Source organism: Solanum stenotomum, chromosome 3, assembly GCF_019186545.1.
Source record: "Solanum stenotomum isolate F172 chromosome 3, ASM1918654v1, whole genome shotgun sequence".
NCBI lineage: Eukaryota > Viridiplantae > Streptophyta > Magnoliopsida > Solanales > Solanaceae > Solanum > Solanum stenotomum.
In genome coordinates, this window is record NC_064284.1 from 2,524,130 (window position 1) to 2,594,874 (window position 70,745).

A 70,745-nucleotide genomic window follows, 5' to 3' on the forward strand; every position below is an offset into this window, starting at 1 on the left:
CGGTTTTTTTCCCTTGTCAAATTTTGACTTTTTATTTATCCTTTTATATTTGTCATTTTTAATGAGTAAATGGATTATATCTTAAATTTATTTAGAAAGTTGATGTTTTTGAAAAGGATAAACCTTTTTAATGAGTAAATTAATTTCAAAATTCTATCAATGACTCTCACCGTCTACTTTTAATAGTTATGATTTCCTTATTTAGAGTTAAACTATAAGAACTTTGATTAGTATTTTATGATGTATTTTTTTTATCATATTGCTATGTAACAAAATACAATTATAGTACTTTTCGTATAGTTTTTTAATATTTAAATTTTTTGTTTAAAATATTAAATTAATATAATCTAATTTAACTTTAAAAATTAGTTAAATTGACTTTCGAAAAGGCAACATAACAATTAAAAGTGGATAGATGAAGCAATAGGGTAAAATTATAAACATAGTATATCTATTAGTATTATTTTCTTAATAGTTCTGTTAAGTAAAAACGGATAAGTGAATAGGGACAGAGGGAGTAGTTGTTACGGATTTATCGTGCTTTTTAAGAGTCAATTTGACTCGTATTTAAAAATTAAATTAGATCACATTGATTTAATATTATAAAATAAAATTTTAGATAATCAAAAATAATACGAAAAGTATTATAAATTATAATTATTTTTATATTAATATAATGAAAATAATTGAAAGTTTATATTATTTGACTTTGAACAAAAGAGAGGGAGTATAATTTAATTCAGTCAACTTACCTTTTCAAATTAAGGTTTTAATTAAACGCCTAATCTTCTATCTGTGAAAAAAAAAAAAATCTGCTTTCAAGTGCAACACTCCAGTATTGAGGAAAATAGCAAAAAATCTATATGAGATTTATCTCTTCACTAATAATAAGATATCTTTTGGTTATATAAACCAGAACCTTCCTTCTAAAATATTAGGATTTAATCCAGAAAGAATAATTCCGGGATTCCACTCTATAACCTTCTTATATTAGGGAGGTACGTGTTGGTTGGTTCGATTCTATTTGAATTTTATTGATGGCTTATTAATTGATTTATAGATATGCTAAATTATATTGAAACTATTATGATATTAATTCATCATTTATTGATCATAATTGGTATGCTGATTTATTCGCTAATATTTTACACAAATTTTTTAATTGTAAATCAATTAGAAATAAGTGACAAGCCAAATGAACTATACATATATATGAGTTGTAGATTTTATCTTGCTCAAAATTAAATAACGACATTTTGTAAAATAGCCAAAAATTTGAGACAATTATAAATAAAAGTATAAAACTAATTCTCGACTTAATATATCAAATATAATTTATTGATTTACTATCAGATTATCGATTAACTCATAAAAATTGATAATTTAATATAAAATAAAAAATAAAATTATTTTCAAAACCCGTAAATCAATAATTTATCAGCAATAAGATAAGAGAAATCAGATCAAATTACCAATAAGAAAAGAGAAATCAGATCAAATTATTAATTGAAGTTCGATTTCAAACAACTCTCTATTATGCTGTTATTATAAGTAATAGAATCTTAGTTTTTCATAATTATATATAATCAATTTAAAAATAAAAACTTTTGCTTCTAATGAAACGTAGCCATATAAGTTATTCTTTATTAAAAAATAAAATAATTTTTAAAAAATAATTAAATTTTATGCCGAATTAAACAATATCGGAATTGCGATAGAAGGAGGAAAGAGGAGATATGGAAGAAGCGTGACACAATGAGAGTAATATATATGTTAGGATTATTCAGAGGTGACATTTGACATGACAACTGATCAATAGTGATGTGTCTCTTCATCTATTCTTCTTTCGAACTTGACAATTTCGAATTATTTTATTTATCTTTATTAAATATTAATTTGACACACTAATTAAAAATTAATTAGATAAGTGGACGAAGGAAGTATTTTTCTTCCTTGAGTATTTTTTTTAATTCGACGATGAATGGATGTAATGGGAACTCTTTGACTGTTATGTTTTTTTAAGTGAAATAAGTAACGTCAGAGACTTTTCTTTTCTTTTAATGTGTGAAATTTCAAGTTTTTTTTAGTAATTTAAATTTCAAAATAATGTATAAATTTGTGAAATACTGCGAATACCAATTTAACAAATAATTTTTCATCATTTATAAATACTTTTTTTTTGTTTTCAATTATTTGACACTTATCTCGCACGAGTTTTATATTGTCGTGACTTATTTCTAATTTCAAGTTGTTTCTAGTAATTTAAATTTCAAAATAATGTATAAATTTGTGAACTGCAAATACCAATTTAACAAATAATTTTTCATCATTTATAAATACTTTTTTAGTTTCAATTATTTGATATTTATCTCGCATGAATTTTATATTGTCGGGACTTATTTCTAATTTCAAGTTGTTTCTAGTAATTTAAATTTCAAAATAATGTATAAATTTGTGAACTGCAAATATCAATTTAACAAATGATTTTTCATCATTTCTAAAAACTTTTTTTGTTTCAATTCTTTCACTTGCTCGCACGAGTTTTTATATTATACACTCTTAGTTCCTTTTTATTTGTTGTAGGTTTTTCTTAAAGCCAAACAATATAATCTTTGATTAATATTTTAAAATATATTTTTTCATCATATTGATATGTGAAAAATTACAATTTATAATATTTATACTATAATTTTTAAATATTTAAATTTTTATTTAAAATATATTAATTAATGTAATTAAATTTAGCCACCTCAAAAGTTAATCAAATTGAATCTTGACAAGTCCACCTTAACTAAACAGAACAAGAGGGAGTATGAACTTTGACAAAATTTTAAATATAATGAGAAGGATTGCATTTATCGTACTTATTATACACTTATTAAGATATTTAAAAATTTAATTATCTTAAGTTCATTTAATTTTATATAAAATTAGTTAACTTAATTTTCGAAAGGTAAAAGATATAAATCAAGGCGAAAGAAGTATTTCTTTTATTTTAATTTAATTGCCTTGGTTTGACTTATCACCGAGTTTGAGAGAAGGTAGATAATTTTTGTAATTTATAATTTTTTAATTAAAAATTATATATAATTTATTTTATTTTAATTTTATGATCTTAACATATTGTATAACATATTAAAATTGAAGACTAAGATCAAAATAGATATATTTTTCGAAAAATAAGATAAATATAAATTAAAATAAATTAGGAAACACCTGTAATAATGTCATGAGAAGCTAACTTTATCGGAATAAAGTGTGCAATTATTATTTATGTGAGTTAATCAATCATTACTTTACTAACATGATACCCATATTTTGAAGAAATAAAAATATTTCTTGGTTTGTGGGGCACGTGGTCGTGTCTTACTTTACCCGTTCATTTTAACTCAAACATTTTACCTTATGTTTACAAAAATACCTTAAAGTTCTACCATTATTACTTAATTTTAACTTTTAAAAAAATATCATTGAGAGCAGATATTTATATCAAATTAATATTTGAAGTATTTATCGTTTATGACTTACGCACATACTCCGACTCCATATCAAAATTAACCTCCTTGTTTGTATTCCTTCCAGAGGATTATTTTTTTTTATTATAAAAATAAATTGTTCCTTATAAAAAAATCTCTAATAGGTGTGTTTGATATGATGGAAGATATTTTTTTAAAAAAAGATATTTCCTTATTGAAAAGTATCCTAATTTTTCTATTTTTTTGAAAAAATAAATTTCTTAATAATGAATCAGAAAGAAAGATTTTTTTAATAAAATTTGTTGCTAAATTAGTCATAGATGTTTGTATTGTTACAAATCATTTCATTTACATTGAAATAACTATTTTAAAATTAAATAAATACTAACTTTTCAATTTATTAAGAATAAAAACAAATCAACAGGAAAAAAAAACTATTTTAAAAAAAGATACTCCCTCCATCGTAGTAATTTATGTTACACTCTTTGAATTTCAAAATTTAAATAAATTTATCTTTAATCATACATTTTTTTTATATATCTTTTAATTATTATAAATTGTCACATAAATTATGACTTTACTTCGTTCGCCCACCAAAGAAAAGAAAATATGGAAAATAAAACATTGCACTTTGTCAGTAGCTCATTTTTCAACAAGTTGGGGCAAAATTTTGTGAATGATTAAAGTAGTGCGCTGTCAATTATCATTATGGTGGTCGTCCATATATGGCTAAAAAGATCAAACATAAACAACATACAAAATAATAAAGTTATTGTACGATAATGATATGTTTGTTTTTTTATAAGGATGCGTTTGGACGTCATCAGATATGGACATGTACAAAACATCGTGTGAAATCTCCTCACCTGTCTAATTTGAAAAATAGTAAAAGTACGTAGTAGTAAGTAGTTCAACTACTGGAATTATAACGGAGTAGTAAGTATTTTTTTATTTATATTTAGAGATTTGTGTTTGAATTTCTGAATATGAGATTAAAAAAATCAGAGACACCATTCTATATGATTTAGTTAGGCACTGATTACCAAATAGACAAAAAAAAATTAAATCAATTATCAAATAATTTGTAATTGTGAAAACATTAATTAGTGCCCCTATTTCCATCCATAATTTAAGGCAGTTTAAATGATCGATTTGACGCAGAAAAAACAGCACTACTATAGGAAGCAATATTCTCATTTATTAGTTCCGTGCATTTTTGTTTGTTCGTAATATTCAAATATAAATTCATTAACACTTGTTTTATTTAGAAAATCAAGAAAAAAATTATTTGATATTTATTTTATTATTATTATCAAATATGTTTCTATTTGTTTCATATTAACTGTCTACATTATTAAAAATAATTATTCTAAATCAATTTCCATTTATAAATTAAATAAAAAACAATTACTTATCTGATTTTTATAATTAATTCTTTTTTAAAGGGTGAACAAATTTATAAAGTTAAAAATAAAATAAAATATAACATAGTTTATTATTAACAAGGATAATAACATTTCATAATCATTAGATAACTTATGATTAACAGGGATAATAATAAAAATGACTTATTTATATCTTTTTGAGTATTGTGTAAAATCAAATATAGACGAATAATAATAGTTCAAACTGATGTATATAACGTAGTACATATTCATAGTATGAGAAAATATGTACTATGAAGTGTACGGAGGAAATACATGCATTTTATGATTATCGGATGGCGAAGACAGCCGTCTATGACACACGTTCATTAGAATTCAGTATTTTTAATATAAATAGTAAAATTTATATTTAAAAACATATAAAATTATAAATAAATAATAAATATGAAATTTTAATATCAAAATACAATAAATTCAAATGTTAAAATCCTTAATATTGAATCAATAAAGCTTTAATCATAAATCCATCTGTGTGATCATCAATTCTACTTCGATTTTTTAAAAACTCAACAAGTGAACAAACGCTATTATTTATTTATTGAAAATACAAACAAATGACTTCATAAGTTCGTTCGTTTAATAAATGTCAAATTCCAAGTTACGAGGTCTGAATTATTACAAATTTCAACATTGGCTTGATTTTAAGTGTAAATTGAATACTTCTATTCGAATGAAATGAAATTGCTCGGATAATAAACATTCTTTTAAATTATAATGACGGAATAATTTAATAGACCATTATATTTGTGTGAGTTTATATTTTGAACCATTCTACTTAATATTTTGTCATTTGAATTCTTAAACTTAGTGAAATTAAGCATTTTAAACCTCTTTCCCTGGGTGTGAACTTCAAACACTTGACAAAAATGATATATCATCATCCACATCACATTTTAAATGACACATCAATTATTATTAATTTTTTAATAAAAAATCTATATTTTCTTTCTTTTTCACTTCATTCCGCCTTCACCTCTCTCCAAAAAAAAATTTACATTAGAGATACTACCACAACCTTCCATTCTCACTAGTATCATTACATTCTTAAATAACTAACAATTATCATTCAATTTTTTTTTTTTCAAAATTTCTTTCATTCACAATTTTTAATCATATTTTTTATCAACATTTACATCTACCACTTGAACTACCATAAATCTCTTTTTCCCATTTATGTTAACGAATAGCCATTAAAATACATCAATATACTCTAATATTTGTACACAATTTTATATAACACATTTCACCTAATTTCACAAAGACATTCAACAATCACTTTTCATTTTTTACAATTGTTGAATCTTTATCACTTTACAGGTTATAAATTACTCCAAAAATAAGAAAAATTCAAATCTACAAGAATAATACAATTTCGTTTCTAATTTTGGAGGAAGAAAAAGTGAAAAGAAAGAAGGAAAGAGAAACAAGAAATTGGAAAGGGCGGGAAAGGGGAGAAAGAAGAGAAGTGAGGGGTATGAGAGTAGAAAGAAAAAAAGAAATGGGGTGGGGGTGGGGGTGGGAAAAGAAGAAAGAACTGGAAAGAAAAGTATTTTTTTTATTTTTGATCTTTTTAGTCTAGTATAAAATTTGATCTTTCACGCTTCTTTTATGTGTGACATCACATATTTATGCCAATTCAATAATTAAGCTATCACATAAATTTGATCAACGATCAGAAAAGCTTAAAACATAGAATTTCATTAAATTTAAGGATTTAGTTGACAAATAGTCAAATAGAAGGATTTAGATTACAAACGCATACAAATAAAAGAATCCATCAAACCATTTCACTGTGATTCAAGTTAGGGAGAGCAGGGGAGGGGAAAGAAAAAAATATTTTTTTATTATATTTACCTTTAAAAACTAAATTATCTTTTAATTGATGGATCCGTAAAAGTAGATGGAAGTAGTAAATTGTGCCTACTGTTTGTCCCTGGTAATTATTGACGACGCACAATTAATTATTGGAAGTTAGAAAAAAGAGGGTAGTACACGTGGAGAGAACTCATCACATGCATGTGCTGCTTGGTTACCCACTATGACTTTATTCATCATGCAGCCTAGCTAAAAATTTTAAAAAAGAAATTTAAAATTTAAGAAGTCGATATCTAGTATTATATATATAATATAATTTAAATAATGTATAAATAATTATATTTTCTATAAAAAAAATAAAAATAAATCTCTAATAATATGCTAGCTTCGCTCCTGAATGCACCTACTACAATCTCTATCAAATCAAATCGATCCATGTAAATCCCTATCTACCTTTGACTTATTCCTTTCGCTTTTGAGTTCTTTTCATATTCTTCTCTTTTGTAAATTGCTTTTTGTGCTAAACTGATGGAATATGCGTAACAGGACGCATCGTTATGCTGCACTTTTTAAAAACACAAATTAAAGTAGACCGCTCAACAAATTTGTTTTGTATAAAATTAATCATTGTAGTAGCATGTCTTTAGCACTACAACGAAATTAATTTATGCAAGTACAGGGTATATTAAATTAAACTAAACAGGTGGCTTTCAAAGGAAACAAGGTAGTATTTAATAATCGATTATTTGATTATCAGCTTATCATTGTCGACGAGAGCGAGTTGCTCGGATGGTAAGTACCCCTCACTTTCAATCTGAAGATTGCGAGTTTGAATCACCAAAAGAGCAAAAGGGGTGGGAGCTTCTAGGGAGGGATAAAAAAAAAGAAAAAAAAACTTGTCATTGTCATTTATATATAATGAGAGATATATATTGAATCGAAAATATATATATTCAAATTGTTTCCAACAATACATGTGTATATTTAAATAAAGTAACTACTACAGTACGTAATATTTCAATATATAAATTAAAAAATGATTCCGATACTATGATAAGGGAATAGGCCTAAATTTTATATTTTTTCTTTGCGATTATTTTTTTAAACCGATCATTATATATTGGTTTCTTTCATTTTGTTATTATTTGCAAATCATATCATGTATTCATACTATACTTTGATGAAATTTCACACGTGTTAGGAGAATAATATGCAAATTTGTACATATATAGTTTTGACTACGAATTATGATAGGGAAGTGGGAAAGTAGAGGGTTTTACCGTGTTGTCGGAGGGAAAAATATTTATTTAATGATTGTTGACTATAGTGTGAATCAATCTTTTGCCATAGAAAAAAACAAGGCAGCATGTCAAATCTCATCCCATCAAACTAGCTACTATTTCTCTAATTTTTTACTAAAAAAATGTGGCTACTCTGACTTTAATGACGTTTCACAAGGAGTTATATTTTTAGAAGATATATAGGCCGCCCTTGCACAGTTGATTATGAGTTAAATTGAATTTAATAATTTTGTTCAAATTTTGAATTTGTAATAAGAATATCATTAAACATGTAAAACAAAAATTATAAAATTTTAAATTCATTAACTTAAAATTTTGACTCCGCTTCAATTCGACATTAGATGTGTGTGGTGAATAAGGAAAGGACATATGAAACATAGGATAAGTTAGGTTCGATTCATCAATAATAGATACTAGATATTTCTTTAGCCATAATTAGAGTAAGCAATTAAATTTACACACGAGTCTTGGTATGGTGTTAATAAACTCGTCTAGTTTCGGAACCACGAGACCTAACCCAGTCGTAACGCAAATATCACGGACGAGAGTCTTCGTAGAATTTAATTAGACTATTTATCATCGAATCATTAGTCATTCACTAAGTAATACATTATTCTCAAACTCTTAAATTTCATTATTTGTTATTTCAATTCATATCAATGAGGTGAAACGTATCTGGTGAGATATGCCAGCTATCAACACCTAATTCCAAATTCATTCTATTAATTTGATATTTATTGCTTCCTTTCTCTTATTCACATTGATCAAGCGAATTACAATATACAAATTCGATACGTTCATCATATTAATCCATATGTTTTTAAGTCATGTTTATAAATTTAACCGTATCATTTTAGAAATAGACACACGTATTATACACGACAAATAAAAATATATTTGTAGAACAACCACTTGATCGATAAGGTAGGTTTTTGGCTGGTGTTTTTAATTACTCTTTCTGTTCTAGAAGAAAAGAAGAAGAAACTTTTTTGATCACATGTTCCTATCAAAACATTATATTTAACTCATATGAGTAGTTAAAGTATAATAATAATTATGTGGGATCAAATTAGGACAATTAAATGAAGATTTAGGAAGAACGTTTTCAATCTCAACTCTGGACTCGTATTAATTAGGAGTAAAAGTCTGTCGTATATCCTTTTATTACTACTTTGAAATTAAAACTCAGGTAGTTAAACCTATTAATTCGTCTACGTTTTCAATTAAAAAATTTAGCTTTGTTGAAGTTGTGATTTTTAGAAATTAAAAATGTGTTTGGATATATATGTTTCATGGGAAAAATATTTTAAGTTTTATAAGTGGAAGTGAAATTTCTCAAACTAATTTTTGGAAAGTAGAAAATATTTTGAATATAAATTTTAAAACTTATGATTGAAGATAAAGATTCAAAATCGCATCAAATTTCATGGTCAAACAGATGTTTGAATACAAGATTCCAAAATCCAATTCACAATTTGATCAATTTTAATGGTCAAACAGATATTTGAAGATAAAAATTCAAAATCTGATCAAATTTCATGGTCAAACAGATATTTGAAACAAAAGGTTTCAAAATCTGTTTCACTGTCTGATTCAAACAATTTTCATGTATCTTAAAATGCTAATTAAAAGTACTATTTGGTGTGTTGCTTACTTATTTTATCGTGTTTGATATGCAAGAAAAATATATTATCCAAAAATTATTTATATATAATCTAGACAAATATCACTATATAGAGTCTCGAGTCTCTTTCCTTCGAAAATCAACTAAGACAAGTCCAACACCCCGGCTGAATTCGAAATCATGCAAGCCATTATTTGTATGAACTCGTGTATCCATGACGGATATAAGCATCTGTGGGAGGTGGAGCTGGAGGTGGGCAAGTGATATTCGGTGAAGATAAAGTACGTTGGATGGTCAGGAGGACACAATTAATTAGCTAAGACCGAGCACTGGCCACCGGGCCTCGAGTTAACTCTTTAGTCAAATGAATAGAATGGCCCCTACTGGGAGGCCCTTAGGGTAGAATTATGTTACCAACTCTCCTGACCTGCAAAATTTATTTTCCCTGGCACTGCTGTGTATTGCGTAGATGATACGAAACAGTGGGGACACCCAAAAGTGTAGCTTAACGATCAATGAAATGAAAGAAGAATCATAAATTTGAGAAAAAAATTCGAAATTTAAACTTTACAGGTTACAATTTTTCAGGTTTCTAGCATAGAGTCAAAGTATAACTTTAAAATCAATAGTTCAAACATATACTATTTATTACAATTTTGATAAATATTATGAATATGTCAAATACTAGGTAATATCTTCATATCTGTCACTACCTGTAATGTTGTTTGTAATTTTGCCTTCTCGATCTTGCTAATACACTCATTTTTTAATTAAAAGAAGAAAAAAAAAAGAGCAAAGTTCAGTGTGCCTAGATGGAAAAAATTAGTTCAATGTATCTAGAGATTCATTTTCTAAATTATAAATTGGGGCAGGTCAGTTGATTAAGGTACCATGTAATTTTATTCTCTGCACTTTTTAGTAGTACTCTTTTCTCAATATTTTTTTCTGATAGAGTACTTTTTTCTCAATATTTTGTTACCAAAAGTACATAGGTGCCACGATAAAAGTGTGCTCTGAGCTTAAATTTTAGATGAGATAGTCACACATTTCAACATGATATTAGAGCAGACAGAGGTCTTGAGATCAAATCTCACCGCCACCCAAATAAAAAAAGAAAAAATTCACATGCTTGACCCATGAATTGAATAAAATAGCTATATCTCAATTGTTAAACTCACTTTAATTTAAATACAATAAAATTTCTACATAGGCAAATGAAAAATTTGAGACATGAGGAGGCCAGGGTAAGAGTAGAGGAACATATTGCCTATGTACAAAGGAAAATAATAAAACAGATTGAATCCAACAGATGATTATAGAGATCATGTCTGAACATGTTGCATATTATTTCTATTACATATGTATAAGCTTACAACAATAAAACAAACATGTGAAAGATATCTTAGCACCTGATTTAGCTACTTCTATTGCTCCTTAAGACTGGCACCATTCTTCTAATGTAGGAGTCTCCACGCCCACATTTTTCATATCAAATATGTTCGCTGCAATACAGAAAAAATCAGTGCACATAACAGTAGCTCGAGATGAATCATAAATGAGTTGAACATCTACATGAAGTTGAGTTTAAAGTTTCGCTAGAACTTTAGTCGGAGCAGGAAAAACTATTTTCATTCAAGATCAAGTTTGCCAATACGACCAAAAAGAAACACAGCAGAACACATTCGACAATGAAACTGATAAGGATGGCTCGCTGTTCTCAAACAAGGAAGAAACTGATAATTATGCTTCTAACTTACAAATGGAACTAAATGAGTTGTGATGTATGAAACTTAGAACAAAAAAATACAGAATCGCAAGGTACAAAGTCCTTAAAAGAACTACATAAATTTGATGGTCCTCTCAGAGGAAAAATTAGGCAACTTCAAAACCAACAAAATTAGCGAAACTTAGTTCAAGTCTTGAAACCAATGGCATAGTAAAACTGTTATTATTAAATACATGTAGTATTTCTTTTCAGAGAAATGATAACTGTCGGCAGTCTCCTAGTTCAAACGTTTTGTAATTGTTCCAAGATCTAGATAGTTTGAAGGAGCAGTACCATGTCAGACTTCTCTATGACTTGTGAAAGCAGAGGTTACCAAGGACAAACTAGGATGACGAATAGTGAAAAAGAGTTCATGTGTTAACTGAATTTTATAGTGTGAAACATGAATAAGGTTGAAGGTAAATGTTTGATGTACTTTCAGATTTTTTTCTGTATTTCCTGATACTTAAGGTTATGGCTTAGATAAGTAAAAGGATTAAGGATCCAAAATAAAGATTATGGCCTGGACAAGTATGTTTGTAAACGGTAATTTCCTCATACAAGCTTTCAAAATGCAGAATAATAAGGACGCCCTAGTGCCTGATCTTTCAAATATGTAGAAAATTCATCTATGAATTCATAAGACAGGACAAGACAAGGTTAAACACTAAAGCATGTATCGATAATGAGGAGATAGTCGACCTTTGTGGCCTAAACTTATGATCTGGTTAAGTGATCAGTAGTTGTAATTCGTAACTACTTAAAATAAGCTATAGCATGAAGTTATTTGACAGTCAATACTAATCAACTTGCCTAGTACCTAGATTAAAAGACAAATAAGTTATTAAAACTAAATAAGTAAACAAGCACAAAAACGACTGCTTTGTGTTATCTGTTACCAATGTGTATATCAGGAGTAGCAGCAGCTGTGGCATCTATAATGACCGTCACACGTTGATAGTCCAATGCTACAGCGTCAAAGACAGTCTGCCGTATGCAATTTGGAGTTTGAACACCTAAACAAAAAATATAAGTCACTTGACAAATACATACATACACATCAGTTAATCAAATCCTAAAAGTCTAAAGCCATAGAAAATCTCGATTATAAGCATCTAATTACCAATAACGACCAAGTTAGTAACGCCAATGCCCTGAAGATACGAATGAAGATTCGTGTTAAAGAATGCACTGAAACGTGTTTTCACCAATTTGTAATCACCTTCCTGAATAAGAAGCCCATCAACCAGTTCTGCTCCCACACACCCCTTTGATGTGGGTTTTGGTTTCCCATCACCGTACAAATGCCTACGAAACAATTCAACATCTCTTCCTAATGGGTCATGCTCGCGGACAACCTAACACAAATTGATTTATTGGTCAGAAATGAGTTTAACTACTCGTAACCATCCATTTTAACCTAAAATAATCCATTACAATAACAACAACTACACCTCCAGTTGGTATCGGCTATATGAAGCTCAATTTAGTTAAAAATTCATTAATATTGTAAAATTTAACTTTACAGTAAAATCATAAAGTTTAAATAAATACCCAAATAATGGGGATTCCACGGTTTCGTGCAACCTCAACGGTCTTGATAACGTTTGGGACAATAGCTTCACCATCTCTAACAAGCATAGGAGCACCTGGTAGTATAAAATCTTTCTGAAATTTAAGTTCAAACAGACAAATCTTCAACAAATGATTGTTACTATTAGGCTGAATCAGAAGAAGATTAGAGAAATACCTGCATATCTATGACAACAACAGCTGTTTTGCTCCATTTATCACCATTTTCTGTGCCCATTTGATTATTACAAACTCAGAATTTCGTCCGACTCCACTTTATCTACCTGCTACTTTCAAGACTAAACAATATTTTGAGCGTTGACCTTATTTATTGGATGGGCCAGACTAATTGGGGCCTGGTATCCCAAATTCAACTTTTCTGTGTTGGGCTTTTGATTTAGTAACTGATATGTCTTCCACATTAGAAAAATTACATAAATACACATCTTATTTTACCATAATTTCTAAAGTTTTCTATTGTCATTTAAAAAAAATTCAAAAATTTCTTCTTTGATACATCACTCTCCTCTCATTGATACATTTCTATACCTCTCAGATACATCCCTCTTCTCTCTGATACATCCCTCCCCTCTCGAATACATCTCACCTTTATGTATTCGAATGTCCCATCCCTCTCTAATACATCTCTTCCCTCTTGAATACGTCCATTCTCTATGTATCTGAAAGTTTCACTGATGTATCCGGTAGTCCAAATGATGTAACTGGATGTCCTATCCTCTCTGATACATCACCCCCCTCTTGGATACATTCATTCTCTATGTATCTGGAAGTCCAAATGATGTATCCAGAATTTATAAATATTAAGAGATTAATTCCATAACTCAATGAGTCAATAACTTCGAATGATCTAATTTACAAAATAGCAAGCAAATATTGTAGGGTATAAGTTAGGCACGATAATTAAGTTTGGCCAAAGGGACATAAACCAAGAATCCCAAAAATTATCCCAGACTTTCTTTTTTAATGTATGCACATTGATTATAAGGAATAACACTACGCTTATATTGCTCTTCCACAACTCTGTTTTCACAATTTAGGTTACTCACACAGGAATTACTTTTGCTTTCTTTCCTCTAGCTACTAAGATGTTTCAGTTTGCTATGTTGTCTCTTGCCTACCCATGGATCAACAGCTCAAGGGCGGAGCTACATGGTTGTCAGTGTCCAATTGGACACCTTTTATCGGAAAAAAATATCATAAATATAGGTAAAATGATATACGAAGTGATTAAATAACATATTTTGGACGTCTTTGACATAATAAGCTATTGTAGCCCAATAGCTCCAGATGCCTCAAATGGATCAGTGTTTGCAATTTCTAAACAACCTTTGTAAAATCACTTTTTCTAAAAAGCTTTTGATGACGGATGATCAAATAATTTCCACTACAAGAAAAGTGTGAATTACATGAGGATTTTCTTGGGAATTAGTATGAAAATTTGCAGGAAAATAAGTTTCCTACAGATTTTCATACTAATCTCCAGGAAAATTCACATGTAATTCACACTTTTCTGATAGTGTTTAATTACAAAAAACAGTATAGAATTTAACGATAAATTAATGACCAATTTTGACCCCACCTTAACATTTAGAAACCAAATTGTTCTCTTTGCTTAGAGGATGCCTTTTGGAATATCCAACAAATATAAATATATTGCAAAACAAATTATGAGAAAAAAGACTTAAAAATCAATCCGTATTCTATTGAATGGAATATCATAGAACTTAGCCGCCCAGCCCATTACCAAAGTTTTTTTTTTTTTGGTACACTCACAAAATATACTTTCTCCGTTTTAAAATAAGTGTCATTATAACTAAAAAAATTGTCCTAAAATAATATTACCCTTGTATTAAAGAATTCATCTTTTTAATTCGCTTAATTCTCCAGAAATATTTAATAAATAAAGATAGTTTAATAAATTATATATTATATTTATTTATTTATTTATTTATTAATGAAGGTGAAATGAGCTGATGTAATACTTATTTTAAAGGGGAGTATTATTTTTATTTAACTCTTTGGTTAGTGAAATCAAAATTGGTAACGACACCAGCCACTTGTCATTCCAAGCTGACTCTCTCTGACTTTGAAAATAAAATAAAATAAAATAAGTGTATATTTTACTAAACACCTTTTTTAATAAAACACAAGTAGACAACATAATGGTTCTATCTTCTTCTTTTTGATATTTATTCTAACATGATCATGAATCGATGATTGTTTTGACCTCTGTTTAGCTACATTTATCTTAATTTATTTCTTTTTTGCTCTTTCTTTTCTATTTTTATTTGGAGTCAAACTAATTTGTATTGGCTTTTAAGAAATCTTATTTTAAGTGTAAAAATATGTCCTACCAACACTCAAGAATACGAAGGAGGTGGTTTAGAATTATGAGATTTTATATTCAATAGACATCACATAAAAATGATTTTTAGTAGCAATAAAGTAACAGTTAGCGGCAATTAATACACTTTGTATGTGTCTCTAAAGTCTTTAGCGATTTGGATATAGTGACACTTAACTAATGTTGTTTAAGACTTTAGCACTCTTTATTAAGAATTCAGAACCAAAAAGACATCTTTTTTCCTCTAAAATGCATAAATGAACACTAATTTATTTATTTTAAAACGAAACGGACAACTCGCTCCTGAGGGAGCAAGATCCTTTCTGTTTAGTAGCGTTCAATTTTCTTTCTTTCTCGCTGCTCGGTCACCAAGAAATGTAATTTTTTGTTGTAATAAGAAATAAAAATAATAAGTAATTTCTTTTTATATATCGATAGATAGAATTATCCAATAATAATAAATTAACCACTCTATAACAACATTGTTAGAAGGTGTGTTGGTTTGACATTGGACAAGATGAACAATAGTACACCACTAGTCTTATCACTTTTTGCATTTAATCCTCTTAATTATTTTTTTAATTCAATTTATCTTTTTGCTGGTGGGAAAATGATAGTGGAGTGACCTATGCAAATCCCACCTTCAATAGTAGATCCCTCCCCTTTCGTACGACATAATATATAAATTAGTGTCTATTCATTTTTTTTAAAAAAAGTTATAAGTAGTACTAACTTATAAGCAAAAGAAAAATGTAATTTTTTTGTCAGGATAATTATTACATGATGATTACATCATAAAGGGAAAAGTGGTACAAGTTTATATATTATTCTTAATTTGGAGATTAGTTAAAAGATACTATACTAGCAAATAACTGGTTAATTTTCAGATAATCACATAATTATCTATGGTCTAAAAAACAACTTTATTTCAGATTTCCGTCACTTCTTATGAAAAAAATTCTACGAGGATAGATTTTAGAATCAAGATTTAATTTTTTTTTTGTCACTATTATTAATTTAATTATCACATTATTTTGTTGTTGTTACTGTTTCCTATATTTTTTTACTATCGTTTTATCTTTTCATACCTTCCTTGATTTGTTATACTTGAATCAACTATCAAGGGTCCTGATGAAACCACCTTTCTTCTCTACGAGGAATGGATAAGGTCTATGTACATATTACCATACTCAAATCTTGATCACTTGTAGAATTTCACTGAATATGTTATTGTTATTTTTCACGATTAATACATATAACTATAAGTTGATAAAAAAAAGGGATAACATTCGTAAATATGTTGTAAGGACATTTCTGAAATAATTAAGTTAAACTATCTTAACCTAATTTACTTTCAAACAAAAGATGTACGAGCCCAATGCACATTTTATTTTTCACACCAATTATTACTACTAATATCCAATTATCATTAATTCAATAGTTAATTAGGGAAAGCATTAAGTACTTAACTTCTATTTAACTCAAAATTGCAAACACAAAAGTCAACTCTAAACTATTCAATGAGTTTACCACATAATTTTATCGTAGTAACTTAAATTCCTACGCATATATGTTAGTCATTATATTATAGGTTAGCTTAGAGTTGTATTAAATATAAATGCTTATATCCGTTTTCAACACTTTTATTTAAACACGTAATTATTTATGTATAAAATCAGCTTCAAACACAAAAACACTAGCATATATCAACTATATTTTTTTAATCAGTTAAAGCTAAATGAACTATAATGTATATACAACAATTACAAACTAGCTTATACAATTTTATGATTATTCATGAAATAAAATTGCAATATTGGACCATACAATAAGACTTATATCCTTGTTCCTTCCTACACTTAATTAGAAATGCAAAATATAATATATAGCATCAGCAACAGTCAACCCTAACTAACTTATTTGAGAGTGACTGCTTCTGATGTTATATATATAATACCATCATCATCATCAACACATCAGTATATTATGGAACACTAAAATTGTTACATTAATTAATAATTATTAATTATAAATATCCTCCTCCTCCAAGAGCTGGGGCCCAATAATCTCCAACAGTATTGTTATTGTCACTTCCAACATCTTGTGTACAAGATATAGGAACCAAGCACAATCCTCTACTCCTCAAATCCTGAAATATTTTTATTTCCAAATTACCATATTATAAGAAAATATATGCAAAATGATAAATATATATGGTGCTGAAAAAAAGAGAGGAAGCAATTAACATGGAATAACTAAGATGAAATGGGTGGAGCTACATTTCTGCTTATGGATACGATAAAACTCAGTAACTCTAGCTTGAAACTATGGTATGTATATATATATATATATATATATGAAAGGACTCATTTCAAGAGTTTAAAGTTATTGAGAATAATAATAATTAAGATTTTATCCATAGGATCATTCAAGAAATTGAATTATTGTGTGATCTCATAAAGTTGGCAACTTCTGCACTATATATAGAGACACAACTTCTTTTTTGAATAGTAAATTTTGATGATAACTACTTTGATTCTGCTTTTTACTACTAATAATGCAAAGATAGCCTCAATCTCAAAGCTTGCTTTTTTTGTTAGGGATCCAATAAAGCATCAACTTCTTAATTAAACAACTAAGTAGTATATACATATTTTATTTCCTTGAATTCATGAAAGAAATTAGTTATTCATGATAATTATTAATCCAATATATATATATATATATGATTAGTGAGATGCACGTGTATGATGATGGATGTGAAAGAAGATAATATTGGTGATTTTTATTGGAAAATGTGAAGGAAAAGAACTTACAGCAGATTGTTGTTGAGTGTGATTCATGCTTCCTGCTACATTGCCCATGTATGGAGAGCTCAATGCCTGCATGTTTTAGTGCACCACACTAAATTAAAGCTGCATATATGTCCAACTACTTCCGTCTCATTTTATATAAGTTAGTTTAACTCGGTACAGAGTTTAAGAAAGGAATGAAGAATTATGAAATTTGTGATTTAACATAAGTGATAGATATTTTTGTGGCTACAAATCATTTCATTAAAGATAAAAATGGATATTTTAACATTGTTACTTGATATAGAAATATGTCATTCTTTTTACGACAGACTAAAATGAAAAGAGTTCCACATGTAAAAATGGGACGATAAGAGTATAAAGTAAGAAGCGGAAATAATTAATGGTTAATGAAGTACGCTAAGAACTGATGTCGCAGTTTCAAATTTCAGTGGATTGGAGGTAAATATATTAGTAGGAGATTTCTTTCTATCGATTCAAATTTGTTTCATAGAGTTGCTTGATTACTATGCTGGTAGAAAATAGCAAATACCCCTATGAAATTAGTGTAAGAGTACGTTCAAGATAACACGAACACCATAATTAAAAAGAAAAAAAAAGGTAGTTTAGAAATTAGGTTTTGTGAAGTCACCTGAATTTGTGCTTGAAGGAATCTGATGTATCCAATGGCTTCTGACAAGACGGAGGCTGTGTCAGTCTGTAAAAGAGAAAACATATATACCCATGCCTATCACTTCTTCTTTTTCTCATAATATATCACTTTAGTTAAAGACAATCCTTGATGGCTATTTTTTAAACAAAAATTAAAGTGCTGTTTTTGTAATTTCATTTTTATTTGTTTCATCATAAACTACTAGTACTACAAAAAAAATTATAATTCGTAGTGTTTCAGTCATAAATATTCTTTACTTGTCTTCCTTATGGAAAGGAGGTAGGATTTAAATTTAATCGATTCAATTCTTATAATTTTTATCAATAAATTTATTATACTTTTGAAATTACATAATAATTTTAGTAGGTTTTCAAAAAAATAAATAAATTAAAATTATGAGTTCAACTGAATTTATATACATCGATATAGTAAATTTTATTCATAACATCAACGTTTAAATGATATTTACACGTAATTAGTCTCCATGAAAATAAGACAAGTTACCTGTTGTAACAACATGTAAAAATAATGACAATATAAAAATTAGATGTGTATATAAAGTTAAACTCAGTTTACTTTACCTTTCCAAATGGAGAAACAAGTTGGTGGAGTGCTGTTATCCTATCTCCTAGTTTCTCTTTTCTCACCTGCAATTCCGAATATAAACAAACTAAATTAATGTTGATAACTAACTATTTTGGATACCAGGTGAAAAAAAAAAGAGACCAAGTTTTCATAAAACGAATTTTCATATTATATATTTTCTATAATAATATTTTTCTATAATAGTTTTTTTCTTAAAAAGGAAAGTTACGAACATATATCCTTCGACCAATGGTAAAATGGTTGAAGTATACATTATATATACACTATAAATGTATATGTTGTGTATATATACTTAGTATATATTTTATAAACTAGATTACTGAACGATTTAATTATTCCATAAAAAAAAATATCTAGACAAACATGTTACTGTATATGAAAGAGAGAATTGCCTTGAGAGAGGGTTGAGCTGAAGAATGCTGAACTCTAGCCTTCTTAGTTACCCCACCACTGTTTGTGCTGTTACACTTTATTTCATGCAGCAAATATATTAATTAATAATGGTTTAAAAAAAGAAACAGATTAGGCAAAACATACTAAAATGATGTAAAAATGTTTTCACAAAATCAGATCACTTATTAGATAATTACGAGTAAATCTCTTAACAAATACAGTACTTAATTAGTAACCTAGTAAAGAATAGTAACTAGACTACTATCACATGTTAAAATTCACTGAGTAATTAAAAATTTACTATGACTAAAATTAGTTAGGCTAATCATGGATTATTTGGCTTTTATTAATCATAAAATCACTTTTTTCCTTTTGGAATAATACTGATATTGTGCTTATTGACTATGAAAAATCAATAAATATGAAAAAAAAAAACCACTTTTTTAAAAGTAATTTTTTTTACTTACCTCAGATGAATGGTCTTGATGCTTGACTTCAACCACTGTGTTATTGTTGGTAATTTTATTAGCAGAAGATGATGAGAAGTTAAAAATATTATTATGGTTTAAATTAGTGGTAACACAAGAGCTAGCTGGTGATAAATCTTGATGGTAATTACTATACAGTCCTTGGCTCAGTAATTCTTCTGGTTTTACATCAAAAAAAGGAACCCTAAAACTTGAAATAGATGGAATATTATTATTATTATGGATGGAATTCAAATTTTGGATTTCTTCCCAACTCTCCAGCTTCTTGTATTGATGTTGAAAATGATCACTTATATCAGGTTTTTCTTGATCACAAGATAATCCAGACCTGAAATTTAATTAAAAAGGAAAAAGTAATTTAGAGGAGAATTAAAATTAATTAACACATAATTCATATGGATTCCAATTTGATAGAAAAGAAATATAAAGGAGCTATAGGTTTCTTTTGTAATGATTTTTCACTTTTTCTTTCTACTAGGTTTAGTCGTTGTTGTGGTCGGACTGAACTCTATTATGAATTTCTAACCATATTCTATTGTTTAAATTCCTTTACTTCTTCGAGCTCTAGTTATAGAAAAAAGACAAAGAAGAAGGTATCAACAACAAAATTGATTTTACTATGAGACAACTTATGATATTCATATCGATCTATAAAACTCATAGTATGAAATTTTTAGAAATAGGAAAGTAATTGAGCTTTTTGAATTGTTTGGTAAATGTAAAAGCTTCAATGAGTAAAGCTTGACACAAAAAGAATATTGCAAATACAAAGACTACTAATCTTTGAACTCTCTACACAAACTCACTATAGCAACTACAACAAGAAGAAGTCAACATAAATTACTGCGCCTCAGTCTCAAACAAGTTGACTGTATATCTAACTAACTACATACGAGAAAAAAAAGTAGAGAGAAGGAGATTTTACAGAAGTAACTGGCTCCATGAGCGAGGTAAATGATCTTGACTTGGATTATTATCAGCCAAAAAATTTGAAGATCCATAGAAATGTTGATTTGAAGAAGAAAGCTCATGAGAATCATGTGGATGCATGCTTGTGTTCATCAACATGTTGTTCCACCAGTTATTACTAGGGTTTCCAGCCATCAAGAAGGATTATTCTGAACAACACATCATATATTATATAGTATTATTGTTTCTTACTTTAATGTAAGAGCCACATAATATAAAGAAAGAATAAGAAGAAGAAGAAGAAAAAAATAAAAATCCTTTTCAATGATTTTCTTTTTCTTTCTTTCTTTTTAGGTAGCTAGCTTTGTCTGTCTTCTTTCCTTGTGAGAGCACCAAAACGAAACTTTGTTGAAGCTTTCAGCCTTGTTTTTGCTTTTCTCATAAGAGGTTCAATAAACCAATATGTCTTTTTCAACCAAAGTACTAGCCTTATATTTACTTGGTAGTGTTTCTTACTTGTGGGGTTGACAATTGCTTTGATGCTTTTTAAATTTTTATTTTTCCTCTCTAGTTACTTCTTCAATTTATGTGACACGTTTATTTTTTAGTCAGTTTTAAAAAGTCTAACATACTTATAAAGTCGAAACAAATACTTCTACACCTTCTCATTTTATTTTTTAACGAGGAAATTTTATCCAAAATTTTACGTATATCAATACTGAATTATTCTCATGTTATTTATTGTTGGTCAAAGTTATTAGGTTTTGTTATCCTAGACTTCGCTTCTGATACAAATGTTATGACATATTTAATATTTATCTACATATTTTTCAAAATATGTTGACATAAATGGAAAAGAAGGGGAGTATATCCTTGTTTGTGTTTTTAAATTTCTTGCTTTAGCTTTATAGTAAAGGGTGGGGGCAAGAAAAGGGAAAGTGGGGGAGTGTTTTCAGGCCATAAAAAAACAAATACTCGTGGGGTTTTAATTCCTTAATTTGGGGTGGTAACTTTGGGATTGTTATTTTTCTCTAACTTAGCTATATTTATATATATAGATTCTAAATAAAGGATAGCCTACTCTTTTCCCAAGTAATCATTAGTTAATTCATATTTTATTTCTTATGTTACCTTATTATTATTGCAGGTTTTTAATTTTATTTTTCAGTATACCATATGAGGCTTAGTAGGCCATCTTAATTTGATAGCATAAAAAGTTACTATACATTATTAGGTCAATTATACCATTTATTTTAGTTGATGATAGTAAAATCTATTATGTAATCTTTACACAATTAAAACATGATATTTTTGCAACTTGATATGCAAGAGACACTTAGTGCAGTACATAAATTTAGAAAATTTGAATTAACTAACCAAAAGCAATTTTGCGCGTGCGATTGCCTTGCTGTATATGTGTGCGCGATGGATAATTAAAAGTATATATCCTTATGGTGGCCATCACATTTTATATTTGATGTTTGCCTATTTGGGAATAGGGGCGGGTCTACAGTATAATATATAAATTCACGTGAATTTATTAATTTTTACCTAGATTTCGTATGTATATTAAGAACTTCACTAAATATTTGATAGTGAATTGAGTCAATATATTTTAAATCGTGAATAGGGGTGGAACCAGCTTATAGTCAGGGGTTCATCTGAACTCCTTCAACGGAAAATTATATTATTTATGTATGATTAGTGTGTTCACTTATTCAAATTTTGAACCCCCTTTAGTGAAAATCCTGACTCCGCGCTGTCGACATGTGTCTGGGTTGTTCTTGTGTACGTTGCAGTACTGATCAACTACTTTGTGCTGTCCTCTTTGGCCTATCTGGATCCCACTGACCCATCTATTTAGCAACACTAGCAAATTTTATTCCCATTCTCAGCTGGTTGCTCAAGGATTCATATAAAGCCTTCCTTTTTCACTCTTATTGAGTTAAGTATTGAAATGAAACTAGCTATTACAGCAGGACCATTTATATTGATGTATTACAAAAACTAACGATTGATGATTTCAAATATTGGTCCTAGTAACTATAGCAGGTAAGACAAATTCAGATCCAATCATGAGTCTAATTGAACTTATAACATAATTCCAATAATTAAAGCACCCTTTTTATCTTAACTTGCGTTCGAGCTCAGACTGCTATATATATTCAAGGACAGGTGTTGTTTTTATTTGAGCTTTTTTGACCATGTAGACCCAACCTAAAAAGGGAGGAAAAAGGAATTATGATGCTGAAAGAGAAAGATCTTACCTTCAATGCAATTCATTGGATGATTTACAGCCTTGGAAGTAGGCGGTTTTGTACTTTGGACCTCACTTTTCCCATGGGCAAAACTTCAAATTTCACATTTTATCTTGAAAGTTTGTCAATGGGACGAGCAGGGTCAAAAGTTCACAATCACTCATTTTCAAGGTCATTGAGCGTAATTTCCTACGATTCATTCACCTACAAGGCCATGGAAAGAGGAGGCCAAAAAAAAACAAAAAGATAAGGATTAGTGGACTACAAGTCCCCACGAAATCATACGTTATGATGAACTTTTGTTGCTCAAAAATTTCTACTGCTACAAACATTCACTACAGTAACAGCAACTGGTAAATTTAGCTGCCAATTCTCAGTTAAAATAAAAGTATTATAACCTGCACATCACTTGGCAACTTAACATGCAGATCCAAAACACAGCAAACTCGCTTCAATTTGAAACTGTAAGGAAGTGAAGGATTATTCTTACCTATCTTTTCCACTGTTTCGTTTAACTAGGAAGTTACCCTGAACAAAGCTAAAAAAAAAGGACTGCTTGAGCCATCTGGTAAAAATATTGAATCAATTGTGACCTGTGACTGATCAAACTTTTAAGAGAATCTTCAAGATAGACATATAAATGAGATTATAGGAAAGTAAAGCTACATTAAAAAAGACAAGAAACTTTAACAAATGAATGCACTCAATAAAGCAGAAGAAGTTGCTTTATCAAGGAATCTTGATTCCTAGTTCAATTTCTATGTTATCTTTGGGCAACTTTTGATCCATAGTTTGACTGAAGCTTGCCTTTCCCGTCATTTCATTTCACCTTTCAAGAGAATTATTGTATCTGACTAATGTTGTTGACCGAACCACCATGTCGTTGCATAGCAGCAATCGATTCACCACCTCGGGGGCAACAAAAAGACGGAGCAGTGGAGCACCGTGTTTGAAGACAGTAGTAACAGTAGCTGTATAGTGATGAAGATACATAAAACTCACATGAACAACAGTTACTAACACTAAAACAATAAATCGACACATGAATGACGTCAACCCAAATGGATGACAAGATGAACGCACAAGCAAAATATCCCCTCTGCAATATCTACAGTTACAATGTCTTAATAGTTGACTGACTACCATAGATATTCGAGTTACTTCGTCTAAACTTAGTTAGTAAGCGACTACTTCGTTAAATTAGGTAGTTCTAATAGGTATCAGATCTATCCTGATGTGCCATTTTTTCCATCTTTTGATACATTTCTTGGGTAAAGTCCTGACTCTTTTTGAAAATGAATTGGTAAGGTAAAATTCTCTTCTAGTTTCACTTCTTGTATTAAATTTTTAGCTTGCTCTAAAATTTGATGCCATGGTTGTTTATAAAACACTGGATGTGAAGTTCATTTAAAAAATACAGGAGGATGTGAGGCCCTGCAAATATAAAAGACTTTTCTAAACAGCCCTGAAGTGTTTTATATAGTTTGCAATCTATAAAGTTACACCTATGTACAGCCCACTCCTCCATATATACAATATGCCTACATAAGCATAAGATTGTTATTCTGCAATGTCAGTCAATTAAACTAATTCTTTTAAACTTCAATGCATACTTTGATTAAGTTTCGATATAATAGAGTTCCTACTAAATGCATGAACATTTGAAAGCTACACTGTATCGCCATTCTACTGTAAAATTGTAAGCATGCAATACATGTACCTGTGCTGACTAGGAATAGCTAAAAATGGAATGGTTGGCTTTCCTTGACAGATTGGGCACAAAGTGTCATCAACTGAAGAATCTGAAGATTTATCCTTTGAGAATGGACGAAGAAAATTCTTGATGGATGATGAATTGAGAAGGGGAAGAAGCAAGAGCAGCAATTCCTGCACATTAGAACAGTTGATAATGTACTTGCATTAAGTTTTTTGAAAAAGATAACAAAAGAACGTACTTCCATCCATATTGTTTGCAAAAACAGATGCACTGGTAAAAAGAAAAAAAAAATACCAAACAATTAACTATAAGCTTTTACTGCAAAAGATCAACTTCGAGCTCCATCCCCATACCCATACCCACCAACAAAAGAAGGCTGACACAAATTGGAAAACAAGATCTGTTAGCCCTTTGGCAGCATGTATAAAAGCAAAGGGATGTTCTTTCTGGGCCCTTTCCCTTTTTTTATAAGGTGAAGGACCTCTTTCCTAACAGATGATTGATAGTTAAATTGCAGACAGAGAGAGATAACTTGTCTTCAATATTCCCCTCTTTGGGAACGACCATATAAAATCTGCAATACTCTGCTAATGGATGGAAAATTACCGAGAATTCATTCCACACCAATCGGCGATTCATGTACTCGAAGCTCACAGCTCTGTTCATAGTTGGGCTGCCATAAACAAGTCTGACTCTTAAAGCTCTTTCAATGAGATTCCTATACCTGCATGTCATTGGTTCATGTAGAGTAACCAGTAAATCCCAAAATACATAGCAAGTTATATTCTTAATTCCTGTCAATCTGAAAGCCATATGTACAGGACACTCGTAGCAGTCAACCCATGTTTAACAGTTAAACCATTTTCAAAAGGTCTCATGAACAGTATCCTTACAGCAGTCAATTTTCTACCCTCCACTTAAATACCATGCTTTTGTCTGCGGCAGGGCCCAAAACCGTGATGTGTACAACGCGCCTTACCACACATCAAGCGTTATGCTTTTACTACAAGAGCAAATCCCTGGGGACATTTTCTAACTTCAGTATTATATTTTTAATTCCAGTCAATCTAAAGATCAAATGTACAGAACACTCATAGAAGTCAGCACATGCAGGGAACACGCTCAACAGTTCAACCCTTTTTAAAAGGTCACATGTACAGGACCCTCACAGCAATCAGCCTATGCACGGAACCCTTCTACCAAGAATGTCACTAACTTTTCTAACTTAAAGCCTTTTTTTACCTTTTTTATTTTGTTTTCTTTTTTTTTTTGTGCTATTTTATGTTTTCCTCTGTGTGAGGTAAAGAATGCTTTGGAACATCATCATTAACTTATTGTTATTGTGGAATCACCTCAATATTCTGTCTCTCACAGTTCCTGGACAACAAAGCCGTCCCAGAAAAAAAATACTTGGTTTCATAGGACAGAGCAATTTCAAAAATGTCCAGCAATTTTTAACCAAAAACTTGGCTCGACTTAGTAGGCAGCCAATAACACAATCCAGCAAACACAGATGATAAAGCACCACACAGCCTTGCAGCTCTGCTTTTGTTACACGCATATCCATTGCTAAGCTAGTGCACTGATTTTCTTTTTGTTAGGTAAATAATTATATTAACAATTGGAGGAAAACCCCATATACAAGCCGTGTACCAAAAGAGAGAACCTACATCAAAATATGATTCTCAAAAAAGGAGACCCAATCTTCAGAAAAAAATTGGGGTCTCAAGGAAACACCAAATGAAAACTAGAAACAAAAAACTATTTTGCAATTTACGTCTCTTTTATGCCATAGGACTTCTCTTCCCCCACCTGTAAGCCCAGCTATGCAATGCCTCCTTCACTGTGCTTGGAATCACCAAATGCACCCCAAACCAATTAAGAACTACTCTCCGCAGTCAGCTAGCCACTAGACAATGCAATAAGAGAGTAAGAGATGATCTTTTTTGATGAAATAATAAGAGATGATCACTGATTCAAGTAGCATAACTTCATCATTTTCTTTATTAAATGGTTAAATCAGCAATGTGCATAATGCAGCTGTATGCTATAGGAGTACGTCTATCCTTTATTTTCTTTTATTTGGTGGTCATGTCATACATATTTTTAAGAAATACAAAAGGAATGTGCAACAAGAGAGAAATGCCAAAAATTTCCGAGCATGCTTTCGAAAGAAATAAGAATTACAGTCAGAGATATACCTTCCTGTACAAAGAAAGAGAAGTAGATTACTAAAAGAGGCTGCTTTATAGATCCCTTCAATCCGTTGTATTAACAACCATGCTTGGCGCGCCAAAGAACTCTGAAGAAGCCACAAGATTAACAAGTCAATGTTTCATCGTACAATTGACACTTGCAAGTAACTATTTTACCTGTTCAAATTTGTAGCATAAAATTACGACTGCAACAATTCTATTTTGGATGACCAAATTTGAATAGACAACATATCAACAAAAGATTCAAAATTGAACCATTTCAAATTTATGTAGCCTCAGAAGCAGGAAAAAGTTAACCTCTTTTTGACATTGAGCCTTCATGCTTCCCCAATATCATCAAATAGTTCTAAAATGAGCTCTGCGTTCCTTCTAAGGGAAGATCTACTAAATTACATTATACCAAATGCACGGCATATTACTTCTACTTATCTCAATATATAGAGCAGTAATGAGTAACTTCTACTCGAGCATGCATGCAAACGAACAAGTGAGATAAGAGTCGAAGAGGACTATACCTGCTCAGAGTTGTCCCATCTTCGAAAAGCAGAAAATGATTAAAGACGGGCCAACATATATTGCCCACCAACAGTAGCGACACAGTACCATATCTTCTGAGCAACAGTAAGACCAGGTCCCTCCAATCCTTTTCGAACTAACATATGCCGAAAAGCAAAACTGTGGTTAGTACTATGAATGCTGATGCAAGAGGCACAAGATCAAAAGTGAAATTCAATTAAGTCAAGCTGTCAACCTTAGCAACTTCACGTACAAATTAAAACGAGCAAGATTTTCAAGCCAATCACTCAAGTCCCTCATATTATACACTTAATAAATACTATTTGGACTTCTCAAAATTACTGAATATTAGAGCATTTATATAAAAGTAAAAATTTACAGATCTCACACATCTCAATCTATCTTAAGTAATCTATGAGAGCGAATCCATGGATGGTAATGAATGTGGACTTGAATGTTTTCAGATCTGACCATAGAAGAAGAAAATCTGTTACAAGTGAGGTGGAACCATTATCTGGTAAAAAGGGCTGAATGCATGAAATGGAACTCTTTTAAATAAGTAAAAAGTTCTAATTCATGCTATCAACCATGCACTCAGCCTCAAATCAAAGTGAATGCCTGAACGTTAACCTTAAGTATTTAATAAGTTTTTCTACAACTATTCTCTCCACGTCCCAATTCCTAAGACCTAGAAACATTAAATGTCCCAAATTTGAACAACTTCAACACCAGCAATTGAAGAAAATAGTGAAATTAGTGCAAGTAACAACATAGCATCCAACTGATTAATATAGAAAAAAAGGATTTTTATAAGAGCAACCTTTTTTGTTTTGAACAGTAAATAAAGAAGCGTTTGTTAGCTGCAACTTACACAAAGTGATAAAAGGATTAATTAAGAGACGATATCTAACCTTTTCCTCTCACTTCAACCGCACGTTCATCTCTATACCTCAAATTCATTAGAGCATTACCAGTGTAGGCTTATCAACCCAGATAGAAAAACGCCAGATAAGGAACTCCAAGAAAGCATCAAGTTCTGGCTCATATTGCAATAGCATTCCTGGCTAACCCCAAAGGGAAGAAACAAAAGGAAATTAAATGTATATCAAATTATTATCAGATCACAAATAATGAAGAGGTGAATTCCCTGAAAAGTTAGAAAGTTGCACTACATGTACCTTCATCAAAGAGAAAACCTTGACCAACTGTTCCTTTAGCATGGTCGACATTTCAATGTCCAATCTTGCTGCATCTACCTGATTAACTCTTGATATTGAAACTGGAATGGCAGACTGTGAAAACAAGCAAGTAATGGAAACATATTAGTGGGAGATAAAAGACGGCTACTAATACATCAAACATACTCCTCCTTAATTCATCTCTCACCCATCCTGGACCCCAGAAGTGATAAACGACAAGGGGAACACTTCAACATTTTTATTTTCAAAACCTTTATACATGTAGATAACAAAATTTTCCATAATAAAGTAGGTTAAGAACCATGAGGCCTCATATTCAACTATGCAAAAACATTAGGTGATTTCTTCCCATCCAAGCCTTGATAGACAGAGTTAACTGTGCTGATGGGAGATAATAGGTTCCATGAATTAGTTGGCATGCACACGAGTTGGCCCGGAAACACGGTTATCAAAAATAATAATTAAATGAGCTATAAATAAGTACAATTACTACAACGAAACACACGCTACATAGTCATTAAAGGTTTTTATAGAATGCCGCAGTCCATTCCCACATAAGATGTCTTTCCTTTTAGCTGATTATATTGCAGCTAGTTCAAAGCAAACTAGCAATACATTAGCATTACAACGAGAACATTAACACCAATTCTGAGTACCTTTTCATCCCTTAACAAGAACATACAAAAGTCAAAACTAGAATTCGCTAGTCAGCCTTAACCTTATCATCACTCACAGCATTGAGCTGAATGCTTAACTAAAACTTAATATAACGTGCAGAAAAGGAAGATGGATCAAAAAATTAAAACGAAGATAGTGATGTACACCTGATGAGATGAAGCAAGAGACCTTATAGTAGGTAGTGAGCCAAGCATCTTGTTGTGGCGGTGGACGAGGATGCTGATGAAGCTAGGGTTAGTCTATCCATCTTCTATTACCACAATTTCAGCTGAATTTCAATGGTACCGGAAAAATTGAGAATCTCAGCTGGCGGTTCCAGACGGCAATTTCACAGACCACGCACGACTAATTCTGGCGGTTAATTTACAAAATGTTTTTCTTATGGGGGGAAGGGCTTTCTCGTCTCTGACAACAATGAAAACGATGAGCCATTCATCCCGCACGTCATCATGCCACCCCACAATTTTCGGGAGTTTTTTCTCGTAAAAAATATATTCTCTGTATTAATGTTTATATTAATTATATATAGATTATTTTTTATACGTACATTATTTGGTTTGATGTATTAAAAATAGCATATACTATATATAAAAAAAAAATTATTTACATAGATATTCTCTACAATTGTGATGGAAAAGATGTAAAGAGGATTTTAATGTTTAGTTGAGTTTTTAACCATGCTAATGCATACATTAAATCTTTTGTATTACTTATACATAAAAATTCATGTATTAATAATACACGATAGAGTGCATGATTTAGTTATACATAGCCACACAACATAAAAAGATATACCAAACAAGATATATACTACTAATACACAAAATTAATATAAGCATTATAATTTGCTAATATATTATATCAAGCTACCTCTTAATATATATGAGATGCATTATAATTTGTTAATATATTATATCAAACGACCTCTAAATATATACGATAGTATATATGCATTGTAATTTGCTAATATATTATATCAGACGACTTCTAAATATATACCATACTATTAGTACAAAGCTACCTATTGCATCTCATTTTGTATCTAACAGGGGATCGACTATTATTAGTAAAACATTTTGAAATTTTAGTATCGGAGTTTTGATGAAAAGGTCATTTTTATGTAGTTCATTAATGATGGACATTATTTTGTACTCTTTTCTTTTTTTGAATATTACTGTATATGTAAAGAGTTAGTTTAATAAAATAGAAATATTTCTTAAAAATGATATCGTAATTTTCTATTATATAAGAATACATAAATTGAAACTGAATAAATTATAATTATTAATTCATCATATTGAAAAATACTAAAACAAAACTCAAAAAATACCATTTTATACCAAACAATTTAATATGATAATAGTATAATGTTTTTAATCATCAAAATTATCGAACTAAATTTTCTATATCATATACTCACCCTCTTTATTGTCAATCACCACAGTCAATTATTCCTCCCTTATCTATTACTTAAAAGTATCATCATCAATAGCATTGTCACAACAAACACTAAAACTATGGTCAATCCACCATCAACAACAATTATATATCATCAATTGTTATATATTATTCACTATTTGGTATTTAACGTAAAAAAAATTAATCTTTATCTTTTAATAAAAGTAACCTCGAATCTATTCTGGTGTTATCGAAATAACATTTTTTCGTATTGATATAAACATGCATTCGACCATAAACAATATTCGTATTATTATTATATAGTTATGACACAAATCGAACTTGAATAAACATAAAGTTGAGTGTGTAATTGCAAGTTATTAAAACTTTACGGACCAAACTGTAAAGAAAAAACCTACCCAATTTGAAACAGGCAAAAACAAATCGGGTTGATTTTATGAAGACCCGTTTCTTATCTTCTACGACTGGAACTCAAATCCACCATTCATGGCGTCCTCTCTATCTACAACCCTCAAATTCACCTTACAACATTTTTCAGTAACTCTTCCACCACTAACATCAACCACCAGAAGAAAAATCTCAGTGCGATGCGGTCCACGAAGCAACCGTGGACCTCTAGTCAAAGGCCGAATACTAAGCATCGAAGCAATCCAAGCGATTCAAGCTCTAAAACGAGCTCAAAGAACTGACCCTTCCCAAATCGAAGCTCAAGTCTCAAAAACCCTCAATCGTCTCATCAAAACAGATCTAATTGCTGCCTACAAAGAACTTCTACGACAAGACCTTTGCGATTTGGCCCTCAAAGTATTCCCAGCCGTTCAATCGGAATGTGATGTCCCTGATTTGGGGCTTTATGCTGATATGGTCTTAGCTTTGACCCGGACGGGCTTTGCTGAACATATCGATGAATTGATTTGTGATTTGGAGAAAGTGGGAACGATTGAATGTGATGATAAGTCGCTGGTAAGGTTGGTGAGGGCGTTGATTGAAGGTGAACAGGTTGAATCTACTGTTAGGGTTTATGAGTTGATGAAAAAGAGTGGATGGGGTTCTAGATTTGAGATTGATGAATATGTAGCTAAGGTTTTAAGGAGAGGGTTTAAGAGATTTGGTAAAGAAGAAATGGCTGATGAAGTTGATCAACAATTACAGAGATCGTCGCGATTAGTTTAGGGGAAACATTCACAGATTTTGTTTACTTCATCTTATTGTAGTTCTAGTAAGTATACATTGTTGTTTGCTTCGATTCTATTATATCGAAAAAGATTGCCAACGTCGAACATTGTCATCATTCATCATAGATAGTAATGGCGGAGTCGGTGAATGAGTTTAAAATTTGAAAAACTAAACACAAGAACTAGCCGAAACATCTGGCCCAAGCTGGCTCCGCCTGTGATCAGGATAATTTCAAATACCCACATAGAAGACGAACGAAAAAAAAAAATAAAACCTATCTTATTATCAGTAGGAATCCAGAACTTGAAAGGATTAGTTACTTAAAGTTAAAAGAATTCATTTTGGCAACTTTTTGTGATGTCTAATACAGAGATGATCATAGCTTATAAGCATATATGACCACAACTTTGTTAATTAAGTTGTAAATGTTTTACATCCCAACCACGAAACAGTGTGATTAGTCGATTACTGGTGAACTCCCTCCTATAAACAGGAAAACACAGTTCTTCATTAAGTTATCGAGATATGTGAGGCTAGCTCAAGTGGTTGAGTACCTTGCGGGAACACTATTGACCCTTCAATGAGATGGAAAAAAAGCGTCGACAGCAGGATTCGAACCTGCGCAGGCAAAGCCCAACAGATTTCGAGTCTGTCTCCTTAACCACTCGGACATATCGACCATTTGCTCATATGTTTAATATCTTTCTTATATGTGAAGCAACACCAATATGTTAGTTGGGGGGTGAAAACTATTAATTTGGATTTAGGAAAATAAATGTTGTCTAATAAAATTATCCATTAACAGTGGCTAAATTTCATTTCATTTAGTTCGAAAGTTAAGTCGGTAATTAAAACAGAAAAGGCATTTGATTAGATACAAAAATACACGAAGGAAATAAAAAATCTTGATTAGATGGGATCATTGTCATTATGTGCGCACTCACATAAAGCATGAAAAAAAAAACATGATTTGAAAGTTCTTATCATAGGCTTAAAGATAAGCTTCAAGCTGGGGCTAGATGCTTGTCATTTGCTAATTGGATACAAGTTATTTCCACTAGAAAAATATTCCTTCCGTACTGCCAGACTTAACATAAAATTTAAGAAATTAAAATTTTTGATTTAAAACAAATTAACCTTAAATGTGACTAAAAATCATTTCATTAAAAAAAAAAAGAATTTCAAAGTAAAGTTATTTCTAATTATAAAAAATGACATTTTTTTGTGACAAATTAAAAAAGAAAACCACTACATAATGACATGGCATACATGAGAAGTGCAACAATAATTTTTTTTATTAGTATTCATTGATTTGACTAATTCATATTTATGCAAACATAAAATTTACTAAAGAAAAAATGCTCTACCAATTTTTCTTTTAATTCGCGGAATTGAAATTTGAAATATATAATCAAGAATATCAGTACTCCTTGAAATAGGAGTGAAACATTATTTGGTCACAATTTATGTTAGACATGATAAAGTTTCAGGTCCAAATTAATGATTAATCATCGGACAATTAGAATTTTCTTGTAATTAATAATGAGCATCAAAATTTGGTGGACCTTAACTTATTCTACAATTGACAAGACTGAGAAAAAAAAAATAAAGAAGAAAAGTAGTAAGTTTAGTGATTCAAAATTGCACTGCATAGAGACAGGACATGTTAAAGGATAAGACCAAAGTTGAATGCTACCTACTATTACAATATTATGATGGGCAATTTTATTATATTATATTATTTAATTTATCATTCTGTTAAAAGTTTTTTACCGATAACAATAATCTGGTGTGATTATGTCATTGCTATTTTTCTTCTTTTCATTTTGTCCTTTGCTTGTTATCTAATAAAATTTCTTTTATCCTTTAATCTATTTTCATCCCATATCATACTATGATTGAAAATATTATTAATATATTACATTATATAACTATTAAAATAATATAATTTATTTAAATATTATATTTATCAAATAATATAATATGATATGTTATAAAACGATAGGTAACACTTCTTCAATCTAATCAAAACAATAGAATTTAGGCATAATACATAAACATGATCTTTAACTTGGTTTCAGCGAATAACTATGTCCTCCAACTTTGAATATACACAAGTAGGCATTTAAACTTGTATAAAATTGAACAAGTAGATACAAGTGTCCTACATGGCATAATACACGTAGGATGACATGTAGGATACAAAGTTATTATGTAGGGTGCCACGTAGGACGAATGTGTTCATTTATTCAATTTTATACAAATTTAAGTGTCTACTTGTGTGCATCCAAAGATAAATGTCATAGTTGTCATTTGACACCAAGTTAAGGGTTATATTTATGTATTTTGCTTAGAATTTATGTGCTAAAGTATGTCACATGAAAAGCACATGACAAACTTGTTGGATTTTATTTCTTTTTTATTTTATGATTATATTAATAATAATTTTTTTTCTTTTTACTATAAATATATTTTAAAACAATTATTTTTTGACAAGTCTAAAATATACTTTCATTACAAAATAGTTAGTTTTTTTGTTAGGACAAGTGACCCTACAAATTTGAGTGGTTTTATAAATTACTTGGATGATTATCCTCTCTGACCAGCTTAGCTGGCTAGCACTTTCTCCTTTTATCACTGAGGCAAAACAGTTTAATGAATTATAAAGAGTTGTTAAAAATCGCGGAGTATTTTTATTTTTCACTCAGTATTAGAGTTTGACTAATTCAAAATTCGTACAGGTAGAGCCCCATTCGGGGGATAACTCTTCCTATCAAAGATTTTTCAAATTTGATGCCCAAACCTAAAACTTTTTGTTAAAGAAGGAACAATCTCATCCACGTTGTACCATATTCTTTAATGAGTAAATTTTAGGTTTAACAAACATAAAAATCATATTTGTACGTTATAGCTATAGTTTGTATAATTGCGCTCTAATATGTATATTTCTGTATACATATACAAAACAATCAATTGTATAATCTGTTTCGGTATACATATACAAAAAAAATTAATTGTATAATTTGTGTTTGTATAAAGCGAGAAAGACAAAAGAAAATTGGGCAGGAGAATATATATATTTGTATAATTATAAGTGTATAGGACAAAAATATATGTATTTATATTTGTATATACAATTTTTGCTCGCTTTATACAAACACAAACGCAATTTATACATTTGTATTTGTATAAAGTGAGAGAGACGACCGAGATTCTCTAGGGAGAGGCGAACGAAAAGATATGTATATATACAGTTTTCTCTCTCTTTATACAAACACAAACACATTTTATACTTGTGTTTGTATAAAGTGAGAGAGGCGAGGGAGAGACTATTAAGCGAGAGCAGGAGAGTGGCGAGCGAGAAATTCAGGGAGAGAGGCGAATGTCAATTATTTGCTATGAATTACACTTAAATCAAACTGTGATTATACCATTTAATTTGAATTAATAATTTATTATTTTATACAATTTTTCTTTCTTTAATCGTGTCGGAATATTAAGCCCAAGTAAATTGAAGTGATTGTTTGTTCTGAAGGCCACAAAAAGTGAAGTGAATAAAATAAAATTTAAAAAAGAGTAGCCTTGCCTAGTTCGACTGTCGGAGTCAACTTAGCAGGTCAAGCCGGAAAAAGCAGTAACAATATTCCTCAGTCTCAATTCATGTGACTTAATTTTATTTTTAATTAATTAAAAAAAAAAGATACATTTCTATATTAAGTAACAATTTAACTATAAAATATCTATTTTATCCTTAATGAAATAATTTACCGTCACACAAATTTTTATTATTCATTTTGGACTATAAATTTTAAAAGTTTTCTTTTCTTTTTTAAATTTTGTACCGAATCAAACTACCTCACATAAAATAAGACGGAGGGAGTATTTTTTTTAATGATTAGCTGTCAACCCACCACGGCTTAACCTGCCGGCTACGAGCCAACACTGTATCAGGTAAAACTGTAAAGCCAACATGTTAATTAAATGTCGAATTAACAGTAAAAAAAAAAGTGTTTCTTGTTCTCTTACACCAATTGTATTTTTTTATTATTTAAAAATGTCCACTTTTTATTTTACATTTGATTAAAAACTCTAGTTTGCAGCATAAAGATTAAAGTGTGTGTTGGTGTCTAGGGCAGCAAAATCATGACCATCGGCTGATTCAGTAATGTTGTTAATCTAAGTTGCTTATAGGGTTTGACTTATATATATAACATCGGACCAAAATATATATCTTACATCATTAAATCATTTTTTTTATTTCTATTTTGTGTCGATTGCGATATCCACATTGTAGCTCAACTAGGTTTAAATTTGTGTTGGGAAGTAAGCTCTTTAACAAAGGTGACTCCGTATTTAAGGGGGATTCGAACCCAAAACCTCTAGATTGAGAATGAAGAAGTACTTATCACTCCACCACAACTTTAGTAAGATGAAGGATAAATATAGCAAGATATTTATCTTATTTTAAATATTACAATATGTCGGGATGACTCAGTTGATTAGAAAGTCAGGGTGATTATCTACACGAATGATTTTCACATAGGGCTTATCCATTGCGCACAAATTACTCATCCGAAGAGCCGATGTTGTAACAATTGCGGATTAATTATTTTGGGTTTCAACTTTTTTTTTTACAAATTTCTAATTTTAAGGACTTACCAACATATATTGTAAGATTGACTTGCAAGTATAAAATTCTTTAATGATTATGTATATATAACTTAAACTCAATACGAATATAACTATTCGTAAATCGTACGTGGACATCTCTTGGACTTTAAGGGGTCGTTTGGTTACTGTATAAGATACATTTTGTTCATGTATAAAAAGTTGCATTAGTTTTACTATGTTTGGTAGAAGTTTTGTATTAGGTATAAAAGTCAACATAACTTATACCATGTTTGGTTGATAAGAATTTAAATGTTGTATAAAAGTTATTCATATTTTAATTTATACGGTGTTTGGTTGCATTTTTTGTAGTCCTACATAATTAATACCAACATAACTTATAAGGGAATCTATGTATAAAGTTATGCAGGGTAGAATGTGAAATAAGTTATGTGGGTATTTGTTATACATGTATTAAAATGATAAATTACAAATTTACCTTATTAATTTGTTTTTTTAATTGGAAACTTTACTGTTTTCCTATCTACGTTTGTTGTTTTTATTTCTTTTTATATATAGACCATTTTCATTTCTTTTAGTTTATTTATTTTTAATTGGAAACTTTACGTTTTTCTATCTACGTTGTTGTTTTTATTTCTTTTTATAGATAGACCATTTTCATTTCTTTTTATATACTTATGGTTTTTATTTATTTATGCAAATATAAATATTTTTTTAATATTAGAAATTTGATTGTATATTTTTGACGGTACATATGCTAATCAAATGTTAGCATTATATATTATTCAATATATTCTACATTTTATTAGCATGTATTATTATTTTGTAAATATTATATATTAATAATTTACAATAAATTTAATATTCAATAGTTAATAATTCATGTATATTAATCTCTACATAACTAAATAATACCTACATAACTAATATCCATATAGCTAATACACACATAATTAAACCGAACATAACTAAACCCTTCATAACTAATACATGCATAACTAAACCCTGTATAACTAAACCCAGCATAACTAATACATGCATAACTAAACCCTGCATTACTAATACCTGTATAACTAAACCCAACATAACTAATATCTGCATAATTCTAACCAGTAACCAAACGGCCTCTAAGAACACGCACACCTTTAATTTGGTAATTAATTAATTAATTCATTAGGATGGACACAAGCGTGCATGCAATAAAGAGAGCTAGAGACCTCAGTAAAAGTTATGAAGAAAAAAAAGTGTTACTATTACAAGAATCAATAAATCATTTCCTTTGTTTAAAAAGAATGATCTAATTTAACTTGGAACGAAGTTTAAGAAAAGAAAGAAGACTTTTTAATCTTGTGGTTTTAAATAAAAGTTATGTCAAATGTACCAAAATGCTCTTTAATCTTATGACCTTAAACATGTCACGTGGAAAGTTGAAGTTAAAACGTTACCCAAAAAAGAAAATGAGCCGTTCTTTTTGAAATGGAGAGAGTAGTAATTAGCAAGTAGGAAATGAGAAAGGCCCCTTTGAACAAACAAAAGGAAAAAGAAGTAAAAGAGAGAATCAACATATACTTTTTTCCTTGTTATTGACAGTAGATAGACAGATTTTTATGTGTAAGCAAAAATATCAGAAAAGGCCTTAAGCAGCGTCAATTAAAGAATCCTTTTCCTTTAATGGATGATTGTTCTTACGTTTTATGTCAGCTTTCACCAATTCTTATAATTTAATGTCTTCTTCAATCTTAATTTTATTTCATCTGTTTTCCACTTCATAAGAAAATGACAAATCTGAGATAATTTAAATCATTATTTTGTGGGCCGTTTTGATATATCGCTTTCTTCATATCCGATGATCGGATCGACCTACAGTATCACTTCAAACAAATCACTAATTTTTATTTACATACGACTCAATATTTGGTTTACATTCTATGTGTGGTTCATTTAGTGTGCACAAAATACTCACCGCACAGTGTTCATTTAGAAGCTATGACAGAGATGGTAGCGGATACTAAAAAAAACGAATTATAAATTTACTAACACTCATAAACTTTATATCTCAGTTTCGTCTATTATTTATATTATCTCTAATAGAGTGTTTTACAAAGTATGTTTAGTTACCTCAAGCATGGTGCCAAATGAAGTATGTTAGTATAAGATTTGAGTTTAGATTTTTGGGATCTTTTTTAGTGAGATGTATAAAAAAGTAATATTAAATATGGTATATTAGTATATTAAAATTAGTAATAATGAAATTAGTTATGCTAAATATTGAGGATTGTCTCGCTTATTTTTTTTTTAAATATTAGTAGTCGTAATATTATGATTATAGTTTATTATTCTTTGATTTCTATTACTTACTATTTAGTGTTTTTTGTATTTCAATTATCATAATATAATGTTGCAATTACCGGTTTTTTTCAGAATATATTGTCGTGCTTTCTTTAATATTTTGTTATCCCTTTTTCACTTTCGCTAAAATAATATTCCAAATTATTTTAGAATATTTTTTCTTAATCTAAATGGTCTATCGAAATAATCTTTCTATCTCACAAATATGAATAAAGTTTACATACATTACGCCTTTTCCATACCACACTTGAGAGACGCAAGCAAAATGAAATTTAACATAGTTTAGAAACACTAGCAAATAAAACTCATTATTTTAAAGTTAATACATAAATTATTTCTTTTAAAGAAATAGATGATATAGGAAAAACAAAGGAGAAAGCACTTTACTGGTGAGTCTTTGGCAGTATTATTATTAAAAGACAAATAATTGTGTATTTGCAGCAAAAGATACTGTATTTTCATAAAAAAAATAAATAGTAGTACTACTTGTGAACGGACTTTGTCTACCACAGAGTTGGTTATACGTGGACTAAAGTTGAAATCATCATCATTACTTTTTCCGACCAAAGATTCTAAACACAAAATGTACAATTACCACTACCTAATTACTTTCTTTTAAATAATTCCACTAAAAGTAATTCTTTTCTTTTGTGGACCCCATAACAAATTTTGTGGTCCGTTATTCTTTGGATGCACATTACGTAAATTTATTATACGTAAATGTTCATATAAATCATACATACAAAAGATATAAACTGCCCCAAGAAAATTCCATGCGATGAACCAATGGCAAAAGATTGTTCGGTGCATATTGTTCATCGAAAAATTATTTGATGTAAGAAAGTTAGATGTTAACTAATATGAATGTCTATTTAATTTTGCAAACTCATAGCACAATCGAAAAAAAGAACTGCACCTTATTTGATGGTGGAACTAGAACTTTTACTAATAAAGAATAAATTAAACAATGTCAATATGATATATATATACACGCTCCTCTACAATAACTCACAAATCATATAAGAGACATAAATCCTATTAGACAAACTCAATACAACGAGCTCAATCAAAAAGATGTTGACAAGATAAATCAATTCTTGACCTCCATAAAAATACCACCTGCTACATCAAATCCGCCTAAACTATTTTCTTTAACTACTATTTCACAGAAAAATAATTTCTTGATAAGCATCTGGAATAGTAGTTCCAATATTACTATAGTACACACTACACAGTTCATTTATTCCAAAAAGAAGTCTACAAAAGCACCAAAAGAAGTCTCTTTTCTGCATCAACAAAATTAAACCACCTTCCTTTCTCTTATAACTTAAAAAAAAAAAAGTTCCTTTCTTTTTCATCTCTTCCATAGTTTCTTGAATTCTTGTTGAGAAATTCATCTTGTCTGTTTACTTATTTGTGCTCAACTTTCCATGTCTGTACCATTAGAACATGATTATATAGGTCTATCAGAACCTTCTTTAATGGAAAAAAGTTCTGATAAGATTTCTTCTTCTTCTTCTTCCTCTGTTCTCAACCTGAGAGAGACTGAGCTGAGACTTGGGTTGCCTGGTTCTGAGTCTCACGGGGTTTCTCTTTTTGGCAAAGATTTGGACCCTTTAAGCAATTTTACATCAAGAACAAAAAGGGGTTTTTCTGATGCAATTGATGCATCTGGAAAATGGGATTTGTCTATTAATTGCAGATCTGAAGCTGATGGGGAAAAAGGAAACTTGTTGTTTTCCCCAAAAAGAGGGAATGGAGGTTCAAAGCCTGTTGAAGAAAAAATTTTTACCCCTCACACTTCAAAGTTAGTAACTTTTCTCTTTTTCTTAAATTCTTGAATTTTTGTTAGTTTGGGTACAATTTTTTTTCTGCAATTATGGGTTAAAGTTTGGTTATTTTTTGTGTTGTGGAATTAGGGCACAAGTGGTAGGATGGCCACCAATTAGATCATTCAGGAAAAATACACTGGCTACTAAGAAAAATGATGGTGAAGGGAAAACAGGTTCAAGTTGCCTTTATGTTAAGGTTAGCATGGATGGTGCTCCATATCTGAGAAAAGTTGATATCAAAACATATAGTAACTATGCAGAGCTCTCATCAGCACTTGAAAAGATGTTCAGCTGCTTTAGTATTGGTATAATTTCTCCCTTTACAGTTTACTGCATGCAAACAATGTAGTATTTGTTTAAGCTTTTCAGAAACAAGCTAGAATTTTGAGTCTATGGGTTGTGTATTTTAGAAAAGATGATAGCTTAATGAGTTTCAAATACATTATTTAACACAAATATAGGGTCTACAGTCAAAGCTACCGGGTTCTCCCGAAACCCTAAGCATAATTGTAGTTTCATCCCTGGAAGCTTTTAGGAGGACAACTCAATCTCTAAAGAAAGAGAATTTACCCTTGCAAAGGTAGCGGTAAGGTTTGCGTGCATCCTATCCTTGTCAGACTCCAGCTGTAGGATTACACTGGATATGTTGTTATTTGGTGTATTTTTCCAAGACTAAGAATAATGCATTCAAGTTGGCTTGGATACCACGGTTATAGGAGGAAAAAACAAGAATAATTGATAGAAGTATATTGAGAAAAAGAATATAACCCTTTGAATCCTATCTTTGAACCGTAGTTTCTTCTTGTATCTTTTTAATCCATGAATTGAAGAGTCTTTTTTCATTTTTCTGATAGGCACTTTTGAGAATTGTTATTGTTTGTGGGTGTTTATTTGGTTTGAGTCTTGAGATTGCGTAGGTCTTAAGTGATACTACAATTTTGTGACTATTATTCAGGTCAGTGCGCCAGTGATAGACTTCCAGGGCAAGAGAAACTCAGTGAAAGTCACTTGATGGATCTTCTCAATGGTTCTGAATATGTGCTGACTTATGAAGACAAGGATGGTGACTGGATGCTAGTCGGCGACGTTCCTTGGGAGTAAGTTACTATGCTCCAACATTTTGTGTCAAACATCTAAGTCTGAAGACAGCATTATGATTGGTTGCATTTACTCATTGTTCTATTTGGATTTTACAATAGGATGTTCATAGACTCATGCAAGAGGTTGCGGATCATGAAAAGCTCAGAGGCAATTGGGCTAGGTATGTCCTGTGATCATGTTTATGCTATGTATTACTTCTTTTTCTCTAGTGTCCAGTTGATAAACTATATATGCTTCAAAGTAGGTTTAGAATGACATTTTTTCTCTTGCTTTGCAGCTCCAAGGGCCATAAACAAGTGCAAGAACCAAAATTAGCGACTGAAAGACTAACCGTCCAAGGGTTTTCTACAACGACAACCATCCTTTTTTTGCCCTGTTTGTATCTGGAATTAGACTAGATGTGTAGCATCCCCTGAAAGGGTGAGAGCTGGTTTAAGAAAATATAACCGGTGATAAATTGTACTATGGTTACTGTCTGGAATTTTAGTGGCAATTTTTGCTTGCACATGCAACCTGCAAGATTATTTGCAAAAACATAAATTCATTTTTAAGCATATAACCAGCTATTATTCTGATCAAACATAATAACTTCCAAGTTCTAACCTACTAATTACTAGTAATTGATCAAGTTATATTCAAGAATTCAAAACAAGCAGGATGGAATGGAATGTTACTCCAAACCCCGAGTTTTCCATGCTCGTGTTTTTGGAGTGCCCTGTCAAAGAGAATGAGGACAGGGCTAAGGTTTGAAATAAATTGACTATAGCTTGAACCTTGGATTAGTTTGTTCAAGGGCCATCAATGTTAGCAAGTCTGGATGGCTTGCCTTTGATCTGCCATTTCCAGTTCAATCCCCAAGAGAAGCAGCTCATTACTGTGTGCTCAGTTAGTTGACCTACAGAAGCAAGAAGGTTATGGTGCCAGGAGTTTCCCTTTCATGGACTCGAGCAGAAAAGCTCAATCTGCACCCATTGCTCATCTATCTACAAATACTGAACCATCTAGAGAAGCTTCGAACTGCTCAAGCACAGTTACTTCTCAACCTCAGTAAAGTTGAGTAGATGTACAAGTGGGCAATAAAAAGGCTAGGAAAACATCAGGAGTGGGTCTCAATCATTCTAACATACTAGTGATAAAGACTAAGACATTAGCAAGCACAAGGAGAGTTGTTTCAACATAAGCTATTTTCTAGAATATAATTTACGAGCACATTATACAGATGGGATAAATTTAACTCATCAGACATCCGTTACTCTGCACAAACATCAGAGTGACCAGGGGATAAATGGACATCTGAAAGATTGTAAGAGTAAAATCTATTGGCAGCATAGAGACAGCCTCTCAAGAGTTGCACCAGAAAGAACTAAAAGAACAGTTAACACAGAGATCGCTAATACAAAACTACAACTTATATGCAGTGGCAACCAAAATCTCATTCTTGTGACACCTGAAGATAGACCATTTGAGTGTAACCATTGAATACAGATGCCTCCAGTCCAGATAACCCAAGCCTCCGAAACAAGCCATACCTGCCATCTTCAACAATAGGACTTGATGCACGAGCCGGATCGTATCTCGTCTGATGAGTTAATGAAGGACCAGCCACAGGTGGAAGCTCCCAGTAAACATCTAACACTGACTCTACAAACCTGCTATTTTTAAAATGTTCTGCATAAGAAATGGCCTTATTGCTGTGGTTAAAATCATCCCGCATCTGCCCTCTCACACCCCACCAAGCTTCACCAGGACCGCAAAGTTCATCAATATCAACAGCCTTCTCCCAGAATTTCTTCCTTCTTGCTCTGATCCTTCCTTCATCACTGTCCTTAATGCAGCTATGGCCTCCACCTGGAATGAAATTAGAAAACATGTCATGTAGTAAGAACTAAGTATTGCACTGACTATAAAAGTCGACGAATAATTTCACAAATTGAAAAGGCATTCATATACGGAACTGGCATGGTCTAAGCATGGCATAACTACTATTTGATCTGTCGACACTCTATACTAGAGTGTATTTGTATTCGTTTTCTTCATATCAAGATCTCTTCCTATTTTCTACATATATCTCATCTGTTTACCTTGGTTTTCCAATCTCATAATCAATTAACTGATTCTTTACAAATGCACTAGATAAAGGTGGCCTAAACAGAGAACAATGTGTTTACTTGGTTAGACAAGCAAAACAAACAAAAGTTTCCACGATAAAGTATGGAGTAATACACATTTTGGAAGTGATCTCAATATTCTATAATCATGATTTGATCTAAATTTGAATTCTCTGGTTGGTACCACTAGGACAATTGATCTCCTAAAATTAGGATTTTGGGTTGAGATGACTGAGTTAATTGACAGGTTAATATCACATATCAGATGGCACTAACCCAAAAAACTCCCAACCTGCAGGGTTTAGATTTGGATAGATAGCCGTTAGCAACATATTTAGCATTGTATTGTTCTTCCAGCACACTGTATATTTAAAAAAACACAACTGTATATTCTAATGAAACATCATGCCACTGACTTCTTGTCCGTTAAAAATATCAACATCCTTAAGCTTTGCATTGCAAACAAATTTCTCATGGGAGAATAAATAGTTATACTGCTCCATTAGGAGTTTCATGGGAGAAAAATACTTCAGCACAATAACAACATACACAGTGAAATTCCACAAAGAGGGGTCTACGGAGGGTAGAGTATACGCAAATCTTACCCCTACCACATGGAGGTAGAGATGCTTTTTCCGAAAGACCCTTGGCTCAAGTGAAGCAAAACAAAGGAGTAATGAAAAGGAAAAATGGCAGCGGGAAAAACATGGAAACTAATCAAAAAGCATTGCAGAGCATACATGCAAGGAACAACAACATCAACAAAATAGTGCAACCTAACATAAACAACAGATGGTAACATATAACAAAAGCAAGAAACTACATGAATAAGGCTATTACTATAGCACATGATCTCTATTTATTTGTTACTCCACATCGGAGTCAACAACACGATTTTCCAAATAAAAACAGAATCAACTTAGAAAAGGGAAAAACCAGAGAGATACAATAATGACCGGATAATGCTTGCTTTGGCTTGACAGAGGAAAAACAATTGTTTAAAGTCGAGGTGAAAATATACCTCTAATATAAAATTGATCGCACATCTGCCTGAAAGAATAGTGGTCTCCAGTACCAGTATCATAATTGTCCTCAAACACAAGATGCCTAAACCCAGCTTTTAATGCTTGCTTCAGTCTGTCAATCAAAGTTCAGATTTCAAACAGAGAACAGTGAGACATATTTGCAAAACAAGTGGGAATCAGCAAAGCCATAGCATCATTGAATACTGCTATGGATACGATGACATTAGACAGAACAAGTGACTGAAGGAATTACTCCTTTAACAAAACTCAAAATAAAGCTATAGAAGTTATACCTTTTCAATTCATTTTGATGATCATCAAAAAAGACAAGAACCTGGCTACGATCCTTGATTCCATGCTTCTTCATAACTTTCCCCCAATCAACATTTCCAAAATCAACAAAGTCTTTTCCAGCGAAGTATGTGCAATTCTCATCAACGTAGGCAGGCCCTTTCTTTAGATACTTCTCAGGATGACGGGGTGTAAGTGAGATGATTCGTGTATCTGGCATTGCTTGTCTCAAGACCCAAGTTGAGTGTCCCTTGAATGCACCACTCTCAATCATCAACTCTGGTTTTAACCACCGAGTGATAAACCAGAGCCCGAAGCTGTGATCAAAACCCATACCATACATGTTATTCTTAATAGGCCGTGTCTCATATATGGGCACAAACTCCTCCAGACCTTTGATTAAATCCTTTGTGGTCCATTCAACAGTTCTGTCATGTTTCGTTCTGCCTTTTGACAAGAGTGAAAATTAATTAAAGGTGCATTGGACCATGTGAATGTCACTGCTTAACAGTTGAGTTTCACAGATAAACAACACAGGAAGAATCTTTGACATTCCAGAAAAGGTGAATGACATGCATACACACATGTCTAACAGTTGTTTCATTTGTTGACCATAGATCAGAAGTGCTGCTTAAGACTGTAAAGATGATAAACCATTTTACTTCTGCTATGACTGTATAACAGAATGAAGCCACTAGAAAGCCAATTATTCCGGTTTATGCCATACTCTGGAGATTATAATCATCATATATGAAAGAAAATTTTAAAAACTACAAAGTGAAACAGGCTATAATTGATCCAGATTATGCGACACTCATCATCTACAAATGATGCAAGGAAAAAATTCTTGGTCTTGGTCTTGAGGCTAGATGTAATTTCTGGACATCGGAATAGGATTTTCAACTATAGTAATGTCTTGAAACTCAATGTGCAGATTTTGGACATGTATGTATGATTTTCCATTATAACAATGAACTTCCACAATCAAATAGGAAAGTATCAGTTAGATAAAAACAATAATCTGTACCACCAGAATTATTATATACACCTAATTCCTCCATTAACTATATGAAGCAACAATCTATGCCACCTGAAAATTACTCTAACACACCTGATTCCTCCATTAACATCACATGTGATAACAATGTTGTTCTGTTTGAATCAAGCCACTGGATCCTACTATGAAAGTGACACCAAAATAATACAAAACGTTAATCTAGTTACTTGCACCTGGACAAATCCTACAGATGAACCATGTACAACCGGAAAACCGTAGGTTTCGATTTCACAAATCAATAAAATCTACAAGAAAATAAATGTACCACCGTTCCTCCGGAGGAAATCGAGATGTGTTCAACTGAATCCATTTAGAGAAAATACACTAGCACGCAATGCTCAACGAGGAAAAATGAAACCAGATCTGAATATACACTAAAATTGAAACGCAATGAACTTACACCAAGGAACGCCGAGAGATCCGAAGTCCGTTTCAAGGCCTTCGAAGCCAAAGAATCGCAAACGAGAAAGGTGATCGGAAGAGGAAGCGGAGATACATACTAAGTCGCGAGTGTGATAGACGAAAGAAATTACCAACACAATCACAAGCCCTATGAGAAGGCATGGCCAGAGATGTCCAGTTCGAATCACATAATTTGTAACCCTCGTCGCCACAGATATGTGCTTCCGAGTTTTGGATTCGTCGCCAGCTTCATCGCCGTCGTCACTGACCGGCGTCGCCCTGCGAGAAGAGAGCACCCTTTCCAGCATCGTCCTCGTTGTGCTCTACTCACTCTCACTTCCCTGCTCTGTGAAGAATCTTTTTTTATTTGCTCGACACGGAACTTGGGATTACTAGTAACTACTCCAAGGCACTGAAATGCTTAAGTTTTAAAAATATACACTTTGACCACTCAACTTTTCACAATGCCCTTGAATGATTTATATTTTATATGAGTATTTTCATTTTTAAAAGTCCTTTATAATTGCGCACGCAATATAATTATTTTTTCCTTCATTATAGAACTTAGGACCAATTTAATCACGTTTTGAAATATATCAAAGAATATTTTCAGCATATTTATATCTTAAAGGACCAAATCAAATCAAAGCTCATACACTGAAGATTATTTTGATCATTTTTCAATCCCCTAAATATTCAAGGTGAAAATGACAAAAATAGTCTTTTTTTAAAAAAAATTTGGGATAGATTCATAATAATTTTGAAAATACTTTCAACAATTTTAGTCTTTTAATAAATATTTAATAGAAAACTCATATTTGGAGGTATAATTATTGAATTCATGCTATTTCTAATTTATTTCTAGAGCTTGATATATATATTTTTGGTGCAATTTCTGGTATATTTTGTCTATATTTTAGTACTTCCTTCGTTTCAATCTGTTTGTCTTAATTTGACTCAGCACAAAGTTTGAAAATTTTAATGAGATTTTTAAATCTTGTGGTATTAAATTAAAGATATGTCTCGTGTAACAATATGACATACAAAAAGTTAAAATTTAAAGGTAACTAAAAAGAAATTTTTTTTTAAAATCGACTAAAAAGGAAAGGTGGACAAACAATTTGAAAATGGAGGAAGTAATTATTATAGTTTTTTATGTTATAGTTTCTAGGATTTGATTAGGCTTTTATTTAATGTTTATGTTGATATTTTTCTTTACAATCTTTTTCAAATCTAACAACAACGATAAAATATCCAAAATAATCACACAAGTGGACACAAGATAGAATTTCCACAGAACATATGCAAATATGACCATTACCTCCTAGAAGTAAATATAGACTGTTTCCATACGATTCTTGGCTCAAATCTAACAATTTGTATCAAATGTAACAGATATAATTTGCCAAATATTTGATGAAAATTAAAATTAATTTTTAACAAACATAAAAGGATCAAAACTGTCAAAAAAATTACTTTAAAAATTATTTTGAACCTACTCCTAAACAACACAAGGGATCGTTTTGTCATTTTCTCACTTTTCAAGCCAAAACTACACATTTTGGTCAAAATATCATTCTTCCGGCAGGTGAATTTAATTTCAGCGCCACCGCCGTCGATAGAGATAAAACAAATGATAGCTTACCGGTCTTTTTTAAGGTGCACACTTACCATTTGCAAGGTCTTTTCATTCTCTCAGTGAATTAGAGATTTAATACGTAGCTTTTTTTCTTACCAATCGTCTTCCACAGCGTTGATCTTGCTTGGAAATTCACAAAGGCTCATGTAGTACCGAAGCGCACACAACACTTCCAGGTACACCAATCGCTATTTCTGTATAGAAATTAAATTTAACAAGGAACCGAAAAGGTGATGTTGAAATCGGGTAATTGTAATTGTTGCAGAGGTGTTTTTCTTCATGCGGTTTCAATTATAACTCGAGGACGCATATTGAAGGAGGTTTACGTGTTGACATGGACCGGAAAAAGCAGAAAATGGTTGCTAAAACATGGAGACCTGTTTCTACTCAATCAAGGTCTACTGAAGGTGAGTGTTCCTCACTTGTTAATATTAGATTGAGTTGTATTGGNTGAAAAGAAACTGGTATCCTACAATTCTCAACTTCTTCCTTGCTTCTTCTCTCTTTTTTTCAACTCCGTTCTAATCCTGTCTTCTTCTTCTTTCGTTTCAGATTCAGATCAAGGAACTTCATCTAGGCTATATTTATTTAGTTCTGTTTCAGTTCTGTAATTTAGCTTAGTGTATTGTTAGATTGTTAGTTTCAATTTCAGATAATCGAAAATTGTTCCACAAACATTGACTGTGTTCTAGTTTAGTTACTTTTCTATTGAATTTCGAGTTAAATTCATAACATTTTCTTCATGCGGTTTCAATTATAACTCGAGGACGCATATTGAAGGAGGTTTATGTGTTGACATGGACCGGAAAAAGCAGAAAATGGTTGCTAAAACATGGAGACCTGTTTCTACTCAATCAAGGTCTACTGAAGGTGAGTGTTCCTCACTTGTTAATATTAGATTGAGTTGTATTGGAAATTCTAGGTCGTTAAGTTTTCTGTACTTTCACGTTGCTATTGGAAGTTATTAGGTATCCGAATAATTGAAAAATTAGTTTATTGTTATGTCAGGAATATGATCTTATGCAATATGTAGAATACACTGTTAAAGATGTGGAAGATTAATATTGGGATTTGGAAGTTCAGGTGGTTTAGGTGATGAGAAGCATGATTTTGGAGGTCAAGTGCAAGAAATTAAATGCACCGTCTCTTCGTATGAGTCAACAGTTCAGAAGGCAGTGCAGGTTAGTGAAGGCATTGACCTAGAAGGACGAGCAACAGCTTCTGCTGATGATGAATCACTTTCAGCAGCTCAGAAGCATTCAGTTACAGTCAAGGTAATCTTGTTGGGTTTTTACAACTTGACTAGCTTTTGATGTGTTTCTGTTTGTTTTTTTCTTTTGAATCTTCTTCATGCTGTCCTATCAGTCAATTCATTGTGTAGGACTTTAGGTGCAAGGGTTACTTAAATGCAACATTAATATGCTTTTTAGCTATATTAAAATTGAAAAGAAGAATAAAATTTTCCCAAAATAAGTGGGAATATAGATTACTTAGAGCATCATGGTTACTTTTCTTAAAGCAATGTCTCTGAGCAGCTTCTGTCTGAGCATAGACATCGATGTGCTAGTCAAGTTGCTAGACAAGAAGAGGCTACAACATACCTCATGGGAAGACCAGGGAAGTGTATCTTCTCCTTTTCTGTACGTATTAAAAAAAATACTTGTAAAAATTTGAAGGAAAGCTATAAGCTGCATTCATTCCAAACACACAACAAAACTGCCTGTCAATCTGTCTTTAACTTCTTATGTACACATTTGCCCATAAAACAATACAACACGTGATGGACATTCTTTTTTGAAACTGGTAACAAGTATATGTATATGTATATGTATATATATATATATATATATATATGAAAGACATTACAAAAACCAACCAAGCTTAGCTTGAGTGGTAAAAGGTGGAGGATTTGTGGTTTAGGTCGCAGGTTCAAGCCCCACACCATGCAAAGTGAAGCCTGGTATTTAAGTGGCGAAGGGTAGAGGGGCGGACCCATTATCCACCGAATTTAGAAGGTTGTGATTGGTCCAAAGGGCGGGTCATAAACGGATTTCTCAGTTATCAAAAAATAAAATAAAAATAACCAACCAAGCTTAGGCTATTGCTTCACAAGGATTCTATCATATCAACTATTTGGTTCAGCCTCCTTGGCATAGCTTTCTTTACAGCAAAAATTAAACAAAAGAAGACAATTCATCTTCATTTTCTGCACAGAATTGTATTTGTCTTCAAAACCTTTGTAGGTCCTCTCATTCCAAATTGTCCACCATATACAAGCAGGGACAACTTTCCATCAATTCTTCTGACCAACTGCCCAACACGTGATGAACCTTCTAATATAACAAGTTGTTAACCTAACTAAATGCAAACACTCTTTTATTATTGACTGTTTCAAGTTTCAAGTTTCAAGTTTCAACTCTATCTGGATCTTTGAAATTTCAGTTTCAAGTGATGGTAAGCATGCAAGTTCATGCTGCATCAGATGGAAATCCAGAAGAGGTCCATTATCCGTGAATGATATGGTACTGCCATATGCGTATTTTGCATGCCTTGGGAGGACACTAAACTCATAAACAAATGTTTTTAAACTACACTTTCCTTGATTATAGAAATATCTTAGTTAATTTTTCTTACATCACTAAATCTGTGTCTGTATGGAAGACTCAGTTGTATCCACATGAATTTGCGACCCAATAAGACTTGTCACGTGGCTAATTAGAAGATGAAAGATGTTAAAGACCCGTAAGAAGTGTTCAACTTTTCTGATGTATGTCCTTCGTTTATCAGTTTTGTGTCATTATTGTGATTCATTGAGTTCTTACCCGTACTGCTCACCCTTTTTAATGAGCAACTTATTGAATAGGTCACATTTTCTGGCTGCATGTGCAGTGTGTTACGTGGTTGTTGTTCTTTACGCGATCTTCACTTTGCACTAATGACACTTGTTATGGATGGTTTTCATCATAAATTCAGAGTTCTCCCACTAAATTGGCTTTCAATTTTCTGCTACCGTTATCATCTCATTTCCAAACATATCTGCAGGCAGGGGCTTCCTTGATGCGTTTTATCAGAGGGAAAGGGTATGACTTTCTGTGTGGATTCTTGTGTATGCTAAAAATGAGGGGCTAATACGTTGCTTTGATATTCTGCTTATAGAGGTGCAACACAGAGGACAATTGAGGAGGAAATGAAAGTAAAAATCATACTTCCATTCTCGCAGAATGAGGATTGCCTCAGTGGGTTGCTTCTTTATTTATGGCTGATTTTGATTGATTCAGCTTTTGTTATTGATTAAGTTATTATTCAATCATAATGATATTTGTTGCCTGATTTTTGCTTCTGATAACGTACTATATGATTTCTATGACCTACTTATGCTGTTCCTGGACCCTGGTTTATTAAGTGATCAGTCAGTTGATCAATCGATGACATGTCAATCTCAAATTAGTTGGGTTTGGTGATGATTTATGTAGTCTGCTCCACTTGGGCAATTTTTTTTTGAGGCTGCTCCATTTGGGCAATTTCATTCTATTAGGCTGTCTTTTAACACCGCTTAAAGGTTCATTGTAACTGAAAGCTCTCTAAATCTCGTGCTCATCCCTGTGGACCTAATGTAGGTGTAGAAACAATGGTTAATCCTTAAATCACATAGTTGATCGTCTGGATGGATCCTTTGTTTTATTCTGCATTGATTTTTAGAGATCATAGATCTTTTGAGATAACCTTCTTACGATTTTATTTAGAGCTATAAACACTTGCAATCGCCATAGTGTTGCACCTACAAAGTAGTGCATTTGGATGTCTATCCTGGATAGATCTTTTGTTTTATCCTACATTGATTTTTACAGATCATAGATCTTTTTTTTGTGATAACCTTCATGTGATTTTAGATCTATTAACACTACCAATCGCCATAGTGTTGCACCTACAAAGTAGTGCATTTGGATGTCTATGTAGGGGAGCAAAACCATCTTGGTTACCCTTCCTCAGTTATTCTTCACGTGTCCTACTTGTATCCTCTTGTCTGATGTAGTTATTTGTAATCTTATCAGTATTTAGTGATATTACGGTTTTTTATTTTCCGATTTCCAAGCTTAAGCTCCATTCAGGTCTCCTACCATAGTTTGTTGGCCAAAATTTTGGAGGTATGCTTTGATAATGTGCTTTGATCTATTCTTGTCACTAGTTATGATAATTGGCTTTTTGTCTCTCCTTTGTGATTTATTCTTTATTAGTAGGTCTTTCAATTGGGGGATTAGCATCCACTTCTCTTAATGTTGTTACTACTTGTGAAAGCCACTATTCCATGTTTTTACAGAGTAATTGGAGCTATATTCCTTTTGTATTGGTATATATTGAATATGGGTCAATACTAATTTGAAATCCAAAACAGCTATGTTCAACTTTTTTCGTTTTTAATGTAGTGTCCATAACATATTGCAGTCATAGAAGGCAGTTCTGCTGAAAGTGTGGCAAGAGCATCAGATAGAGTCCAAGCTGTAATTGATGAGGTATGCACCAACATTTGATTTTTTTCGTGCTAGTAGACAAATAAAGCAAAAAAGGAATATTACTTTTTTATCTGTCAAATTTTCTAGAGCCTATAAACTGTGATAACATGTAAGTATCTGTTTTTGCTCAGAGCTTTTAATTTTATTGTTTTTACTTCTAAAAATGGTCATGCTAATGATTATTGATGAAATGTAGCTGCTGCATTATGGGACCAACACGAAGTACCCAAAATATATCTTACTGTATGTCATGCCTTGCCTTAGGAGCCTTTTCCTGTCATACTATTGGTCCAGGTACCACTTGATTTTGACCTAGAATCTAGTGTGAGCATTTGAAGTTGCTTTTCAATTACCTTTTGAATGCTCCCTCTCTTTCTCTCTCTCAACTTAAACTAACATATATGTGTTTACTAGAACTCTTAGCTTTTCTTGGCACTTACATGCAACTAGTAATTCATAACTTTCAAATAATACGCTTGTCTAATATTATTTATATCTAGAATGCTCTAAGTGTCATCCTTCGTACTTGCTTTTGTCATGAGGAATCTCGCTCAACTGTGGCTCGGAGTTCTTGCTTGTGTTATGAAGGATCTTAATTTTTTTTTATCTCATTTTTTTTATTTGTTGTCACTCAATAAGTGTAGCCTCCTTTTCCTGTAGACAGTTAAAAGCCGAAATCTTGACTACTCTCACTTTGTATCACTTCCATTGGCCATACATCCTGAGCTGGTCAACAAGCTCATCAACTTCCAGAACTCAGTTCTTGGAATTACAGTAGTTAATGAAGATGAAAATTTGGAATGTGATTCAAGTGGTAAAACTTCTGATTCGGAAGGTGAGCAGAACTTGAGCGAACCACAGATTGCAGTGGAACTCAAAACTGAAGATTCTAATGATCGTGTTAAAATGGATAAAACCAACATACCACTCGTGAGTTACTCGCCTAAAGTATCTAAGTCCTCTACCTCAGAATCAAAGGCTTCTAAACTTTTAGGTATAAAATCTAAATACTATGCTACTTTTATCAAAAGATTAAAATGGATTTGTGTACTGTGTTGTTGTAAAAAACTTCTGTGCTGAAAATTCTTATCTCTGCTTTTCCTTCTGAAGTTCATTATAATATCTATTCCTAATGGGAGCATTATTTCCTTCTTTATGTCTTAATCTGTGACCAAATTGACGAATGTTTTTCTTGTCAACAGATTTGGGAATTGAGAAATCCATCTTTATTAAACCAAAAACATTCCACTTGACTGTGCTCATGCTGAAGCTTTGGAATAAGGACCGAATTGAAGCTGCTGCTGAAGTTTTGCGGGTAGATGTTTGTAATTACATGGTCATTTTCTTTTGTTGTAATATCATTTTCTCTGTCTAACTTTTCAAAATAAAATATTTGCTTTCCATCGTCTTTCCAGAGTGTCTCACCAAAAGTAATTGATGCTTTGGAGAGCCGACCTGTGTCTATAAGACTGAAGGGTTTGGTAAGTCTTATTCCAAGTTATACAATTATGGATTTCAAGCTGTTAGGTTATACCTTATAATCATACACTTACTCCTTGGCAGAATAGTCATTACACTTGCTCTTTATGATCTTTTTTTCCAAGTTTACTTTTTATGATCTTTTATTTGTCTGTGAACATTAGGTAATGACATCTGAAGGTGTTGCTTGAATATTTGTGTTCCTCCTAGGTTATATCATCTCTTAATTGAAGCTAATTTTGTTTCTACACTGAGCTAGTTGATTATGAAACTTTAACTAGCATGGCAACTCTTTACCCTGAATTTTTGTCTGTGGAGTTTATATTTGCTTTAGCTGTTCTTTGGGTGAATCATCTTTTACTAAGTGGCATAATAAGTAAAGGCTAATGCCCAAGAAGTGGATAACCTATCATTGGTGGGCATGAGATGTTTGAGACTAAAATCTCTAGAAACCCTTTAACTTTTACTGAAGTTGCATGCAAGTTATATTACAAAATAATTACTCATGGACATAAAAAGTTCAGATTAAATTTATAGAAACCCTTAAACTTCTACTGAAGGTTCATGTAAGCCCTATTACAAGATTCAAATATGTACTTTAAAGTTTCAAAAGACATGCTAAGAGAAGTGATCAAAACACATCTGCCACTACTCATCCCAGCTCATGTCAGTAGAGGCCAAAACATGAAAATGAAAGGATGCTGTAAATTGAGCAAAAGATGATTAATTGTTTTCTTGCTGTCGCGGACATACTTCACTGTGAAAGTATTAATGGTTATCTCAATGCAGCAAACATACGTCGAATCTAGGATTCATTGATTAAAAGTAAGAGATGAGTGACAGGAAACAAGGGAAGGATAGCCCTAGTGGTAAGGATTCTTCATCTACCACAAGATTGTTAGTTTTAGTCATGATGAGAGCAAGGTTGGAAAGGGTCACTGTTGGGATCCTTTGTAGGGGAGGCGGTGGGCTCCATTTGATGAAAGACATCTTAGAGCAAATCACCTTTCAGTACTCACAGTTTTTAGTATTATGAGCCTAAGATTATTGAAAGATTCATATAGGAAGTGTTAGAAACTAATGGTTTTTATTATTTAGGTTCATACGGATGAAGATCATCTATATCTTTTTTTCCCCAGTATTAAACATTCTTTAAAAAAGGACATGTACGGTGGAGCCAAGACTCNTCACTGGGTATGTTGTTGTTGTTGTTATTAAACATTCTTTAAAATTTGACTTTCACTGTCTTTTACTTCAAAAGTAAAATGATAGATCTCATACTAGAGATATTTGAAATATCCAACTTTAAGGGTCAAATCATCTAACATGCTTGTTCTTTTTTTTCTTTTTATAAGTATACATGTTTTGAACGTGATACTCTATGTAATATTGCCATGCACCACAAAATTTCAATAGTTGATTTTAGTTGTTCTTCTCAGTAACTTTGTTGGATTTTCCCATTTATGAGAGTAATTGCCAGGCTAAGGATACAGTATTACTTGCTCAGATATGCATATTATCCACTCAAATTTTATTGTATGGATTCAAATGTCTGTTATTGTGCTATAATAGTTTGCTAGTTTCAAATATTTTCTTGTGGTTTGATAATTTCTAATCATTGGCAGTGACTAGGGTTTTATTAATAAGTTAATGGCTTGGGGGAAAACACTAAACAAAACTTACTTTCACACAGGATACAGGGAATGAGTAGTCATATTATTGTTAATATATTTTAAAGAAACTGTCACAATTGAAGAAGAAACATAGATCATGCCTGCTGACTTTATACGTTTAAAAGGAAGAATTACAGAAAATGACAACATGTAAGAGAAAGTGTAAATGTAAAATAGCAAAATGACTTTTTTTAAAAAAAATAAAAATTCAGAAACAACCCAAGGGTAAATGTGTATTAGAGCCTTCGAATATGCCACTGGTAGCAATGTTGACCTACTTGGAATTAGGTGAAAGCAAATGAACAAAATGATTAAGTACTGCAAAAAGAAGAACATTTGCTCTTATATTATATTTAGAATTCCTTTTCATGGGACACCATTCTCTTTCTATAGATGCTTCTTCAATTGGTTGCTGTACGTGTGTGTGTGAGAGAGAGACTATATATCATGTATGCTGGATGTTTCTTGACTGTAGCTTCTAATGAGATTTCACAAGTTCACCATTTTTTCTGGCTGGAACTCAGATTGTTTTTATTCTGTAGGAGTGCATGAAAGGTTCTCCAGCAAAAGCTCGTGTTGTATATGCTCCTGTGGAAGTAATTGGTGGTGAAGACTGACTTTGACGTGCCTGTCGTATCCATAATTTCTGGTGTCTTCTTCCCTCACCCTACCCATTTCTTGAATCTGTCTGCTATTTCTAAGGGAATTTTTTACCTGCGTTTGATATTCCTTAGCCTTTCTAGAGGTGATCACCAATGCGTTCATTGAAGCTGGTCTTGTTCTTGAAAATGATTTAAACCAGAAGTTAAAGGTATATCTTTCAAGGTGTTAATTCTTTATTCTGGTTAATTTTGTCGGCAATTTCTTTATTGTTTGTCTCTCTATTTTCATTGATGCTGTGTTCAAATACTTTGACTGTTCGATCTAGTGCTGCTGCTTCTTTGCTTTTCCTTCCCCCACTGACCCCTCCACTTTCTTTTCTCATAAAAAGCAATTTATTCATCGCAAACAAGGGCCTTAAAGTAAAAGGCACCTGGTAGAGAATCTGTTAATACAGTCAGAAATGGTGCAAACCTCTTTTGAAAAGTGAAACAGTTCCCTTCTCTACCAAGAGTAAATATGTCTACATCCATTTTACTTCTGACACCTTCTCGAACTCAGCATCCTCAAACCCTAAATCATTCTCACCTTTTGCATTCCAACTTTATATGTTTGGAACTTGTTTCTTCTGTTGCATTATGCTTGCTGGTGCTTTCTTGTGGTGGTCATTTGTTTTGTTCTGGTATCAAGATTTAATAATTGAAGATTATGCTTTAGCTCATTCGAGTACGTTTTATCTTTTACAGTTACTTTCAAGAAAGGCTTGACCCCCTAAAACTGTTTGTGGACTTGCACTTGATGACAGTTACTTCTCTAAATGTATTCTATTGTCGTTAGTGGCCTTTCTCCTTTTACATATCTAATACCAGAATGCTTGTATAGCTTATCAATGACTGTCGTGGTGAAAATTGCTAAACTTGTATTGTTTTTATTTTTGTTATCTTCTTGATTTGATAAGTTCCTGATAAGCCTTTTTTGCCCCTTATGCAGTTGCATGCCACCATAATGAATGCGCGGCACAGAAAAAGGTGTCATTTTTTTAATCTTTTATTGCGTATCTTGTTTATTTGTTGGCTTAAAGTCTCTATCCATGATTCTATCAGTTGCATAATTTCATTACTTTTAAGGTTAGCACTGACTTACTGTTCTCCAATTGATAGCAAAAAAGGATCAAAAAAGGTTGATTCCTTTGATGCACGAAAGATTTTTGGTCAATATGGCTCGGAAGACTGGGGGGAGTATCTTATCCCCGAAGCTCATCTTTCACAAAGGTTTGTGTTCAATGACGATGGCTATTACCATTGCTGTGCTTCCATCCCATTTCCTGAAGAGATGCAACTTGATTGAGTTGTAGAATCTAGGTTTATAGGTTGTTTGTTTGCTGTTATTGGTAGTATGTTCTTGTAGTTAGTTGTGTTGAATCGCCAGTATACTCTGGGCCGTTTGATTGAAGCTGAGAGTTGTTATTCTGTGTGTGACCAATGTACCCTGAAAGCCACATATGCCTCTCTTTTTTCTTAACTCAATATCATCTGCAGAATTCAAGAAATTCATGTCCTGCATTAAGCAACATGATGTACTTTTTTTTTTTTTTATATAGTTTGGACAATGATATTTTGTGCTTGAAGATGGTTTCCCATGGACTAACACTGCTGCTTCTCTTCATTTAACTAGGATGAACTGCTTGTTCCTTTAGCCTCGCTTCTCTTATTATCTTCTTGTTATTTTTGCTTCTGTTTCTGCTACTGCCTTTTTTTTTTCATCTCTTTGAGCTGAGGATCTATAGGAGACAATCTCTCTACATTCTCAAGGTAGGGGTATGATCTGCAAATACACTATTCTCTTTCAAGCTCAGCTGTATTTCCCCACTATAGGGGGTTGAAGTTTGTTGCAACCTTTTTGTATTTATTTAGTCGATACATTTGCCTAGCGAATTCATATTAATCAGACCACGAGTTATAGATACTAGATGATTAAACTAAGAAGAAGGCGCCAGCCTTCAAATGTTCCAAATGGCTCACCTTCCCCGCCATATTTTTTTCCTAGTTAAATTAGCAATTAATTATTATTTCTTAACAATTGTGTAAAGTTTAAACTTAACAGAATAAAAGTAGGGGTGTACATGGCCAGGTTGGTTCGGGTTTCTTAAATATCAAACCAAATCATTTGTGTCGGATTTTTAAATTCAAGACCTAGGGGAAAGACATTCCAACCAAAGATATTAATGATTATGAGATCAAGTGAAATTTACATTGAGTTTCAAAACTATTACTTCCAAAATAGTAGTTCATTTAATTTGAACTTTCGCTGAGTAAATCTAATAAGGAAGTAATTAAAGTGTTTTTAACGAATTTTTAGTTATTACATTTGAAATTTGAAATTTGAAATTCGAGATCTTTAATTAAGAGTGAAGAGACTTTAATAAAAATATAATACGTGTGATAACTGACTATGAATTCAATGAAATTCAATATTTCCGGTATGAAACATAGATGCATATGCAAAAAGATTACCTTCAAAATACTACACTAGTTTTGAATCCTTAGGTGTGTTAGGTAAGGAGGAAATTGAATGTTATTACATTTTTCATGTTTGATTAGTTAAAAAAATGGAAAAATATTTTTTTTAGGAACATAAGATTCTCAGAAATGAGAAAAACGATTATCATAATGAGAATAACCAAGAAAAATAAGTTTTACATTGATTGTGTCATATCCACCCTCCAACACACCCCATTTTCACTCTCTCACTCTTTGTAGCCCCATCACCACCATCCTATACACCACCTTCACCTCCTATAATATTTATCTAGATTATACATAAAAAAAAAAAAATTATTTACATGTCAAAACAAAAGAAAAATCAATTATTTTCTTAAAAAAATATATTTTTCATGAAAAATATTTTCCTCGGTACCTATTAACATACACCCTATTAAAAATTAGAGTAAATTTTCGAATATGCCTCGGATCCAAAAATCATACCCATTATTGATGTTTCACATCACATGGATGAAGACTATTTATGAGCTTTGAGACATTTCAAAAAAAGCATATGACTGGCAGCTAGGATATTTAATATTTAATTTTAATATTATTAAAAATAAACATGAATAGATATGCATTGACCCTTGTACAATCTCATATTCCCCTTATCATGTTTTATGGTAGAGTGAAAAATCTCATGAACTTCATTAATTCCCTATATAACTTTATTTATACTCCTCCCGTTCCTTTTTATATTTCATCTCTACTATAAATAGTTGGTTCATAATACTTTATTATTTCATAAAATCATTGCATAAATTGGAAGAAATTCATGTCCTGCATTAAGCAACATGATGTACTTTTTTTTTTTTTGTATAGCTTGGACAATGATATTTTGTGCTTGAAGATGGTTTCCCATGTACTAGCACTGCTGCTTCTCTTCATTTAACTAGGATGAACTGCTTGTTCCTTTAGCCTCGATTCTCTTATTATCTTCTTGTTATTTTTTCTTCTGTTTCTACTACTGCCTTTTTTTTTTCATCTCTTTGAGCCGAGGATCAATTGGAAACAATCTCTCTATATTCTCAAGGTAGGGGTATGATCTGCATATACACTATTCTCTTTCAAGCTCCACTAATAGAGTTGTATATTCCCACTATAGGGGGTTGAAGTTTGTTGCAACCTTTTTGTATTTATTTAGTTGATACATTTGCCTAGCGAATTCAGATTAATCAGACCACAAGTTATAGATACTAGATGATTAAACTAAGAAGGCGCCAGCCTTCAAATGTTCCAAATGGCTCACCTTCCCTGCCATATTTTTTTCCTAGTTAAATTAACAATTACTCCCTCCGTCCCATTTTATATGATGTATTTAAACTTAACAGGATAAAAGTAGGGGTGTACATGACCAGGTTTGTTCGGGTTTCTTAAATATCAAATCAAATCTTTTGTGTCGGATTTTTAAATTTATAAACCAAATCAATAAAACTCGGTTTTTTAACCTCGGGTTTTTTCGGATTTTCCCGGTAAAGTATTCATACAAACATATAATTTACTTGTACTTCAAATATTTCTTTAGTCCTATCAAAATACAACTATCTAAGGTGTTTCTTAAAAAAATAACACAAAATATGATATGATTAATGTCATTGAACTATCAAACAAAAATAATGAAATCGTGTAAAACAAATATTGCAATTAACAAGTCATAAAGAAAATGATCATAATTTAAAAGTATTAAATCATGCTAAAATTAGTTTAATAAGTATTAGTTACATGACTAAATATTAAAGGAAATTAAAATTAGATTATGTATTTTAATTGTCTAAACCAATGTAAAACTAAAGAACAAATATTCATATTATTGTCATTCTTAGTGTTGAATTGATTTTCTTTTTGCATTAGTATTAATTTGATTTTGATTTAAGCTTTATTATAATTACCAACATCTGTGGACTATAATCTTTATTGAACCATTCAGAATTCTAAGTTTCAAATTTGAAATAATATATTAAAAGATAAAAACTATGAAAAAGTATAAAAAATATTTAAAAATTATATCAAAATAAATATTTTTATGCATAAAATAAAATTTTAAAATTATATATATAATGTCTGGTTGGTTTGGTCTCGAGTTGGTTTATCAAATCAACCCAAATATAATCGGATTTTTTTTTTCAATACCTAACTAAGTAAACCAAATCATCAGTCGATTTTTTTCCTGGCTTGACTCGATTTTCGGTTAAGTTTTGTACATCCCTAGATAAAAGTAAACTAAAAGTAAACTGAGGGAGTACTATAAAGTACAAATATACCCAAATAGAAAGTTTTGAGTCAAAGGTAAAGATCCAATAGAAACTCATGAGGATCTAGCAATTACTACTGGTTTGTTATAGGTCACTGTCTTTCAGTAAGGATTCAAATAATATCGGCAGACCAAAGAATCAATATGGGCGGTCAAATAGCCGCCTCAAAAATTAGACTTCACCTTCAAGAACCAATAATTCATATAATGTCGTTTTTGCTTATAGTAAATTGTCGATGAAGACATATAGACGCCTTCTCATTTATTGCTCACTATCTTCTCATTCAACATAACTAACCATTCAAAGTTTGAATGTCTTTCAAATTTCATTCATTCCTATTTGTGTTCACAAGTAGGGGCGGAGGTAGCAGTTTGATAGAATTAAAATTTTGAATTCGCTTATTTTGAAATATAGTTTGCTCCCTATTGAACACTATAATTTCATCCTCATGACTTAGAAATTGAATTTCTTAGTAATTTCTTGTCATGTATATGTAATACACATGTTATGTTAATGAAGCCTTTTTAATATTTCCAATTTGAAATACAAAAGTAAGGGAAATGGTGGAGAAAAAAGACAATAATGGATTAGCTAAGAATCACATTATTATCGATCATTAGAAGATGTTTATATATAATAAGACATTTCATTATCTGAATTCGTCCAATATTTCGAAAAGAATAAAACAACTTTAATAATATATATCCAATCTTTTAATCACAAAAAGAGAGAGATTAATAAATTAAAGGAGGCAATAATTGTTGGAGAGAGACATTAATTAACAATTAAAGAAAATACACACCAAAAAGCTAATATTCCACAATGGAAAATACTTTAATTCAAAAGTATAGGCAACTACCAAAACACGACAAGAAGTTTCGACCAGATTCCTAATCTATCCATCCCTGCCAGTGCCAACAACTAATTACCATTAATATTATTAAACCCCTAATTATTCAATATAGCATTAGCTAAGCTAACAACAACAATAATAATATATTCAGTGTACATAATTCATCACAGCTAGAATCTAGAGAAGATAGAGTGTACATAGATTTAACTTCTACTTTATACTATTATATTGATAAATTTTCGATTCAAATAAATTATCTTTCAATTTGAAAATAGAAATAGAAATAACGAAATAAAATGCTATTAAAAACTATACATGATTAAGTCCACTTAAATTTATATCCACACATTTCATAAAAAAAAATCAAAGAAAAAATAGGCCCCCCCATATTCTCAAGTTTATAGTTGGTCGGTGTATTTGGTGGACCAAACTCTATTTGTCTCAGTCTCATGCCACCATAATCTCTATTTTTTTTTTTTTGAAAAAATAATAATCATTATTTACCCCTTAGAGGACCCCTCCACCGTTCAATGTCCTAAAAGTCGGGTCACATGTTTTTTTTTTAATTATTTAATATTTTATATTTGAAAATTATTGATTCGATCAGCTTGAATTTTTTGTATTAATAAAAATGAATAAATGAATAATTTAAAGAGCATATTATAAGTTATGGTCATTAGAGCTGGAATTCAAGACCTAGGGAAAGACATTCCAACCAAAGATATTAATGATTATGAGATCAAGTGAAATTTACGTTGAGTTTCAAAACTATTACTTCCAAAATTGTAGTTCATTTAATTTGAACTTTCGCCGAGTAGATCTAATAAGGAAGTAATTAAAGTATTTTTTTTAAACGAATTTTTAGTTTCTTCATTTGAAATTTGAAATTTTTAATTTAAAGTGAAGAGACTTTAATAAAAATATAATATTGTGTGATAACTGACTATAAATTTTTCGGTACGAGGCATAGATGCATATGCAAAAAGATTACCTTCAAAATACTACACTAGTTTTGAATCCTTAGGTGTGTTAGGTAAGGAGGAAATTGAATGTTATTACAGTTTTCATGTTCGATTAGTTAAATATTTTTTTAAAAAAATAAGTTTTTTAGAAATAAGGAAAACGATTATCGTAGTGAAAGTAGCTAAGAAAAATAAGTTCTACCCCAATTGTGCATGTCATATCCACCCAACACACCACCTTTATCTATTATAGTATTTATCTATATTATATACAAATATTACGTTGTTCATGAAAAAAACATTCTCCTTGTTACTAAACTCACCAACATGTTAAAAATACAGTAACCTCAATGCTGTTAAAATTGATGAATACACTAAATTTAAATTTTCTAATATGCTTCAGATCCCAAAATCATACCCATTATTGATGTTTCACATCACATGGATGAGGACTAATTATGAGCTTTGAGACATTTCCAAAAAAGCATATGACTGCCAGCTAGGATATTTAATATTATATCATTAAAAATAAACATGAATAGATATGCATTGACCCTTATACATTCTCATATTTAGGGATGGCAATGGGGCGGTGTAGGGGCGGGGCGAGGCGGGTTGAGCTTGACCTGTAAAATTTTTAATTCGCTCTGTCTCGCCTCGCATAATTTTTTTAATATATTTTTTTCTAGTTATGTTTGATACTAAAAATAAAATTCACAAAAACAAATTTATTTTTCTATTAAGTTGTATTAATTTAATAGGATAGTGACTTAAAATTTTATTTTTTAGAGGTCAATTGGGAAATATGTAAGAAATTGTATTATTTTTTATTGAACCATTTTCATTTATTATCTTGAATGTTTTAATAGCTTTAATGAAATTATCTTAATAAATAATGTTTTATCACTCTTATAACATGTAAAAAGTTAAAATTAAGTTTGAACCCACATAAAATCACATATACCCGCAACCCGTCCCGCCCACATTAATTTTTAAAAAACCCACTTCAGCCCGGCCCACATCCAACCCGCACCACACAACCTTAAACCCGCTCTGCCCCACATAGCCTTAAACCCGCCCTGCCCCGCATCCGCCCCGCCCCATTGCCATCCCTACTCATATTCCCCTTATCATGTTTTATGCTACAGTGAAAAATCTCATGAACTTCATTGGTTAAACTTTATATTAAAATATATTCCTACTACGTATACTTGCTATATATATGTGACAAAGAAATGCCTATTTGTGTCATCCAAAAGCAATTTTCTCTCTAAGTCTATTATTAGTAGTTAATTAAATTATTTTTTATAGTGAAAATGGCTGGCGGCGTAGCTATTGGAAGTTTTAGTGATTCATTCAGCGTTGTGTCTCTTAAGGCCTATCTTGCTGAATTCATCTCCACACTCATCTTTGTCTTCGCCGGAGTTGGTTCCGCCATTGCTTACAGTTAATAACTCCTCCTATCCTATCCGATCCGATCCGATCCTCTTTTTCATTTTAATTGTTTCACTCATTAGAGCAGTTTCAACTTTGGTTTTATTGCTTCTGACTCGATGGAATTACGTCCATATATAGGCACATAACATGGTTAATGCTTATTCTGAATTCATATCAAATAGATCGATCTCATGATTTTAAGTTTATTAGTTCTAGATCATAATTAACTCCTTTTGTTTATTGTGTTTTTGATAGCTTATTTATAAGTGAGTTTTTGATACAAATACCGTGTTTGTGTTTGAAGTCAACTTCTACCAAACTCATCATAACCTTTTACTAGTATAGATCCACTTCTGATCATGCATATTACTAATGCAACTATATGCACATGTAGATTTTATTTTTGTGCGTTTTCACTATTGATGTATGAGAGATTTTAAATTTAGTATTGTTTGGATATATACAGGCAAGTTGACAGCAAATGCTGCACTTGATCCGGCTGGGCTCGTAGCTATTGCAGTTTGCCATGGATTTGCTCTATTTGTGGCCGTTTCAGTTTCAGCTAACATCTCTGGTGGTCATGTTAACCCTGCTGTCACCTGCGGATTAACCTTCGGCGGCCATATTACCTTTATTACTGGCTCCTTCTACATGCTTGCTCAACTTACCGGCGCCGCTGTAGCTTGCTTCCTCCTCAAATTCGTCACCGGAGGATGTGTAAGCCCTTCAATTTTTACCTATTTATCGCGTAAACATGACCGATTTTATTTTTTTAGATTACTAATTTCACTTTTTACGACGATCTCAGGCTATTCCAACCCATGGAGTGGGAGCTGGTGTGGGGATAATTGAAGGACTTGTGATGGAAATAATTATCACATTTGGTTTAGTGTACACTGTATTCGCAACAGCCGCTGACCCCAAGAAGGGTTCATTGGGCACAATTGCACCGATTGCTATTGGTTTCATTGTTGGAGCTAATATTTTGGCTGCTGGTCCATTTTCCGGCGGATCAATGAACCCAGCTCGTTCATTTGGACCTGCAATGGCTACTGGTAACTTTGAGGGTTTCTGGATCTACTGGATTGGTCCATTAGTTGGTGGTAGTTTGGCTGGTCTTATTTACACCAATGTGTTCATGCAACAAGAACATGCTCCTCTATCCAATGAGTTCTAAATTGAATTTGTTTGAGTTTGATTTGTGGGTCTAAAAAAAGCCCATTCGAATTTCGTTTTTAAAAAAAGAGGGAAGAAAAAGCAAATGTTTTTTTGTTGTTTCTTTCTTTGTTTTTTTCCAATTGTTGTTTTGTTTTTCTAGTTATTGGTTTGCAGTTGTATATGCATTATCTTTTGGTGAGATGTTCTTGTCATGATGCTTTAATTTGATGAAATCGTTCGCAATCACTCATTAGTGTCTAGCTTTTTATTATCTTTTTGTAATTTTAATAATGTCCAGTTTGTGTGGATAGTTAGAACGTATAAGTGTCTAATGGATAAATTCGATTAACATAAAACATATTAAGTTAATGAATAAATTAATAAAATAATTATGAATATCAAATGATTTAAATTTGTGCGAGATAAAATGAACTAAATTAATAAATATATGAACCATTTTAACTTAGCTTTTCAAAAAGGAGAAAAAGAAGTCAACTTTTCACTTGTAGCGATAAAAAGTGAAGAGAATGATTAAACTATAAGATAACTAACCTAAAGCAAGCATTTTTTTTTTAATTATAAAAATAGGAAAAGTTATTTTTATCATGTAAAGACAAAAGTGTAGATCAAATCAATTTTTTACCAACCTTTCACGTATAGTAATGTTGACTTTTGGGCGAGTGATGCCCAGATACATATACTATCATTCTTACAATAATTCAAATTGTCGAAGGCGGCTATTTATATAAGTGACAAATTGTACTACAGTTACTAAAGCCAAATATATGGTCTGATTTTTTCATTGAGAATAGGAAACAAGACTTTTTTTTGGTTTCCTTTTTGGGCCGTGGTCCAATTAATATCAGCGCTTCTCTTCCTCCTCCTTGGGCCTGCAGGAGCTCAGGGGAGTCTTCATTAAGGAATAACTCCATTTAGTGGGCCCGACACTTCATTTTGAAGTTTTTGTATGGATAATCTTTATTTTGAGGTGATGCTGAATTTTTGCCTTACATGATGGTGTTTTTGCTGCTTATATAATCAAAGTACCCTGATCGATTGGCCAATTTTATTTTTCTTCACTTGACATTCGATATCGGCTTTGAATTTAGACTAATGATTATTCATATCCATAGTATGGATAGATGCAACATTGTGGAGTAGAAAGTTCACTTAAAGTTGGTATGAATAGTAAATTTAAATTCACAAATTTGAAAATAAGTTAAAGTTTAGGCAAGATTCACCTGTTTTCTAACCCAAATTTCATGTTTCAGTCCAACGCTTAATGTTGAGGCTGGTATTCATTTAAGGTATCAAAAAATAAGTGTATAAAACCTAAAGATATTTTTATTCAATTATTAATTTCTAGTAAATTACATTTGAAACAACGACTAAACTTCAAATCCCACCAATTTCATTTTTCAAAATGGGTGGTAGTGAACACCAACCAACCCGACCCGACCCGACCCGGTAACATGCAAGTGCAAATCTTTCAGACATGGGCGGGGTTTTATGTTTGGTGAACCTAAAACCCTGTGTATAGTACAAATAAAATGCCCCAAATCTCAAGCCTTCGCCTCCTATTCTCCTCCGCCAATCACCACGCACTTCTCACTTCCCCTTTAACTCCAAAACCTCCGCTTTCTCTTTCTCATCTCTTCAAAATCAAACACCCATTTCTCCATACTTACACTCACAAACCCCGCCGTCTTCTCTTCGCCGCATATTCAAGAAAACCCAAAAACATCGAACGACCCGGTTCGTTGAGCGGTTCAAGAAGGCGTAGTAGTAGCAGTTCGAAGACGGAGAATAAAGGGAAGTCGGCAATGGAAGAAAGTAGTACTAGTGCGATTGCTGAGTCTGTTGGGTTTAATAAAAGAAGGGCTGAAGGTAAAGATAAGAATGATGGTCCCAGGAAAAACCTTCAACTCAAAGTTCGCAAACTCAACCCTGTTAATACTATTTCATACGTCCAGGTACTTAATTAATCCTGTTAACAAGTTTCCCTTTTTTATCTTGATGTAAAGAAATCATTTTTATTGAAATGAATGGAAAAGGAAAGTAAGACAAACAAATTGTAACCCAGGGAGTAGACATGTTTGTTTCACTACTAGGTTTTGATCCTGGTTTGTTATGTGGTTGAATGAAGATGATTTCCATGTTTGTTTTCGATGAAGTAATGATATATACTATTGCTGTCATTGAAGAAGATGGAGAAAAAATAAATACAAAATGGTAGAAATGAAAAAACTTTGTTAGTTGCATTGCATAAAAACACTATGCTAGTGTCAGGGAGCTAACTAAGTTCTAAAAGATTTATAGTTCCCATGCTTTTTTGGACACGAAGTTGGTACATGTAGTAATTGTGTAGGTCTAGCGAGTGGGTCGCAGGTGGGACATGGTGGATTGTTTAACTACATTCAAAAAAAATATGTTTGTATGTTTTAAGGGAACAAATGGTATGGATAGAGTTATAAGGTATATTGGTGAGGAAAATGTTTAATTTGGAACTTTTTCTGAATCATTTCTAGTTTTAGTTGGGTTTAAAAGTTGATGACACGTGTGTAGGTTTGGTAGGATAAGACAAGAGGATAGTGTTTTGACAACTATAATTTGAAGCTAGTGATATGGAGTAGGAGTGAGGACATTGATTAAAAAATGTCTTCTTTTTGATGGGAAGTATTTTTCTTCGAGAAAACGTTTTTTCACATTTTAACACCAAAATATGTTTTCTTCAAGTAAAACATTTTTAGCAGGGGGATTCCAATTCAATACTAAAACAATCAGTATAACACACTTAACAGAATTCAGTGCGATGGTTATGTTAGTCCTAGAAAGTAACATAACATGAACTAGCAGCCCAAGTAAGGTCCTAGTCCTATTTATAATTTTTTCTTGGCATGTTTAAAGCAGATTTGACAATTTATTTTTGCATAAAGGGACTCTAAAGTTTCTATGATTTTGGTCAGATACTTGAATGTGCAAAGGTTTGTCTGGTTGGATTGAAATCTTATTTCCCAAGACATGCCTAAATTTATGATTTATGTGAATCTAATAACTGATATTGTTCNACACACTAACAGAATTCAGCACGATGGTTATGTTAGTCCTAGAAAGTAACATAACATGAACTAGCAGCCCCAGTAAGGTCCTAGTCCTATTTATAATTTTTTTTTCGTATGTTTAAAGCAGATTTGACAATTTGTTTTTGCATAAAGGGACTCTAAAGTTTCTATGATTTTGGTCAGATACTTGAATGTGCAAAGGTTTGTCTGGTTGGATTGAAATCTTATTTCCCAAGACATACCTAAATTTATGATTATGTGAATCTAATAACTGATATTGTTCTTCTCTCACTTCCTTGCAAAGAAATTGAAAAGTCATTGACTTCTCTTCCTTTAAATTCTCACAGATCCTTGGGACTGGCATGGATACACAAGATACAACACCCTCAGTCCTTCTCTTCTTTGATAAACAGAGGTTTATTTTTAACGCTGGAGAAGTAAGTATGTTATATTGTCGAATTCAAATCCAATGTGTATGGCACCTAGTTTCTCTACTGTTTCAGATGACACCGAAAGGATAACCTAATTTTATTTGGGTGTTGTATTGTTAGTCAAGATGTACATTTCATATTTTGGAACAGCCTCCCTACCCCACAAAGGTAGAGGTAAGGTCTGCGTATATCTTACCCTCCCCAGACCCAACTTGTGGCCCTCGCCAGACCCAACTTGTGGGATTACTGGGTACATTGTTATAATGACATTGAAATCTTAGGGCCCTTCTCTTATGGGAAGCAGAATACCAACTTGAACCTGAAAGAGGAGCTACCTATTAAGTTAATTTAATTTCTTGCAAGGGTTTCCTTGAATTTTTGTAATTCTATTATTCTCATGACTAAATTACTGCATAGATTAGATCCATAGGGACCAACTGGCTATTAGATTTTGTACTGGAACAGATGATAAGACCACATGCAGCAATTTTCAAGTTATGATGAATAGCAAGTCATACTTTTTGTTTGGTATTAAGAATGTTTTTGGTTATTGTATTTGACAAACTCCTAATGAGGAACTGTGCTTTTTAATGATGGGCTAATTGGTCATCTACTTCCTGCATCACCATTATCCTAGTGGGTTTTCATTCCACAATGTTGTTCTGCAGATTGTTTCCCATTCATATGCATTTATTGCTCTCTTTTGGTTCTGTTTCCTTTGTGAAGAAACAGAAAAAGTACACTTGGACTTATTTCTTTGTATCTAAATCCGTTCTTCTGCTTCAGGGATTGCAACGCTTCTGCACAGAGCATAAAATTAAGCTATCAAAGGTATGGAACTATGGATATGTATAATCCATTTGTTCGTAATCAGGTTTATACTTCCGAACTGTTCTTTCAAGTATGATGTTGATCTTATTGTGGAAGATGTATATACATTTTTTTTCT

The 70,745-nt window shown here is 31.6% G+C and overlaps 8 protein-coding genes, 1 non-coding gene and 1 pseudogene across 13 annotated transcripts in view; 5 read left to right on the forward strand and 5 right to left on the reverse strand.

Moving 5' to 3' along the window:
- Nucleotides 1-10,931: 10,931 nt before the first annotated feature.
- Nucleotides 10,932-13,330, reverse strand: LOC125860772 (probable inactive nicotinamidase At3g16190). Of its 3 annotated transcripts, none has more exons than XM_049540790.1 (5): nt 13,177-13,330; nt 12,981-13,094; nt 12,649-12,784; nt 12,326-12,442; nt 10,932-11,163 (listed from the first exon to the last, which is right to left on the reverse strand). In XM_049540790.1, exons 1-5 carry the CDS (start codon nt 13,234-13,236, stop codon nt 11,096-11,098), a joined length of 495 nt encoding a protein of 164 aa, XP_049396747.1. In that variant the 5' UTR covers nt 13,237-13,330; the 3' UTR covers nt 10,932-11,095. The 3 variants fall into 3 exon arrangements, with proteins under 3 accessions (XP_049396747.1, XP_049396745.1, XP_049396746.1); XM_049540788.1 differs by having other exon boundaries at nt 12,550-12,784; nt 13,177-13,329; XM_049540789.1 differs by having other exon boundaries at nt 12,550-12,784; nt 12,981-13,075; nt 13,177-13,298.
- Nucleotides 13,331-17,136: 3,806 nt separating this feature from the next.
- On the reverse strand, nt 17,137-21,803 carry LOC125859654 (transcription factor bHLH68-like). Its single transcript, XM_049539442.1, has 7 exons — nt 21,241-21,803; nt 20,295-20,643; nt 19,827-19,901; nt 19,410-19,475; nt 18,808-18,873; nt 18,180-18,245; nt 17,137-17,512 (listed from the first exon to the last, which is right to left on the reverse strand). Exons 1-7 carry the CDS (start codon nt 21,417-21,419, stop codon nt 17,390-17,392), a joined length of 924 nt encoding a protein of 307 aa, XP_049395399.1. The 5' UTR covers nt 21,420-21,803; the 3' UTR covers nt 17,137-17,389.
- A 1,896-nt stretch (nt 21,804-23,699) lies between these two features.
- On the reverse strand, nt 23,700-30,171 carry LOC125859653 (peroxisome biogenesis protein 2-like; annotated as a pseudogene).
- A 1,521-nt stretch (nt 30,172-31,692) lies between these two features.
- LOC125860608 (protein THYLAKOID ASSEMBLY 8, chloroplastic) lies at nt 31,693-32,429 on the forward strand. Its single transcript, XM_049540605.1, has one exon. The coding sequence runs from the start codon at nt 31,714-31,716 to the stop codon at nt 32,398-32,400; it is 687 nt and encodes a 228-aa protein (XP_049396562.1). The 5' UTR covers nt 31,693-31,713; the 3' UTR covers nt 32,401-32,429.
- A 571-nt stretch (nt 32,430-33,000) lies between these two features.
- On the reverse strand, nt 33,001-33,082 carry TRNAS-CGA (transfer RNA serine (anticodon CGA)). Its single transcript has one exon. It is a non-coding gene; the product is annotated as a tRNA-Ser (tRNA).
- A 7,468-nt stretch (nt 33,083-40,550) lies between these two features.
- On the forward strand, nt 40,551-42,782 carry LOC125857828 (auxin-responsive protein IAA27-like). The gene is made up of 5 exons (XM_049537478.1): nt 40,551-41,188; nt 41,301-41,518; nt 42,169-42,310; nt 42,413-42,474; nt 42,592-42,782. Exons 1-5 carry the CDS (start codon nt 40,812-40,814, stop codon nt 42,627-42,629), a joined length of 837 nt encoding a protein of 278 aa, XP_049393435.1. The 5' UTR covers nt 40,551-40,811; the 3' UTR covers nt 42,630-42,782.
- A 622-nt stretch (nt 42,783-43,404) lies between these two features.
- LOC125857827 (uncharacterized) lies at nt 43,405-47,572 on the reverse strand. The gene is made up of 4 exons (XM_049537476.1): nt 47,196-47,572; nt 45,741-46,185; nt 45,444-45,559; nt 43,405-44,162 (listed from the first exon to the last, which is right to left on the reverse strand). The coding sequence occupies exons 1-4, from the start codon at nt 47,503-47,505 to the stop codon at nt 43,747-43,749; spliced, it is 1,287 nt and encodes a 428-aa protein (XP_049393433.1). The 5' UTR covers nt 47,506-47,572; the 3' UTR covers nt 43,405-43,746.
- A 1,167-nt stretch (nt 47,573-48,739) lies between these two features.
- Nucleotides 48,740-58,683, forward strand: LOC125859585 (uncharacterized). 3 transcript variants are annotated; one of them, XM_049539363.1, is made up of 14 exons: nt 48,742-48,856; nt 48,949-49,012; nt 49,093-49,243; nt 49,920-50,110; nt 51,879-51,916; nt 51,993-52,072; nt 53,280-53,347; nt 54,008-54,341; nt 54,550-54,662; nt 54,763-54,828; nt 57,042-57,132; nt 57,243-57,310; nt 58,090-58,127; nt 58,260-58,683. In XM_049539363.1, exons 1-11 carry the CDS (start codon nt 48,831-48,833, stop codon nt 57,114-57,116), a joined length of 1,206 nt encoding a protein of 401 aa, XP_049395320.1. In that variant the 5' UTR covers nt 48,742-48,830; the 3' UTR covers nt 57,117-57,132; nt 57,243-57,310; nt 58,090-58,127; nt 58,260-58,683. The 3 variants fall into 3 exon arrangements, with proteins under 3 accessions (XP_049395322.1, XP_049395320.1, XP_049395321.1); XM_049539364.1 differs by having other exon boundaries at nt 48,743-48,856; nt 49,102-49,243; XM_049539365.1 differs by lacking the exons at nt 57,042-57,132; nt 57,243-57,310; nt 58,090-58,127; nt 58,260-58,683 and adding an exon at nt 55,410-55,550 and having other exon boundaries at nt 48,740-48,856.
- A 6,205-nt stretch (nt 58,684-64,888) lies between these two features.
- LOC125858536 (aquaporin TIP2-1-like) lies at nt 64,889-66,550 on the forward strand. Its single transcript, XM_049538337.1, has 3 exons — nt 64,889-65,155; nt 65,613-65,863; nt 65,955-66,550. The coding sequence occupies exons 1-3, from the start codon at nt 65,026-65,028 to the stop codon at nt 66,321-66,323; spliced, it is 750 nt and encodes a 249-aa protein (XP_049394294.1). The 5' UTR covers nt 64,889-65,025; the 3' UTR covers nt 66,324-66,550.
- A 1,222-nt stretch (nt 66,551-67,772) lies between these two features.
- LOC125858598 (tRNase Z TRZ3, mitochondrial-like) overlaps nt 67,773-70,745 on the forward strand; it is a 6,424-nt gene continuing 3,451 nt past the window's right edge. The window contains exons 1-3 of the mRNA XM_049538425.1: nt 67,773-68,277; nt 69,714-69,803; nt 70,584-70,628. Of these exons, the coding sequence (XP_049394382.1) occupies nt 67,855-68,277; nt 69,714-69,803; nt 70,584-70,628 (558 nt within the window). The 5' untranslated portion in view covers nt 67,773-67,854. The remainder of the gene's footprint in view (nt 68,278-69,713; nt 69,804-70,583; nt 70,629-70,745) is intronic.

What these genes read in the sequence shown, in the direction of transcription:
- LOC125860772 (XM_049540788.1), bottom strand. Translation starts at nt 13,236, where the DNA reads ATGGGCACAGAAAATGGTGATAAATGGAGCAAAACAGCTGTTGTTGTC. An exon ending in TTGTTGTCATAGATATGCAG is followed by an intron (nt 13,095 to 13,176) that starts GTATTTCTCTAA and finishes CTTAAATTTCAG; the next exon opens with AAAGATTTTATACTACCAGG. An exon ending in TACTCCTGATATACACATTG is followed by an intron (nt 11,164 to 12,325) that starts GTAACAGATAAC and finishes TCTGTATTGCAG; the next exon opens with CGAACATATTTGATATGAAA.
- LOC125857827 (XM_049537476.1), bottom strand. Translation starts at nt 47,505, where the DNA reads ATGCTGGAAAGGGTGCTCTCTTCTCGCAGGGCGACGCCGGTCAGTGAC. An exon ending in ATCTCTCGGCGTTCCTTGGT is followed by an intron (nt 46,186 to 47,195) that starts GTAAGTTCATTG and finishes TCTTGTCAAAAG; the next exon opens with GCAGAACGAAACATGACAGA. An exon ending in CGATCAATTTTATATTAGAG is followed by an intron (nt 44,163 to 45,443) that starts GTATATTTTCAC and finishes ATTTCATTCCAG; the next exon opens with GTGGAGGCCATAGCTGCATT.
- LOC125859585 (XM_049539363.1), top strand. Translation starts at nt 48,831, where the DNA reads ATGATAGCTTACCGGTCTTTTTTAAG. An exon ending in AGCGCACACAACACTTCCAG is followed by an intron (nt 49,013 to 49,092) that starts GTACACCAATCG and finishes GGGTAATTGTAA; the next exon opens with TTGTTGCAGAGGTGTTTTTC. An exon ending in TCAATCAAGGTCTACTGAAG is followed by an intron (nt 49,244 to 49,919) that starts GTGAGTGTTCCT and finishes TTGGAAGTTCAG; the next exon opens with GTGGTTTAGGTGATGAGAAG.
- LOC125857828 (XM_049537478.1), top strand. Translation starts at nt 40,812, where the DNA reads ATGTCTGTACCATTAGAACATGATTATATAGGTCTATCAGAACCTTCT. An exon ending in GTTCAGCTGCTTTAGTATTG is followed by an intron (nt 41,519 to 42,168) that starts GTATAATTTCTC and finishes ACTATTATTCAG; the next exon opens with GTCAGTGCGCCAGTGATAGA. An exon ending in CTCAGAGGCAATTGGGCTAG is followed by an intron (nt 42,475 to 42,591) that starts GTATGTCCTGTG and finishes CTTGCTTTGCAG; the next exon opens with CTCCAAGGGCCATAAACAAG.
- LOC125858536 (XM_049538337.1), top strand. Translation starts at nt 65,026, where the DNA reads ATGGCTGGCGGCGTAGCTATTGGAAGTTTTAGTGATTCATTCAGCGTT. An exon ending in TGGTTCCGCCATTGCTTACA is followed by an intron (nt 65,156 to 65,612) that starts GTTAATAACTCC and finishes GGATATATACAG; the next exon opens with GCAAGTTGACAGCAAATGCT. An exon ending in AATTCGTCACCGGAGGATGT is followed by an intron (nt 65,864 to 65,954) that starts GTAAGCCCTTCA and finishes CGACGATCTCAG; the next exon opens with GCTATTCCAACCCATGGAGT.
- LOC125860608 (XM_049540605.1), top strand. Translation starts at nt 31,714, where the DNA reads ATGGCGTCCTCTCTATCTACAACCCTCAAATTCACCTTACAACATTTT.
- LOC125859654 (XM_049539442.1), bottom strand. Translation starts at nt 21,419, where the DNA reads ATGGCTGGAAACCCTAGTAATAACTGGTGGAACAACATGTTGATGAAC. An exon ending in ATCAAGACCATTCATCTGAG is followed by an intron (nt 19,902 to 20,294) that starts GTAAGTAAAAAA and finishes CATGAAATAAAG; the next exon opens with TGTAACAGCACAAACAGTGG. An exon ending in ACACTCAACAACAATCTGCT is followed by an intron (nt 17,513 to 18,179) that starts GTAAGTTCTTTT and finishes AAAATATTTCAG; the next exon opens with GATTTGAGGAGTAGAGGATT.